The following is a 58893-nucleotide window of genomic DNA, read 5'->3' as shown; positions in this document are numbered from 1 at the left end:
TCATTACATGATAAAATTTTGAATAAATTTTAAAAAAATTAAAAAATCAAATACACTTTTTATTACCTTATACCTAAAATAAAAAATTATTAAATTTTCAATAAACAATTAAAAAAATCTTACTTATTTAACACCATTTAATATCAATTAAAATATTTATTAATTTAAAAAAATTATCGTTACACTTTTTATTACTTTATATTTTAAAAAATAAAATAAGATAAGTAAAATAATTAGATTTAAAATATTTATAAAGAAAAAAATCTTACTCTTAAGTCTTACCCACATATTATCGATTTAAAATATTTATAAATTAAAAAAATACAAAAAGTTATTTTAGAGTTTAAAAATACAATTTACAAATAAATACAATATTCCGATTACTAATCTTAGTAGTTTAACCCCTCCCTGTTCACAGTTTTCGGTTTTCACTTATACGACAGATCGTGCAAGAGGTGGAATTTCAGCGGCGTGCACCACTGCGTCTATGTGACCCCAACGCTTTTGACTCGCGGCTAGTGTCGTAACTCGGTCGGTTTCCTCTCGTGCCGGTCACCATTCTTTGTCGGTCGGTAGCGAGCAATCGTTAGTCGTTTATCCTTCCTCTTCGCTCTGGTCCTATCTCTGAGTCTCATCGATTCCATCACTCGGGAGTCCAGCATTGCACAGAAAAAGTCACAGCCTATCAGCGTCTAAGAGATGGAGATGGAGATGGAGATGGAGAAGGAGAACGAAGGCCTGCAACCCCTCTCCCACTACTGGGGAAACACCCCGGAAGCGGACTACTACGCTTCCCAACGCGTCCGCTCCTCCAAATCCTTCTACACCTCTTCCAGAGGCCTTTCCCTCTTCACCAGAACTTGGCTGCCGCTTCACTCTCCTCCCCGTGCAATCACCCGTATGGTCCACGGCTATGGCAACGATGTCAGCTGGACCTTCCAAGCTACTCCCATCTTCCTCGCTCAAATGGGTTTTGCTTCCTTCGCGCTCGATCTCCAAGGACATGGCCTCTCCCAAGGCCTCAGCGCCTTCGTCCCTGAAGTCGATCTCGTCGTCCAGAACTGCATTTCTTTCTTCGACTCCATAAAAAACAAACCCGATTTCTCCTCTTTGCCTTCTTTCCTGTACGGAAGAATCAATGGGAGGGGCCATATGTATTTATTTGTAAATTGTATTTTTAAACTCTAAAATAACTTTTTGTATTTTTTTAATTTATAAATATTTTAAATCGATAATATGTGGGTAAGACTTAAGAGTAAGATTTTTTTTCTTTATAAATATTTTAAATCTAATTATTTTACTTATTTTATTTTATTTTTTAAAATATAAAGTAATAAAAAGTGTAACGATAAATTTTTTAAATTAATAAATATTTTAATTGATATTAAATGGTGTTAAATAAGTAAGAATTATTTTTTTAATTTTTTATTAAAATTTTTAATAATTTTTTAATTTAGATATAAGGTAATAAAAAGTGTATTTTATTTTTTAATTTTTTTAAAATTTATTCAAAATTTTATCATGTGATGACATGGCAGATGACTTGTCAATAATAATGACGTGGTAACCTTTGTGTTCATCTATACTATCGCTCTTATGACGGGGCGACGCGTAAACAGTCAAAGCTTACGTGTCGCATTTGACTGTCCACATATACAGTAGACCGGTCAAAATTCGGTAGTTTTACAAATAAGTTGAGATCTTCATTGTTTTCATAAATAAGTTGTTTCAAATTCGTATTTTGGTAAAATTCCCTAACATAATAAATTAAAGACTAAAGATAAGCCCAACAAACAATTTTCAAATAATCTAAAGAAGCCGAAAAAAAAAATGATCGAAATACAGCAGAGAACTTCAAAGTTTGGCAGTTCTCTCGAGAAATAAAAAGAAAATGTCAACGTAGACCAACGACCTGAAGAACAAATACTACGGTCGCTGACTCCTATGTAATTTTCAATCAAAGATCCAAAGGGAAGAAGAAAGGGAAACAAGTGGAGACCTGAGACAAAATTCACCAATTATTAGAAGGGCTACCGTGGATGTCAACCGTGAAGAAGAATTGGGAGAAGTAGAATAGAAGCTTTGGGAGAAGTTGTCACGAGCGGAACAGAAAGAACAAGAGAAGTCGAAAAATTCCAGAACAAATAATAGAGGATGCAGTCGTACAATTCCGGAAGAATGCAAATGCAGAAAGAGGAGAGGCTAAGAATAAAACTCACATGTTTCAATAGATACGAAATTCGAATTTCTCATTGCGGCCATTGCGGATAGCAAAGACGAGGTGAAAGAAACTCAAACTGCTGTAGGTTTTTGAAGAGCGAAGTGTCAGGGGTATAATCTTCTTCTTCGGCCTTGCTTCGGCCGTGGCAAGGCCGAAGAAGCCGAAGAAATGAACCAGTGAGACAACCAGTTCGGCCTTGCTTCGGCCGTGGCAAGGCCGAAGAAGCCGAAGAAGCCGAAGAAATGAACCAGTGAGACAACCAGCTCATGCCTATGCTTTTAACTTGTTATAAGTCCCATTAACTATACACCGGGCTGTATGGGAGATGAGAAAATTGCTTTTTTAGGATAATAATTAATCTATTAATATTTATAGAAGACGGGCTCAATCCCTTCTCCTTCCTGCTCTAGTGGGGAAGAAGGCAACCCCCCGCTCCACAGCTTTTCTTCTTCCCCTCATGATCATTGTCGCTATGTGGAACAAGCGTAGGTGGTCGGAAGGCGAATGCCATTCTCACACTGGAAAAGAATCTGAAGCTTCTGAAATGGTTTCAAAATAACTCGAGGAAAGTTCGTCTTGGTTTCTCATAGATGAAATGCAGAAGCTGCCCTATTGACTATTTCAGGAATCTAAGCTCTTGCCATCGATTACTCACCCTAAACAGATACATATCTTTGCTCTCTGCTAAAGCTCGACCGACTCAGACCTCCATGGGATCCTCAGAGCTGTATCTTTTAAGTTAAGGACGTTATCCTTCTCACTGATCAGCCCTGTAGCAAAATTTTTACCACCATTATTTTGCTGTGGAAATTTAGGAATTCTTTCAGATAATTAGTTGTTGCTTTACATCTGTACATGCAGGCTTGCACGATTGATCTTAGTCCGCGTAAAACTATTTTTAAGTTTCTAGGATACTAAGAAACTGACGATTAGGCGCGACAAGTTCGATTACGCTCAGGGAAGAGCCTCATATGGAAGCAGGTAGGCCTAACCAAATATCATTAAAGTAGGAGTGGCAATTGTCTCATTATACAGATCTCCTCGTTGTCTTCACTAATCTGTCTGTAATCTCATTGCTACATTCTCTAGCTATAGAATCCAATGTTCTCTAAAAAGAAAGCTACCTGACCAAACCACATCAAACTCTCTTTCCATCTCACTTGGTAGCATCATTAATCTACATACTATAACCTCGGTATCATGTATCGTATCATAACCCTAAAATCTGACACGATTGTTAAAGAATAATCCCACATGGATTAGTGAATAGAAAAATGTTGAGTTTATTACTTGGAAAAAAAATTATTTGGCTAGTCATTCTAGGATGAACCTTAAACTCAATTTCACATGGTATTAGAGTAAATGGGCCTCTGAGATGTATCGTATGCAATACGGATCGACTATGGTGTCTTTCTTCACATCTGATACTTATCGGCAATAAGATGGCAATGCACTGCTCACTTTCCAAAAGAATAAAAACCTAACAGCCTTTAATCATTCTAAATTGACAGGAAATTAATTATATAATGGCTGTACTAATGATGTTGTAATCATAATTCTTTTCGTATTATTTTAAGTATTTAACAACGTTAATATGTTCAACTAAGGTTGGAATTGCATGGAATTTCTTCTTCTTTTTGTCTCACACAGAGTTCCCACCTTCCCTTGTGTATATCACCTGCCCCAGTTTCCAAAAATGAGAAAACAGTCTGAAGAGGTTTGAAGCATGTCTACGATCACGCCAGAAGGGCTGCTTCGGCAGGCATCGCCAAATGAAAGTGCGGGGGAGGATTCAGCTCCCAGAGTCGTTAAGAAGAAGAGAAATCTACCGGGGAACCCAGGCAAGAAAACTCGCTTCGTTTAGTTCTTCTTAAATGGCTTGTTCTCTTTTTGTTAGATAATCGTCATGCTTTCAGTTGAATTCAATATTCTCACTGCTCAGTGGAACACGACAAACCAGAGACGAAGAAATCTTTGGTGGAAAAACTGTTCTTTTGGGACGTTAAATTTGTTATTTTGAATCAAACTGATGAAAACTATGCTGTTTTTGAGGTCCTACTTATGGTGAAACTTCTTGTTGCAATTACTCGGAATTGAATCTTCATTACTTGGCTTGAGTGTTTTCTCAGAATTTTTCTTTCTCAGTTTTTACTGCAAAGTTTACGTATCATCCAGTCTCTGCTTTAACCTGCATCAGGAGCTCCTAACCGGGGTTTCCGTGCTCTTTGCTTTTCTGCGTCCACTGATTTCATGGGTCCAAATTACCATGTTACATGAGTACAGCACTTTGTTTCAATTGCGACATCCATGACCGAGTCAGAACCATCATGGAGCATGCCGAAGAATAGTAACTAATCAAGTACAATCAATTAATCTTTCTTTTTTGGGCGAGAAAGCAAGAATATTTGTTTTTCATCTTAGCATCTGGAAATCACGTAGCGAAAAGAAGAGAAGAAAGAAGAAAAAAGCCTACGTACTGAGTCAAACTGGTAGTGCGTGAGTGACGACGCATCAAACTAGTTCCTGAAACTTTTCCTGACCTTCTCTGGTGGATTCAGTGCAGACCCAGATGCAGAAGTCGTTGCTCTGTCGCCGGGAACGCTCATGGCGACAAACAGATACATGTGCGAAGTATGTCTTAAGGGCTTCCAGAGGGACCAGAACCTTCAGCTCCATAGAAGAGGACACAACCTGCCATGGAAATTGAAGCAACGGTCTGGTGCCGCCGTGAAGAGAAGAGTGTATATTTGCCCGGAGGTGCGTTGTCCTCACCATGACCCAAGTCGAGCACTCGGCGACCTCACTGGAATAAAGAAGCATTACTGTAGAAAGCATGGGGAGAAGAAGTGGAAATGTGACAAGTGTTCGAAGCCTTATGCTGTTCAATCGGACTGGAAAGCTCATGCCAAGATATGTGGAACTAGAGAGTATCGCTGTGACTGTGGAACCATTTTCTTAAGGTGAGAAAGATCGATGCCATTAAACTCAGGACTAGTCAACTGCACTTGCTGATTTACTGAACAGTCTCAAGATCGGGGTTCATTTTCCCCTCATCAATTCAATGTTCAATTCTTCTAAATTATCATAATCTTCTCTGGGATGATCCTGTTTAGTCTTTTCTTTTTTTTCTTTATCGGTTTCTTGACAAAATGTAAATCGACATGACTGCTTATTAAATTGGAACTAGATAATTTCAATTTTGGTTCCTTTTTACAGGCGGGATAGCTTCATCACTCACAGAGCCTTCTGTGATGCATTGGCAGAAGAGAACTACAAGGTGCAACAAGGCCTCCCTTCTTATAGAGGGATGATACACACTTCGACTGCTTCTTCGAACACAAGCACGGTAATGAACCTGTCTGTTTCTAGCCAAAACATGCGTACCCATACCCACCTTAGATCTTCATTCACGAGTCCAGCAGGAGTCATCTTCTCCGGTAGATTGGACCTTCCTCTCGACTCCGTCGGTTCTCATACCTCGAGCCTTCACCACAGTGGGACTGATTCATCTACTTACGGTTCTCTGAGTGGATCGAAGAACACTCACTTGGCAATGGGATCAGCATACATGTCTGCCACTGCGTTGTTACAGAAAGCCACAGAAATGGGTGCAATGGTTAGCGATTACTCAATCTCAACAGTTCAGCTGAAAGGATTTGCCGGCTACTCCTCGAGTGCAAGATCATGCGGGTCTCTCCAGGAGGCATATCATGACCCATCCGACGCTTCTTCTCAAATGATTACTGCAACAGTTGAAGGTTTATACAGTACAGGAAATCAAAGCGCATACGAGAAGAGTTCACAAAGCAGTGGCGTTTTACAGAATGGACTACTTGATGCCCACATGTTGCTGCAATCAGAACACTGACATGAGGAAAATCCAATGAGAGAAGGCTTTATGGATGAGCTGCAGATAGGGTACGGAAGTGAAAGGACGACGGCTGATTTCCTTGCTTAGCTCCTGTCGAGCTTATAAATACTGGAGAGACAGTCCATAGAGATTCGACAAACAGGTTAGGGTATGCAGCTGAGCAGCAGAACTTGCACAATATGAGTTCTTACTGTCGCTCTGCACTAGAGAAACCCAAGTGGAACTTCTAGATGTCAACTGTTTTAACCATCTTGCTCCGAGACGGGCGAAACCGGAAAAAAATCACCAGGTTTTCGTTGTGTTTTTTTGGTATAATTTGTAGCCTTTTAGCAATATCCAGAATGCAATCTAATTTGATAGGCAGTTCAAAAGGAACATGTTTATAGCAGAGGCATGACATTCTTGAAATGCATGATAGAAAATGCTTTCCAGATTTTCCTCTCTAGCCGGATGTTTAAATATGATTCAGATAATTTTTTTTAAGAATAAGAGGCATAGATGGGACGTCAAACCTGTGAGAATGACCGATTCAAATGCAAAAGTACAAGGAAAATAGTAGAATGAGATGAATCCAAAAACACAATAAACATTGGCTTCACCTCATCCCTGTTGAGGCCACCTGAGGTTTCTCACAAAACCCACCTGCAGATCGATGTAAGAAGCTCAAGATTCATCAGGAGCAAGCTTTCTCTTCCCCCTCCGGTTCCTCAAGAGGAAGCCTTTGAGGGAGTAGGAAACTTGCTCTCTCAGATAACATGCGTTCCTTCAACTGCTCCTCCCTTCATGCCTCTATTGACATATATAGAGCCAGAGCTCTCAAATCTCATGAAGCTTATGCCTTCAGGATGGCAGAATCCTCACGTATAGTCCCTTTCATTGTCTGAACATATATAGAGCCAGAGCTTTCAAATCTCTTGAAGCTTATGCCTTCAGGATGGCAGATTCCTCACGTATAGTCCCTTTCATTGCCTGAATTGTTCCGCGACCTGATCCAGGATTGGCATCTACTGGATTACATTTATCTCAACTTTAGTAACTCCTCTGGATTAAGTCAGTTGGAGCGAATTGGTTCATTGTGGGGTTGATATTCTTTTAACGTGACCTGGGCATCTATCTCTTTCGACTCCTGCAATCCTCTAAGAGACAAGAGAATGTTAAATCTTCCTTAAATTATGAGAGAATCCGATAACAAAAACTCATTTCGGACGCAGCTTCAGCAAAGTCAATGCTCAAAAGTGACGATCCTTGAGGTAGATATGACAACTCTTGCCGGGCCCTTCGTCCTCGTGCTATTAAATTTGCTGAAAACATCAAGGTTACTGTAATTGAATTGATCCGAGAATAAGACCTTTTATAGGCTCGAATGTCAGAACAATCTCACAAGGCTAAGCTTACTCACACATGGCGGCCTTTCAGAGGCATAAGCCCTCTTCTGTTTCTACGAATCCAACCCCTCGGCATCACCCTGTTGCAGTAAAACAGGCTGGTTTTTACACATTCAAAATGACTCTCTAAAATTATTCATGAAACTTCTTCTCAAACTTTGAATCCTTGTACTGGATTGAGACTCAAACGTCTGCTTCTCACACCATAAATCCGGCAATGGAGCAACAGGCCCAATTTTCTCAATGGTGAGATAATTTTGTCTTGTACTAAAATAATTAACTAATATTTAATATAATTCAATTATAAAGCTAGAAATCGTGAGTCTGGTTTTAGTTTTTTACAAAAACCTGGCTGAATCCGTTCATGGCAAGTTTAATTACCTGATGGCAGGATGGGACTTTTGAATAGTCAAAATTGTTCAAAAAGTATAAGCAAATCTATAAATAATTAATAAATCAATAATAAAAATGTGTACAAGGGAGAACTTTCATTTTTCACCACCTGATGGCCGATGATGATTCCCTCGTTTCCATGAATTTGCTAAAGTCCGGCCTTCAAAAACCTCTCGTTAAACACAACATTTTTCATTATAAACAACAAAGCTTGGCCCTATATTTAACTACCAAGGAGTCTCATAACCCACATGAACAAACACATCACCCATTCCCCAAACCGTTCCTGCAATCTAAATAATGTACAGTTCAACAAACAGGCTCAAATCCGAAAGAGTTGTGCTGATCCAATCTACTACTAAGTAATTGGGGCTTACATTTCGAAGGCTTTATACGATACTCTCTGCACTTGGTTTGGTTCAATGGTTTCCATGAAGCTTTTCTCTATTGCTATTTCCATGTTCCACTCCAAATTTCACTGCCAACGCTTGTATGTCTGGTGTTATCTCTTCCCAGTTTCCTTTGTGACTCCAATCTTCACGTCTTGGTTGTTATGGGAAGCTGATAGACAATAAGACTTGTGCAATATTAACAAATCATCTCATTTGAAACATTTCTACAAACACCTTATATACATAAATTGAAACCCACATAAAGTTTAGAACTCAGCCAATCTGGTTCTGTATCTCTTCAAACTCTTCTGTTGCACAACCTGTCTTTTCCCACCCATTTCTAGGTCAAAACTCCTTTTAGCTATCTCTGGACTCAAGGCCCACCCCCAATGAGTGGGAAGGAGTAAAGGCTGAAGAGTCCTCTTTCACCCTACTTCGGAAATTGTTCTTAGATGGCGGGATCCTAGACAAGAAGACCTCCCTGATATTCTGAGCTAAACCACGGTTATAAAGATTCATTTTCCCATCTTACCTATAACGGAAATTCTCATATGTTGTCTGCAACATGGTGGCAAGCAGCATGATTAAACCAAAATTAGGCAATTAGAAATTGCCCAAACCTAAAGGAGTTTTTGATATAGACTAATACACATTACCAAAAGACAGAGACTAGTCTACAAATTTAGTAACTTACACAAACATGATATACAAAACAGACTAAAAACCAAAACCAGTCTGCAACTTTGAGTCGAAATTTTTTTTTCTTCCTAGAGTGCTCCGACTAACCCCACTTAAGATATTCCTTGTATTTATTAAATGCAACAATTATAAAGAACACCACACACTAATAAGTTGGTTAATCCATCATCCTACCTCACCAACTTGATTAAATAGAGGTGAAACACTGTGAAACATCTAACAAACCAAGTAGCAACAAATGTGTATATGATGAGTGTTAGTGACCAAGCCCAATCAGCCTCCAACTTCAACTCAGCAGCTAAAGAAGATTCAGCATCATCCACGGAAGAATAAGAACCTTCTAAAAATAATACTTGTACAAAATATGTGTTTTCTGTTGTAACAACCTTAAGCAGATAACACTAAAATCACACCCGATATTTGTTTGTATTTTCATCTCATCCATTGTCGGCAAGTCCTATCTATAAAAGGAGTCTTGTATACTACTTAGAAAATACGAATGATGAAGTTGGTTTTTCGAAGGTCTTTGTTTCTCTGTTTATGAAGTCATTTATGTTTTTACATTTTATTAGAGCGTATTTGCTTTTACATGGTATCAAAGCTATCAATAGACAAACATTTTCCATGGCCGATGATGCCTCTTTTCCTCCCACTAACACCCCTGTTGCACTCGCGGGAGGGTGTTAGTGATCAAGCCAAGTCAGCCTCCAACTCCAACTCAACAGCTCATGAAGATTCAACATCATCCACGGAAGAAAAAGAACCTTCAGGAAATAATACTTGTACAAAACACGTGTTTTCTATCGTAACAACCTTATGCAAATAACACTAAAATCACACCCAATATTTGTTTGTATTTTCATCTCATCCATTGTCGGCAAGTCCTATCTATAAAATGAGTCTTGTATACTACTCAAAACATGTGAATGATGAAGTTGGTTTTCCGAAGGTCTCTGTTTCTCTATTTATGAAGTCGTCTCTGTTTTTACATTTTATCATAGCGTATCTACTTTTACATGGTATCAAAGTTATCAATAGATAAACGTCTTCCATGGCCGACAATGCCTCTCTTCCTCTCACTAACACCCTTGTTGGACTCGCGAGAGGGTGTTGGTGATCAAGCCAAGTCAGCCTCCAACTCCAACTCGGCAGCTAATGAAGATTCAACATCATCCATGGAAGAAGAAGAACCTTTTGGAAATAATATTTGTACAAAATATGTGTTTTTTATTGTAACAACCTTACGAAGACAACACTAAAATCACACCCGATATTTATTTGTATTTTCATCTCATACATTGTCGACAAGTCCTATCTATAAAAGGAGTCTTGTATACTTCTCAGAACATATGAATGATGAAGTTGGTTTTTCGAAGGTCTTTGTTTCTCTGTTTATGAAGTCGTCTCTGTTTTTACATTTTATCAGAATCTATATACTTTTACATGGTATCAGAGCTATCAATAAACAAACGTCTTCCATGGCTGACGATGCCTCTCTTCCTGTCATTAACACCCCAGTTGGAGTCGCGGGAGGGTGTTAGTAATCAGGCCAAGTCAGCCTCCAACTCCAATTCAGCAGCTCATGAAGATTCAACATCATCCACAGAAGAAGAAGAACCTTCTGGAAATAATACTTGTACAAAAGACGTGTTTTTTGTTGTAATAACCTTACGCAGACAGTACTAAAATCACACCCAATATTTGTTTATATTTTTATCTCATCCATTATCGGCAAGTCCTATCTATAAAAGGAGTCGTGTATACTACTCAGAACATATTAATGATGAAGTTGGTTTTTCGAAGGTCTTTGTTTCTCTGTTTATGAAGTCGTCATTGTTTTTACATTTTATCATAGCGTATCTGCTTTTACATTGTATAAGAGCTATCAATAGACAAATGTCTTCCATGGCCGATGATGTCTTTCTTCCTCTCACTAATACCCATGTTGGACTCACAGGAGGGTGTTAATGATCAAGCCAAGTCAGCCTCCAACTCCAACTCAGCAACTCATGAAGATTCAACATCATCCACGGAAGAAGAAGAACCTTCTGGAAATAATACTTGTACAAAATACATGTTTTCTGTTGTAACAATCTTACACAGACAATACTAAAATCACACCCGATATTCGTTTGTATTTTCATCTCATCCATTGTCGGCAAGTCCTATCTATAATAAGAGTCATGTATACTACTTAGAATATATGAATGGTGAAGTTGGTTTTTCGAAGGTATTTGTTTCTCTGTTTATGAAGTTGTCTCTATTTTTACATTTTATTAGAGCGCATTTGCTTTTACATGATATCAGAGCTATCAATAGACAAACGTCTTCCATGGCCGGCGATGCCTATCTTCCTCTCACTAACACCCCTGTTGAACTCGCGGGAGGGTGTTAGCGATCAAGCCAAGTCAGCCTCCAACTCCAACTCAGCAGCTCATGAAGATTCAACATCATCCACGGAAAAAAAAACCTTATGAAAATAATGCTTGTACAAAAGACGTGCTTTCTGTTGTAACAACCTTACGCAGACAGCACTAAAATCACACCTGATATTTTTTTGTATTTTCATCTCATCCATTGTCGGCAAGTCCTATCCATAAAAGGAGTCTTGTATACTAGTCAGAACATATGAATGATGAAGTTGGTTTTTCGAAAGTCTCTATTTCTCTGTTTATAAAGTCATCTCTGTTTTTGCATTTGATTAGAGTGTATCTGCTCTTACATGGTATCAGAGCTATTAATAGACAAAAGTCTTCTAGGACCGACGATGCCTCTTTTCCTCTCACTAACACCCCTGTTGGACTCGCGGAAGGGTGTTAGTGATCAAGCCAAGTTGGCCTCCAACTCCAATTCAGTAGCTAATTAAGATTCAGTATCATCCACGGAAGAAGAAAAACCTTCTGGCAATAATACTTATACAAAAAACGTGTTTTCTGTTGTAACAACCTTACACAAACAGCACTAAAATCACACCCGATATTTGTTTATATTTTCATCTCATCCATTGTCTGCAAGTCCTATCTATAAAAGGAGTCTTGCATACTACTCAGAACATATGAATGATCAAGTTGGTTTTTCGAAGGTATTTGTTTCTCTGTTGATGAAGTCGTCTCTGTTTTTATATTTTATCATAGCGTATCTACTTTTATATGGTATCAGAGCTATCAATAGACAAACGTCTTCCATGGCCGACGATGCCTCTCTTCCTCTCACTAACACCCCTGTTGGACTCGCAGGAGGGATTTAGTGATCAAGCCAAGTCAGCCTCCAACTCCAACTCAGCAACTCATGAAGATTCAACATCATCCACGGAAGAAGAAGAACCTTCTAGAAATAGTACTTGTACAAAATACGTGCTTTCTGTTGTAACAACCTTACAAAGACAACACTAAAATCACACCCAATATATGTGTGTATTTTTATCTCATCCATTGTGGGCAAGTCTTATCTATAAAATAAGTCATGTATACTACTCAGAACATATGAATGATGAAGTTGGTTTTCCGAAGGTCTCTGTTTCTCTTTTTATGTAGTCGTCTTTGTTTTTACATTTTATTAGAGCGTATTTGCTTTTACATGGTATCAGAGCTATCAATAGATAAAAGTCTTCCATGGCTGACGATGTCTCTCTTCCTCTCACTAACACCCATGTTGAACTAGCGGGAGGGTGTTAATGATCAAGCCAAGTCAGCCTCCAACTCTATATCAGCAGCTCATGAAGATTCAGCATCATCCACGGAAGAAGAAGAAGAACCATCTGGAAATAATACTTGTACAAAATACATACTTTCTGTTGTAACAACCTTACGCAGACAACACTAAAATCACACCCGATATTTGTTTGTATTTTCATCTCATCCATTGTCGGCTAGTCCTATCTATAAAAAGAGTCCTATATACTACTTAGAACATATGAATGATGAAGTTGTTTTTCCGAAGGTCTCTATTTCTCTGTTTATGAAGTCATCTCTGTTTTTTACATTTTATCAGAGCGTATTTGCTTTTACATGGTATCAGAGCTATCAATAGACAAACGTCTTCCATGGCCGACGATGCCTCTCTTCATCTCACTAACACTCCTGTTGGACTCACGCGAGGGTGTTAGTGATCAAGCCAAGTCAGCCTCCAACTCCAACTCAGCAGCTCATGAAGATTCAGCATCATCCACGGAAGAAGAAGAACCTTCTGAAAATAATGTTTGTACAAAATACGTGCTTTCTGTTGTAACAACCTTACACAGACAGCACTAAAATCACACCCGATATTTGTTTGTATTTTCATCTCATCCATTGTGGGCAAGTCCTATCTATAAAAGGAGTCATGTATAGTACTCAAAACATATGAATGATGAAGTTGGTTTTCTGAAGGTCTCTGTTTCTCTTGTTATGAAGTCGTCTCTGTTTTTACATTTTATCAGAGCATATCTGCTTTTACATGGTATCAAAGCTATTAATAGACAAACATCTTTCATGGTTGGTGATGCTTCTCTTCCTCTCACTAACACCCCTGTTGAACTCGCGGGAGGGTGTTAATGATCAAGCCAAGTCAGCCTCCAACTCTAACTCATTAGCTCATGAAGATTCAACATCATCCACGGAAGAAGAAGAATCTTCTGGAAATAATACGTGTATAAAAGACGTATTTTCTGTTATAACAACCTTACGCAGATAGCACTAAAATCACACCCGATATTTGTTTGTATTTTCTTCTCATCCATTCTCGGCAAGTCCTATTTATAAAAGGAGTCCTATATACTACTCAGAACATATAAATGATAAAGTTGGTTTTCCGAAGGTCTCTGTTTCTCTGTTTATGAAGTCGTCTCTGTTTTTACATTTTATCAAAGCGTATCTACTTTTACAATGAGAATGCCAGAAACAGGTGGTTTTAGGAAAGCCTTCCATAGATTGCAATCATGCACGTCCATTATGTATTTGATGTCGACCCAGCAAAATGCAAACACATACAAGCACAGGAGAGTTGCCGAGGACGCAAACATGAAAAAGAATTTGTAATTCCTCGGGAAAAGCAATACTTGAGACATGATTCCGGTACAAATAAGAAAAGCAAATGACTGAACTACAGAGAAAGTCAAGCTACGCAGAAACAGAATATGAACTAGATTTCACATGAATAACATAGTATTTGTGTATAAGAGTTGCTAACTTAATCATTTCTGCCGATAAAAGTAAGACTCTTAACATAATCGGAAAAAAATAATTATCATCACTTGGAAATATGGACTGTGAATGACTCTTGACACTCTTTGATTACAGAAAAGTTTAATTATTTGAAAGTCTTCAGTACAAAATCATGAAGGCAGCCAAAGGATCAACATGGCTCCTTATAGCTGAATACCTGAAAACTAACATGTCTTCAATAATCATAAAAAGGTACTGCTGAATTACGATTTTAGGAGTAAAAGTAATGATGAAAGAATACGCCTAGGCAATACCTTCCCAATACATTGGCCCACCCAGGGACAGTGACGATCAAAGCGCTCAACACAGTTATTGCAGATAGAACAATGAGAGCATCGAGGGGGCCTATACAGCATGCAGGTGTGGCAGTATTTTACTTTGACGGCAATTCCATTTACAACTACATCCTTTGTAGGAGGTAAAGCTGGGGCAACACCTGGACTTCCTACCCAATCTGCTGATAAACTGGCTTCCCCATCATCTTCAGGTTCAGGAGGATGTGCACTGCGAGGAATAATGCCTGGATCCCTCCCAGAAGTGAGTAAAAGAAGGCAGAGAGTCTGCATAGTTTGAGAGGTTGGTTGAAAGAATTGATGGCAGAGCAACCTGGAAAAGAACTTACAACAAGGAGAAATTCAATTGTCTATTTTCAATATCACAAGTTATCTGGCTTTCATTAGCCAGAATTTTAACCACTTTTCAGAGTTAAAAATCATTCTTTATGCTGTTTTCTATACTTGCAGCAGATTTCCCACATTGAATGGGAATAATTACTTGTCTATCCACTGAGACGGGAAGAGTGTCAAAGATTTTTTTTCAATCTGTTATGGACCTTCTTACGTCTTCAATGGAGAGGGAAAAAGATAGAGCTCAACCATTGGAAAAGTGTCTTCTCTGAAAAACTCAAAACAAACACTAGTTTGTCCATCTTTTTTCTTGTCTTTAAACAACCCTTATTCCAATTGTTGGGCACTATCTCTCTCAACTTTGAAGACCTAAGAAGGTCCTAATACAATCACAGCCCTTTTATCAAACTATTAAAGAGTTCAATTTCTGAGGGACATCAAAGCTTGGAGAACAGAAAAAGAATCAAAGAATTTTGAGCTGTAATCTAAATCATTACAGATCAACCTTCATTTCTACCAGGAAGGTTAATTTTGGTTATCCAGTTTAAAGCTTTAGCAAGTCAAATCCATGTCATTTTGCTTACCCTCTTTCCACTGAAGTATGTAGTCGAGATTTACAACTTAAAATTAACATTGCCCTCAGATACAAGCAATGAAGCCAGCCTCAGGCCTGTTAGCCAATTGAAAAATCTGAGTAATGAGTTCCTTGACACTCTCTGGTACAGCCAAGTAAATCGTGTTCTTGTTGTGTTAAGACCCCCACCCCGACACAACCGACTAGCCTGAGAGATGGAGCACAAATACAATCACGAAATGATGAAATTTTTTAGCCACAAATATGAATGACTTGTCAAATGATAATCCACATATTACTATACCAAGTTCATAGAAGAACTCACTGAACAAAACAACCAAAGACCAAGTTTGTTCAAGTATAAAATTTTCAACAGACTAGAAGAAAACAATACTAAGCACTACTGATTGAACAACTAAATGCAGCTAGAGAAACTTACAACTGCATATAATGCAAAAACCACTGCAAGAACGACAATGAGATTCCCAAGATCCTGCTGGAATTCTTCAAAAAGATTATGAGAAACAAACACTTGGATGCCGTTTTTCATATTTAATACAAAATGGATGGGAGAAGAGAAAATTGTTTTTTTAGGGTAATAATTAATCTATTAATATTTATAGATTCTATTTTTCAGCTAAAGTAAATAATGTGATTATGAGATAAAATTGGATAATATATATTTGTCAAGATAAATAATTAGTTAATCTATATACTTACATTATAATGTAGCTATAAGGGTTTGATGAGTTGATAAATTTGAATCATTTATCTATTTTCCTTTATGAGCATTGCCAATGAGTTGATGCCCAATTTGCTCTAAGAAAACCCAACCTTGATTGGAAAAATGTCTCTAGTAGAATTCTTAAATAGACGAAGGGGGTGCATCGAGCCCCACTCTACAGCTTTTGTTGTCAATGGAGGAAGGGTTCCCGCCCTTCCTTTTGCTATGCTAAAGCTATATACTTGGAAGAGGAGGGTGGGGACCCTTCCCCTATAGATAGTAGAAAGTGGAGGGAAAGGCTCTAACCCCACTCCCTTTGCATTTTTTGAGTAGGGTGAGGCTTTGTTGTTGCCACTGTCTTGCCATACAATGGTGGGAGGCGAGGGTTCCCTCCCAAGCATTCCAAACAAAAAATATTTAAGTACTTTTTTTATGACTTTTTAGTGTCGAATTTGTTCGATTTGTGCTAAAAGGCAGAGGATTATTTTCCATGTGAAATGACTAGTTTCTTTTCCTATTTAAACAAGCTCTATTTAAGCAACTTTGAGCTCAAAATTGTTCACCAAGCATTCCTACAGTGAACCAATGCTATTTCAAAGTCTTCCAAACAATTGGTTTTAAAGGCAGAGGATTCAAGAGAGAGACCAAAATGAGAGTTTTTTTTTATATATAAAAAAAAGAATAACCTAAGTACATTGCTCACTTACTTTCAAATATGTCAATTTAAGTTCAGTTTGAGATTTGACTATGAGTCTTTCAGATTAGACTCTTATTTATGGCCTTCCATAGATGTTCTTGTTAATCGTAGGTTGACTTCCATATTATTTTTTTATGATAATAAAACTTAATTGAACTAATAACTTACAAATCTAAAGTATTTTAGATACTTCACTTTTAAGAGCATCTCAAGATCTAAAACATCAAAGCCAAAACGAAGTCCTCAAGCACAATTGAAGAACATCTTTTGAAGAAGCACTATCAAGGAGAAGACAACGAAAAGACTCGAGTTTGAACATCATAGACAAACATCTAAACTCATCAATTTTTGTAAGAGAGAATTCTAAACCCTTATTTCGTAAGTACTTGTGAAATCGGAGATTTAGTATATAAATTGCATATAGAAATGTCTAGAATCACCATAAACAAATTGATTGATTGGTCCATTTGAGTGTATTCTATCTCAAGAAAAAAAAGTAGACCAAAATACTCAATCAAGAGAAAGATGATAATATAAAATTAAATGTCATCCACGATGCCGTGGTATCCAAGCTAGATGCGTTGATTCATGAGCATGAGGATGTATTCAAAATGCACCATAAAAATTGAAGAACATGTAGATGTAGAAAATGTTCATGATATTTGCATTAATCATAAGGCCTTAAATACCAAGTATGACTTTCTTAAGAAAGATAGAGAGTGTCTAAAGAGAGAAAATTCTTTTTGAGTTAAACCAAATTGGATACATTGATCCAATGGCACAAAGTAGTTCTTGACTTGAGTCTACGCAATGGCAGAATGCTAGCTTAGGAAATTTGACAAAAACAAGAGGTTTTTAAATACATAAGCGAACCATTAAAAAAAAAAAAAAAAACTGTAGAGCGACCACTCAAACAGCCAACAAATGATTAATATATAGTTTGTGAGGCAGAGATCCCCTATTTTATTTAAAGAACATTTTTAAAACCTTTTCTCTTAAACAATTCTTTCAAAAAAGTAAAATCCCTTTGTCAAGAAGGATGTGTTAGGAAATTCATATTTTTTATTCTAATTTGGGTAACATATTTATTATATAATTATATTTTTTATTATTAATGGAATGGCTGAAATTAAGTGATCTAATTTTGTTAAGCCCATTAAGGAATGGGCCATAGATATGGGCCATGAATATGGGCCACTTGAGTAGATACCATAGGGAATTATGGGAACCCTATATAAAGAGACACAACATGGTTATGGTCCCCAACATACTAAATCACACACAGTTTCCCTTCTCCCCATCCGGAAGAGAGACGAAGGTTACATTGAGGAATAAGGCGATTTAGTTGAGGAATACCATATCCGTTCTTATCGTTCGTCATAGAGATTCCGCATCAAAAGGCGAAATTTACGGAATGGATCCAGGTATTTTGTTTTTAATCCTAATATTCTAGCATGTTGTAAATTCTGGATTAAAATTTACTATTACAAATATAACAAGTGGTATCAGAGCAGTTCTGTTAGATTATTAGGTTTTTTTTAGATTAATTCCGTGAAGTCTAGAAATTTTTGTTTTTTTTTTAATCCACGGAATTCGTCGCCGTCGGGTGAGGCGGAGGATCGCGCTGCAGCGTCCGCTGGGAGACGCTGCAGCGACTCTGATAGCCGGCCACCATCTCTCTGCGCGTGGCAGAGAGGGCAACAGAGGCGGAGAGGGCAACGGAATTCCCCCCCCGTTACTCTCCACGAGTGGAAGAGGGGGAGACCGAAGAAGCCCCGTCGATGCAGCGACGCCCGGCGGAAAAGGGGGCGGCGACGGAGGATACCTGTCGTCGTCGGAAGGGGAAAGAAGGAAGAATATGGGCGAACGGCAGCGCCGGAAACAGAAAGTCCGGCGCTGCAGCGCCCATCGGAAAGAATGGGCGACAGCAGGTCCCGTCGGGAGCGCTGCTGTGCCGTCGGCGCGCTGCCGTGCCTGTCGGGCGCGCTGCCGTGCCTGTTGGGCGACAGCAGTGCCCGTCGGGAGTGCCGTGGCCCTTGGGCGGCAGCAGCGCCTGTCGGGAGGGCTGCCGTCGCCCCGCCCGTTGCCACCACCAGGCGCGTTGCCATGCCCGTTGGGCAACTGCAGTGCCGGTTCACTGCAGCGTTCGTTGGGCAACCGCCGTGCCTGGTCACTGTAACGGGCGCGGTGCTTTGTCCGTTGGACAACCGCCGTGCCTGTCACTGTTACGGGCGCGGTGCTTTGTCCGTTGGACAACCTCAGCAACTGTTGTGTACTGCCATGCCCATTGGGCAACTGCATGGGCGTGCGTCCGTTGGGCAACCGCCGTGCCTGGTCACTCTAGCGGCGCGGTGCTTTGTTCGTTGGACAACCGCAGCAACCGTTGTGTGCGCTGCTATGTCCGTTGGATAATATGTAGCATCGAAAAGAAAAAAAATTAGCAACTCGGGGTTGGTAAGAGTTACCTATTGAGCTTGAATCGGGTGAATCAATTTGAACCGGTTGCTATAGATTGGGTCGACTCGGGATAAGCTGGCTCGACAGAGCTGAAGCTTTGCTTTTGGCGTATATGCCCAATAAAGCTGCTCATATTTGTTTGTTACATTTGACTAAATATTTTGTTTATATATATTACATTACAAAACATTTATTGCAGCTCCAAGGAAATAAAGGCCAATGTCGTGAAGCCAATGGGGCAGTGTCACAGTGTTGGGCAACTGAATAAAACAAAAAATAAATAATAATAATAATAATATTTTGTTCAGTTGGTCTAGTATTTTCAATCAAATTGTTTGAAGCTACATGTTGCCAAAGTAACCTCTGTAGTGTAGAATAATTTGACTAGAAATACATAGATGTTTGTACGGAGTTATTTATGCAAATTGTGCTCGGCCCAAAGGAAGACACAATTTAGCCCTGTGATGATAAATGCGTGACAATTATAAAGACTTTTCATGTGAATAATAGTCGGTCCATAGAAAGGCTATTGTTTGACAGAACTGATTGTCAGTATTTGATCATTGCACTGAGAGTACCACTTACAATTAATTTCTCTGTCCAAAGACTAGGAATTAATGTTGTACTAGGTATCTTGAGATGGGTCCCCAATTTGGATTCTATTTTGTACTTGTCTATTTTTCTTTATATGACATGCTAGTTAATGTGAGTATGCTTGTTTATTTTGTTCTTTATACAGTTTCTGTTGCTACTGCTTCAAATGTGACTGCTCAAATAAGCAGTATTCCAATGTTAAGCGGGACGAATTTTAAGGCTTGGAAAGATACTGTGGAAATTGTCCTCGGTTGTATGGATTTAAATCTTGCACTTCGGGCAGAGCCACCCATTTCTACTCCTGATAACCTCAATGAGGTTAAAATTGAGAAGTGGGAGCGCTCTAACCGAATGTGTTTGATGATCATGAAACGCTCCATTCCGGAGGCGTTTCGGGGCTCTATGACAGAGAGCGAGAGCGCCAAGAAGTTCCTAGAAGAAATTGAACAATATTTTGCCAAGAATGAAAAATCAGAGGCGAGTAGCCTTTTGGCTAAACTCGTTTCGATGAAGTATAAAGGCAAAGGGAACATAAGAGAGTACATCATGGAAATGTCTCATCTCGCATCAAAACTCAAGTCACTTAAGTTAGAGCTGTCTGAGGACTTGCTAGTGCACTTGGTTCTGATTTCTCTTCCTGCACACTTTGGCCAATTCAAAGTGAGTTATAACACTCAGAAGGACAAATGGTCCTTAAATGAGCTTATATTTCACTGTGTGCAAGAGGAAGAGAGGCAACAACGGGATAAGACTGAAAGTGCTCACTTGGCCTCCACCTCTCAGTACAAGAAGAAGAAGAGAGGTAAGGATATTGCGGTAGGTTCTTCTCAGACTAAGAAACTGAAGAAGCAGGCTAAGGAGTTCACCTGCTTCTTCTGCAAGAAGTCGGGACATATGAAGAAGGATTGTCCCAAGTACGCCGCCTGGCGTGTAAAGAAGGGTATGCCTCTAACTTTAGTTTGTTCTGAAGTTAATTTAGCTTCTGTACCTAAAGACACTTGGTGGGTGGATTCTGGTGCTACCACTCACATTAGTATGTCTTTGCAGGGTTGCCTATGGAGCCAATCGCCAAGTGATGCTGAAAAATTCATCTTTGTGGGCGACGACAATAAAGTTGCAGTAGAAGCTATAGGAACTTTCAGATTACAATTAAACACTGGATTTTATTTGGATTTATTTGAGACATTTGTTGCATCGTCTTTTAGGCGGAATTTAATTTCTATTTCCATTTTGGACACATCAGGTTTTTCTTGTTCTTTTGGAAATAATAAAGTTAATCTCTACCAAAATTCAAATTTTGTTGGTTCCGGTCCTTTAATTGATAATCTATATATGCTTGATGTTGTTAGTTCCTATAGAGAAATATTGCAAATTAGTTCACGTGGTACGAAGCGAAAATTAAGTGAGAATTCCGCCACATTATGGCACAAACGTTTAGGACATATCTCTAAACAAAGAATTCAAAGGCTTGTGTCGGATGGAATTCTTGAACCCCTAGATACTACAAACTTCCAAGTTTGTGTTGAGTACATCAAGGGGAAACAAACAAATGTTAGAAAATTAGGTGCAGAAAGAGCTAAAGATGTCTTAGAACTTATACATACAGATATCTGTGGTCCATTCCCTACAGCTTCATGGAATGGCCAACAGTACTTCATTACGTTCATAGACGATTACTCTAGATTCGGTTACCTATATTTAATACATGAGAAGTCACATTCCCTGGACGTCTTTAAGTCTTTCAAAGCTGAAGTTGAACTTCAACTTGGAAAGAAAATCAAGGTTGTCAAATCCGACCGTGGTGGTGAATACTACGGACGGTATGATGGATCAGGAGAACAACGTCCAGGACCCTTCGCGATTTTCCTCAAAAAGTGTGGAATTGTTCCGCAATACACCATGCCGGGCAAACCCAGCATGAACAGTGTTGCAGAGCGACGAAACTGAACTCTTAAGGATATGGTAAGGAGTATGATCAGTCATTCCTCTTTGCCAGAGTCACTTTGGGGAGAAGCTCTCAAGACCGCAATGTACATCCTTAACAGGGTACCGAGCAAAGCAGTTGCCAAAACCCCCTATGAACTTTGGACAGGCAAGAAGCCTAGCATTAGGCACTTGCACATTTGGGGTTGTCCAGCTGAGGCCCGGCCTTATAGGCCACATGAAAGAAAACTGGACTCAAGAACGGTTAGCTGTTATTTCGTTGGGTATGCTGAACGCTCTCGGGGTTATAAGTTTTACGATCCCACATCACGATCCTTCTTTGAAACGGGAAATGTGAGATTCCTTGAGGATATTGAGTTTGGAGGGGAAGAAAACATAAGGAATGTTGTCTCTGAAGAAGAATCTGTTATTGATAGTGATCAGTTCTTCATACCTATTGCTGTTCAAGACACAGTTCAGGCACTAGAAGACAATGTTCAGGCTCTTATTCCTGACATTGTTCTAGATCAAGACAACAATGAGATTCTTCCTCTTGCACCACCTTTAGTACAAACTCAACAACCTCAAGAGGTGCCATTAAGGAGATCCACTAGAGAGAGGAGAAATGCGATTCCAGATGATTATATCATATTTCTCCAAGAACATGAGGATGGCATCGGATTGACAGAAGATGACCCGATTAACTTATGTCAAGCCTTGCGCAGTTCTAACTCTCAAACGTGGATTGATGCCATGACGGATGAGATAAAGTCTATGAAAGACAATGACGTTTGGGATCTCATCGAGTTGCCTAAAGGTGTGAAGCCCATTGGTTGTAAATGGATATTTAAAACTAAGAGGGATTCAAAAGGCAATGTCGAGAGATAAAAGGCCCGTCTAGTCGCTAAAGGCTTTACTCAAAGGGAAGGCATAGACTATAAAGAGAATTTCTTTCCGGTATCTTCGAAAGACTCTTTTAGAACAATAATGGCACTAGTGGCTCATTTAGATCTAGAGCTACATCAGATGGATGTCAAAACTGCGTTTCTCAATGGAGACATTGATGAGACGATTTATATGGTACAACCAGAAAACTTTTTATCTGGTGATCCAAAGTCTATGGTCTGTAAATTGAAGAAATCCATTTATGGTCTCAAACAGGCTTCCCGTCAATGGTATCACAAGTTCCATCAAGTCATAACTTCGTACGGTTTTGAGGCGAATGTTGTTGATGATTGTATATATCATAAGTTCAGTGGGAGTAAATACATCTTCCTGATATTATATGTCGATGATATTCTACTCGCTAGTAACGATATAGGCTTATTGCACGAAACCAAAAAATTTCTGACGAAGAAATTCGAAATGAAAGATCTTGGTGATGCCTCTTTTGTATTAGGTATACAGATACTTAGAGACCGTTCTCAAGGTATCCTTAGGTTGTCACAAAAGAGCTATATTGATAAGGTGTTGAGTAGATTCGGCATGAAAGATAGTAAACCAGGAGACACACCTGTCGCTAAATGAGACAAATTTAGTCTCAAACAGTGCCCTAAAAATGATCTTGAACGAACAAAGATACAGAAAATTCCCTATGCATCAGTAGTAGGGAGTTTAATGTATGTTCAAGTTTGTACTCGTCCCGACATAGCATTTATAGTAGGAATTCTGGGCAGGTATTTGAGTAATCCGGGTATGCAACATTAGAAGGCAGCCAAACGCGTGATGCGTTATTTGAGGAGAACAAAAGACTACATGCTTACTTATCGGAGATCAGACAGTTTAGAGATCATTGGGTTATCTGACTCCGACTTTGCTGGATGCCAAGATAGCAGACACTCTACATCAGGCTACATCTTTATGTTGGGTGAAGGAGCTATCTCATGGAAGTCTGCTAAGCAGACTCTTATAGCTTCTTCAACCATGGCTGTGGAGTTCATTGCTTGTTTTGAGGCATCCAACCATGGAATATGGTTGCGAAACTTTGTCACTGGGCTGCGAGTGGTAGATAGCATTGACAGGCCATTAAAGATTTACTATGACAATAACTCGACAGTACTTTATTCCAACAACAACAGGAGGTCGACGAAGTCAAAGTTTATTGACATCAAGTTTCTAGTTGTTAAGGAGAGAGTTCAGAATAAGCAGATTTCTATAGAACATATAGGGACGGACTCTATGCTAGCAGACCCATTAACCAAGGGTTTACCGCCTAAGGTCTTTCATGAGCACACTGCTCATATGGGCGTTATTTCTGAGGATACCTTGGTTTAGTGGGAGTCATTTTTGTACTATATGTTTGCTTTAAACATTGAGTTATTTGATTTTTTAATAAAATTGATTGCTTATTATTTTATTTATGAACTTGCTTGTGTTTTTCTATGTGCAATGTTCACATTGCATTAAGGACTATGGAAAGATCTCACTAAAGACTAAAGAAGGACCAGTTGGAAATAGGCATGTTTGAGATTGTTGAAGATACTGCCTTAAGAGATTGATCCTCAATCAATTAAGGATTATAAAAACTGATTCTCAATCAATTAAGGATCATTGCCCTGTTTAGGGTCTTCCATCACAGGAGCTAATTAAGCTCAATCACAGGAGCTAATTAGGCTCAATCATTCCTTGTATGTAGATTTACAATATCTTGTAATCAATTGTAAATCCCTGTAATTAGGGATATCACTCCTATAAATTAATGAAAGCATGGCACCCCAAGGTGTGGTGAATTTTTTAATCATTCTTCTCATGGTATCAGAGCTGTTCTGGATTAAAATTCCGTGATCCACTATGGCCTCTGAATTTTCTTCTGATCTTCTCTCATTCAATACCATGCTTCACATGGTCACCATCAAACTTTCATCTTCCAATTATCTTCTATGGAAGAGTCAGTTCCTTCCTCTCCTTGACAGTCAAGGTCTGCTGGGTCATGTGGATGGTACTCTTGTGCCACCACCTCTTTTTGACCCTCCTACGTCTCAGACACCAAACCTCAAGCACTCATCATGGAAAGCTATTGACCAGCGTCTTCTCAGTCTTCTTCTTTCTTCTCTGTCCGAAGAAGCTATGGCTGAAGCCGTCGGTCTCTCCACCTCTCGTGAGGTATGGCTTGCTCTAGAGAATTCCTTCAGTCACAAGTCAAAAGCCCGTGAAATTCGTCTCAAAGACGACCTTCAATTGATGAAAAGAGGAGCTCGCCATCGGTCGTCCCATTGATGACACCGACAAGGCGCACTGGTTCCTCCGGGGTCTTGGTCCGGAATTCTCTGGTTTTTCCTCTGCCCAAATGGCCCAAACCCCCTTACCCTGTTTTTCCGACATCGCCTCACGCGCGGAAAGCTTCGAGATTTTTCAAAAATCTCTCGAGCCCACGGCTCCCTCTCCTGCGGCTTTCACTGCAAACCGAGTCTCCCATCAACGCTCCGGTGGCTCTTCTCGCCATCGCCGGGGTCGCGGAAACGGTCACGGCAGCCACGGCAGCTCTGGAAACAGAGGCACCTTCGTCTCCGGCCACGGCCACAGCCAACACGGTGATTCCGGTCACGGCTCAGGTCGTCCCACCACCAGCAATGGTCGCCGCCCCCCCCCCCCCCCCCGGTGCCAAATCTGCCGTCAGGACGGCCACTATGCCGATCGCTGTCGGCAACGGTATTCACTGGAGGAATACCCTTCGGCGCATCTCGCTGATTCATTTAATCAACAGTGCTCCGTGTCCGAAACCCAAAATTCGGACTGGTTCGTGGATACGGGGGCCACGGCCCACATGACCCCGGTTCACTCTTCATTGGATCAAACGGTAATCTACACGGGTAAGGATCGTGTAATTGTGGGGAATGGCGCGTCTCTACCTATTACTCATACTGGTTCCCTTTCTCCTTCCCCAGATCTTCAATTATTAGATATTTTGGTTGTTCCTCATCTTACTAAAAATCTTTTGTCTATTAGTAAATTAACGAATGATTTTCCCTTCTCCGTTACGTTTACTAATAATTCTTTCACTGTTCAGAATCGCCAAACGGGAAAGGTGGTGGCAACCGGTCGGCGTGATGGAGGTCTATATGTGCTAGAGCGTGGAAATTCAGCACTTATTTCTGTTTTGAAAAATAAATCTCTTCATGCCTCCTATGATTTATGGCATGCTCGATTAGGCCATGTGCATCATTCTGTTATCTCCTTATTAAATAAAGATGGCCATCTTCATCTTACTTCAGTATTGCCCTCTCCGCATTTATGTGCTACATGTCAACTTTCCAAAAGTCACCGTTTGCCTTATCTTCGCAATACCAAAAAGTCATCTAAATTGTTAGAATTAATTCATTGCGATATATGGGGTCCTTCACCAGTACCATCGCATTTGGGTTTTCTTTACTATGTTTTATTTATTGATGATTATTCTCGTTTCACTTGGCTTTACCCATTGAAATTGAAGTCTAATTTCTATGATATTTTTCTTCAATTTCATAAATTTGTTGAAAATCAACATTCTGCTCGTATCAAAATTTTTCAAAGCGATGGTGGTGCAGAATTTACTAGCACTCGTTTTAAACACCATCTCAGCTCTTCGGGAATTCATCATCAATTATCTTGTCCCTACACTCCTGCCCAAAATGGCCGCGCAGAACGAAAACATCGTCATTTGACTGAAACTGGTTTGGCCTTACTCTTCCATTCCCACATTTCTCCTCGTTACTGGGTTGACGCCTTTAGCACTGCTGCCTACATCATCAATCGATTGCCCACACCGCTTCTCGGAGGTAAGTCCCCCTTTGAACTTATCTATGGTATTTCTCCAAATTATGACAATTTCCATCCTTTTGGTTGTCGTGTCTACCCATGTTTACGTGATTATATGCCAAATAAATTCTCGCCTCGTAGTATTCCTTGCATTTTTATGGGCTATAGTTCATCGTACAAAGGTTTTCGTTGTCTTAATCCTGTCACATCTAGACTTTATATTACTCGTCATGCTCAATTTGATGAGACTCATTTCCCATCCCATGCCTCTTCCCAGGCTCAACCTTTATCCTCTCTCAATTTCTCCAATTTTCTGGAACCCAGTCTCTCTTCTCCTGTCATGCCCCCATCTCTTTTGGCGCCCCCTTCTCGGCATATTACTCAATCCGACTCACTTCCTTGTGTTATTTGCACTAATCCCGTGGATGAGTCTTTGCAGGCCCCTTCTACTGTTACAGGACCTACTCTGCCACATGCTGATTCCACTGCTCCTGTTGCTACTATTCCGGTGGGTTCTCATCCTATGGTCACACGCGCCAAAGCTGATATTTTCAAACCTCGTCACTCGGCTGATCTGGCGTATTCTGGCTCATCTGGGCTGCTTTCTGCTCTCCTCGCATCTACTGAGCCTAAAGGGTTCAAATCTGCTGCCAAGAATCCAGCCTGGCTTGCCGCTATGGATGAAGAAATTCAGGCTCTTCAAAATAATCATACTTGGATTTTGGTACCTCGACCGGCTCATACCAATATTGTGGGTTCTAAATGGGTCTTTAGGACCAAATATTTGCCTGATGGTTCTATTGAACGGTTCAAAGCTCGTCTTGTCGCGAAGGGGTTTACACAAGTCCCAGGTTTTGACTACACCGACACCTTCAGTCCTGTCATCAAAGCTACCACTATTCGGGTTGTACTCTCTCTTGCTATTACTCATCGCTGGTCTCTCCGTCAATTGGACGTCAAAAATGCATTCCTCAACGGTCATCTCAATGAGCGTGTCTATATGGACCAGCCGCCTGGGTATATTGATCCTCGCTTCCCTGATCATGTTTGCCAGCTTCAGAAGGCTCTCTATGGTCTCAAACAAGCCCCTCGAGCTTGGTTCCAACGGTTCAGCTCTTTCCTTACACATCTTGGCTTCCACTGCAGTCGGGCTGATCCTTCGCTCTTCGTCTTTCATCGGCAATCTGACATCCTTTATCTGCTCCTATATGTCGATGATATTATTCTTACGAGCAACAACCCTTCTGTGCTTGATAATTTTGCCAGCAAGCTTCATTATGAGTTCGCTACAAAGGACTTGGGTTCTCTCAACTACTTCCTTGGTCTTGAAGCCACACCCACCTCTGATGGGCTCTTTCTTAGTCAACTGAAATATGCGCGCGACATTCTTGCTCGCGCTCACTTACTTGACAGCAAACCTGTACATACTCCTATGGTGGTTTCTCAGCATCTATCCTCTGTTGGTCAGTCTTTTTCGGATCCCACTCTTTATCGATCTCTTGTTGGTGCTCTTCAATATTTGACCATCACGCGACCCGACATTGCTCATGCTATCAACTCGGTTAGTCAATTTCTACACTCTCCCACTGATAACCACTTTCTTGCTGTTAAGCGTATTCTTCGGTATGTCAAAGGCACTCTTCATTATGGTCTATCCTTTCGCCCGTCTGCTTCTCCTGGCTCCTTAATTGCTTATTCTGATGCTGACTGGGCCGGCTGTCCTGACACTCGCCGCTCCACCTCGGGTTACTCCATCTACCTTGGAGACAACTTAGTTTCTTGGAGTGCCAAGAAGCAACCTACAGTTTCTCGTTCCAGCTGTGAATCGGAATATCGTGCCCTTGCTCTCACGGCCACCGAACTTATCTGGCTCACTCATCTTCTTCGTGATCTCAAAGTATCCATTCCCAAGCAGCCTCTTCTCTTATGCGATAACAAAAGCGCTCTTTTCTTGAGCTCCAACCCTGTTGTTCACAAACGGGCCAAACATGTTGAGCTAGACATTCACTTTCTGCGAGAACTTGTTGTTGCTGGAAAGATTCGCACTCAATATGTGCCATCTCACTTACAGATTGCGGATATCTTCACCAAGAGCGTCTCTCGCCCTCTCTTTCAGTTTTTTCGGTTCAAGCTTCACGTCTGTCCTAATCCGACGCTTAGCTTGCGGGGGGCTGTTGAAGATACTGCCTTAAGAGATTGATCCTCAATCAATTAAGGATTATAAAAATTGATTCTCAATCAATTAAGGATCATTGCCCTGTTTAGGGTCTTCCATCACAGGAGCTAATTAAGCTCAATCACAGGAGCTAATTAGGCTCAATCATTCCTTGTATGTAGATTTACAATATCTTGTAATCAATTGTAAATCCCTGTAATTAGGGATATCACTCCTATAAATTAATGAAAGCATGGCACCCCAAGGTGTGGTGAATTTTTTAATCATTCTTCTCAGAGATCACATTGCATGTAATTTCCATGCTACTCATCCATATTTGATCTATGTCATTGAGTGTATTAGTATGGTGATCATCGTGGTTTAGTCACGAATGTAATATGATGAAAGTCGCAGTGGTTCCATTATTAATATATACGATGGTTCCATTATTAATAGTATACAGATGCGCGCCTAAAGAATTGTGATATAATTGTTTCAGGAATGATATGTAACCCAAGTGGGAGATTGTTAGGAAATTCATATTTCCTATTCTAATTTGGGTAACATATTTATTATGTAATTATATTTTCTATTATTAATGGAAGGGCTGAAATTAAGTGATCTAATTTTGTTAAACCCATTAAGGAATGGGCCATGAATATGGGCCACTCGAGTAGATACCATAGGGAATTATGGGAACCCTATATAAAGAGACACAACATGGTTATGGTCCCCAACATACTAAATCGCACACAGTTTTCCTTCTCCCCATCCGGAAAAGAGACGAAGGTCCCATTGAGGAATAAGGCAATTTAGTTGAGGAAGACCATATCTGTTCTTATCGTTCGTCATAGAGATTCCGCATCAGAAGGCGAAATTTACGGAATGGATCCAGGTATTTTGTTTTGAATTCTAATATTCTAGCATGTTGTAAATTCTGGATTAGAATTTACTATTACGAATATAACAGGATGAACCATCGAAATATTGCCAACAAAAAGCAACATGAATATAAAAAACTAGACTTCATGTAAATTAGAAACGATGTACTTGTTTAATTAATCAGTAATAAAATCATAATGCCTCAATCAACCAATTATAACCTATCACTAAACCACCATGCAAGCATAGGCTCAAAAACAAAAACAAAAAAAATACTGATCTAGTTCAATGCCAAGCCTGCCTTTCATTGTGTAATTAACTAGATCCACTCACTCAATCAATCAATCAATCAATCAATCTGGACTAAATCTTAACATGAAAGGTATCAAAATGCTACAGTGAATCGCAGAAGGAACCATGTGAAAGCAACTCTTTAAATTTATACCCCACGTGTAAAAGCTTCGTTCGCAGTCAAAATTCCTAAGACTAACAAAAACCCAAAAAAAAAAAAAACATTGTTTAACGCCAATATGCTTGCATCTGATTTATATACACATTTCTAATGTACATATACATCGATGTTCAACATGAACTAGCTTTCAAAAGCTACAAAGTGAAAATAAGATGACAATACAGCTGATAGACACTTACCCAAGGCACGACTATATACAAATCCAAGATTCTCCTGCAGGAGGAAAGGGTTAAAGGTAAAAGGCCGTAGGCTGTTGCTGGAAGTACTCTGCCTACATGATCCTGAAATCTATACAATACACCAGTAAAGAAAACTCATTCTAACATCAAAAGGTCGCTCTGGAAAACGCTCTAAGCAAGAGCTGGGACAAAGCAATGTGACTCTGAACTTCCACAAGAAAACCCCTCAATTCTGACTATTGGTGTGGACTTCCCACCAAACGAAGAAGCTCCACATGAGGGCACTCTTTCTGCCCTCCCCATGGAGGTCCCTAATGGAGATGTGGAAGCAGTAAAATGAAATGTTTGTGTGACAAAATGCACATCATGGACCAATGGGTTGTTTGTGCGCACCGGAGGAGAACCACAAAAGAAGCCTTTACAACTGCTACCACCATCCACATCATCTTCAAGATCATCCTATCAAATAATTTTATCATGAAAAGAGTCACCCTTTTATCAAGAAAGAAATCCTCAGAAGCCGTTGGATGCACAAATAGTGAAGTAAAAAGGCTGTACCTTATTCCAAAAACAATTCAACAACTCCAAACCAGCACATCCTTTTTGAACCGGCAGGCTACTGGCATAAATAAAAAAGTAAATATGAGCATAAAAGATAAGTTGCATCAGACCTGCACACTGAGTGTCTGCCTCAAGTTCAGTCAAAGATTAGAAAGACAAGCACCAATTGGACTCTCTATCAAGTGAGATAGACATCACATTAATGTCCCAACCATCTGACAAACCACAACAGTGGAACAAGCATATGGGAGCAAGTGTTTCACAACAAACAACCCAAAGTATCAGCATTGGGAATTCAACATCCACATAAAAAGTGCCATAAATTATGTGTTTCCTTGGTAAATTAGTCTAACATAATAAGTGTTTCGGAAAGGAATTTCAAAAATGACAACACTCAACCTGATCAGAGAACAGTCCAAACATACAAACAAACAAACAACTAGTAATTACTTAAATCTGACAAATCTTGAACATGTACCTTTTAGAGGTGTAGACTCTACTGAGATTATCCACAAGATAGGGGGACCCAAAAGGTCTCAGGGGCGCAGGACAAATTATGACTTCCTCCGGACTAGCAATAGCTTGATTACCACTTTGATGCTCATTTGGTATCACATCCAGAGCAGACTCCATAACAGCATTGTCCAAGGTGATTTGCTCAACAGCAACAAGCCTCTTCAGATTATCCATATCTAACTAATTTCTGACAAGCAAATGGTACAGTATTAATATGTCTATACAAGAATAGGTATGTAGAATTTTAAACCTTCCCAGTTTGTGGGAAGGTTAACCATACCACCAACCCACCGTGTGATACATAATATTTTTCAGATTTTAATGGGCAATACAACAGTTCAAAATGATTTGCAGTCTCAGCAATATAATTTGCATAGAGACCGAATCATACTGCATTTGAAAATCAATAGTGTTTTAACCGACATCAGCAAGCATAGAATCTTGGACGGACAAATTATATTGTATTTCCAGATATCTGACAACAGCACAGCAAAATGTGCCATTCAAGCCTCGTGTACACAATAAAGTAAACAAAAAATACCTCAAACAATAATATGTCTAGCATTAAGATAATAAATAGAAAATTTGAAGCCTGGCATACCAAAAAGCACCAGAAATTGAACACTTATACTCTTTATCTCAAATTTCATTACAGAGTCAAAAACGAAAAGTAACCACTAATTCCCGTGAAGAACCCACGATAAAAGCAGAGGAAGATCTTAAATGGAAAAACCATGATCAGTAATTTCACAAAATTCGCTTAAAGATATGGATACCTAGGATCTTAAAGAAAACTTGAAACGGAAAAAAAAAAAAAAGAAAGATGACAGATACCAGAATCTCCCATTAGCTATAGAACAAAAGGTCTCAGAGGACAAAAAAACCCGAAAATTACCTAACATTCCCTTAACCAAAAAGGAAAATTCAAAATTCTTAAAATCAAAACTTTACAACACAATAGAAAAAAAAACGCCCAGTAAAGAAAGATACAGATTCCAAAAAGAGATCTTGATCTCGGGTAATAATGGCAAAATTGGAGGACGAGTATTGCAGAGACTAATTATCATGCAGAAACAAACTATCCAAAGACTAGTTTTTTAGATAACTAATAAAGTTCTTAAAATAAAATAGCTTCTGATTCTGTACAGCAAAGACAACCATAAAATACTCTGAAAGGATGAAACAACGACAATTCACTAGACAAGAAAATCATGAGAAGATGGATCTAATCAATTAGAGAAAACCAATAACCTCTCTCTCTCTCTCTCTCTCTCTCTCTCTCTCTCTCTCTCTCTGCACTGGATCGAGCCACCACACTTTGTTTTTAGCTTTTCCAAGTGACAAGTTACCTCCTATTGTAGTGAGGTAAACTTCTTATGATCAGGAAAACCAATGCAACATACATCTACAAATCTTTTAATGAGACTATTGTGGTTGATGCAGAAACTGACAAATAATACTGAGTAGGATATGTCCGGTATTGTAAGTGTAAGATAGACAAGTTTTCCAACGCTGGAATCTACAGATATCAACATTATCTTTGAATTCAGTACATAGTTTAACATTTGGTTCCATAGATGTACCTACAGGTTTACACCCAAGCGTTCCAGTTTCTATTAGAAGATCAAGCACCTCTCTCTCTCTCTCTCTCACTCTCTCTCTCTCTCTCACAAGATTATAGAGAGATCAACATAAGCCTACATCAGCGCGATACCTACAGATTTAATCCTGAAATTAAATGAGACCTCGGAAGTAGTAGAGTCAACAGAATCGCCACGCCTCGAGACTGTAAGAAAAAATAATGACTTGGATCTCTTCGAAAACTTAATCGTCCCCGCTCCATGAGATTACATAGAAATATGGCTCGCTAAACAGAAATCCACAAATGAAGTTTTAAAATCGTATGCTTCAGGTCAATGGAAAGCCGAAATGTGTAAAGAGAAGGTTCATAAAAAAAAATCCTCATAGTATGTAGAGAACCAGAGAACTCCAAAGATCGCACAGTTCAAGGTTATATACGGATCTTTGACATCCTAGACGAACATCCTTATAGAAAATAACTAAAAAACATGCGTGTGCAAAACTCAATTGGAAAAGGAGTAAAAGAAAGAAAACCAAACAAAATTATTTGAGTAAGAGAGGCCAAAAAGCCCTAATACACTAAGAAAAGAAATTCGTCGAAAGAGAAAGAAAAAGAAAATAAGTAAGTTAGTATGCATGTCACTTACCAGAACTGCAAGCCACAGACCCTGAAGACAGATCTTCCTCGCCAGAGAGGGAGGGAGAGACAGAAACCACAAAACAAACGCGCAGGAGAAGAGAACCAGTAAAGGTTTGCGAGAAAGAAGAAGGAACAAGCAGCGGAGCCTGCCGGACACCTCCCCTTTCCCCGCCCTTTTTCACGCCTGCTCTCTTCTCCCGGAGCGCCAGACGACTCTTGGCGGCCTCTTAACGCTGCCTCTCACTATTAAAATCAGATCGGGCTTTATCTTTTCCTCTTTTATAAAACGAAAAAAAGAAAAGTCTCATTAAGACCGCTTAATAGGGATTAAGTCAAATTTAATTACGTCATCTAATGTGGTTTCGTTTCTCGACGGACTCTTTTTACGGTTAATGAGCCTGTCCCCCCCCCCCCAACTCCCTCCCTGGACTTATCCTACTTTTGTCGTGCTGGCCAGCTGTAAAAAAAGCTAAAAACCAGTAAATCACCAGTCGGACCCACAACTCCGTTCGGACCCCAACCCGATACCAGATTCGCCTCCCGATCCCGGACCCGCCTCACCCCCGATCTTCCCCGTCCTCCGGACGTGATTTGGTCAACTCAAGGACCCATGATCCAACTAGACGAGATAGACCGGGTCGACTCATCCAGGTCAACATGCGAGAGGCTTATCTCGTGGAAGTGACGGATTCCGTCGTTGTGACAACATATATTTAATGCAAAAAGAATAACTATTCATTCTATACTTATCCGAATCCAAAGATTCCAAACGCCCACGTAATTAAATTTAAACGTGTTAAATGCGATTTTTTAGATTAAATGCGAAAATAAATATATGTTTCAAAGAGGAAGACGAATCAAACAAGTCTACTTAGTCAAACTTAAAACTGGATGCATGTTCGGTTGACTAACGAGTGACGACGAGTGGTGACTGCTGAGTAAATGAGACGGTCGCGGCCGGGTTACGCGTCTGAACGCGACCGGGACGGGAATCAGATGCTGCGAGAAAGCTCCAGTGAAGCACGGCTTCCAGTCGGCCGCTAGTCCACTACGCTTCCTCTGGGCTGTCTTGTGCCTGTCGACGTCTACAGAGAAGGGAAAAGAAGGTTGAACCGTTCAAGTTAAACCCAATCATCGTGCACGCCTATTCTGTATGGAACCCAAAACTGTAACATTTTGTATGGTTGCATCTCTTGCCGTGATTAAATTTTCTTTTCCCCTTGTACACTCTGAAAAAAAAACACCTCTTTCTCTCCAAGAATAGGGTACCAGTTGAATCTAGAAATGTAAAATAATAATTGCAGTGATTATTATTAATAAGGTATATACTATTTATAAAATTATAAAAATATTATAGGTAAGATCCGAGAAGATAGTCCAATCTTGATATTCAAAAAGAAAAAGTGTTTTCTCGAAAATGGTTTGGTGGGAACAAGAGCTGAGAAGAGCAGTGGCATAGGTACTTAAGAACGTAGAATAATAATTGTAATGATTATTATTAATCAGGTATATATTATTTATAGAATTACAATATATACTGTAGGTGATTATAGATAAAATCTGAAAGGAGAGTCCAATCTTGATATTCAAAAAAATAAAGTGTCTTTTCGAAAGTGGTTTGGTGGGAACAAAGCTGAGAAGAGCAACGGCTAAGGTAGGAAGTTGGGGTGGACAGAATTGTATCATCTAGTGGAAGAACAGTGGCATTGGTAGCAATTGAGGTAGATGGAATCGTATCGTCTGGTGGAAGAGCAGTGGCACTAATAGAGGTTGGGGCGAACGGAATCGCATCGTCCATGGAAGAGCAGTAGTTGGAGCGGAGCATCGTCCGAGGAAGAGCAGCGGCACTGGTAGCGACTGAGACGGACAAAATTGCATCGTTTGAGGAAGAGCAGCGACACTGGTAGAGGGGGAAGATGGATGGCGTTGGGAGAGATGAGCATTTTTCGTTGCGTGGGATTAGGTTGTGGGGATGGCGATCGGAATAGTGAAGGAAGAAGAAAGGATTTGCCGACGAGACGGTAGGCGGCGAAGGTGGCTATTTCCAACACTAGGAAGAACGACGGTAGCTTTGGATGGCTACAACAAGCCTACAGGTGACGGGCGAAGAGTCAACCTAGGGTTTGATGCTGTGGAGGTGGGACCCAGAGTTCAGATTCGATGGGAGAGAGGTTGTTTCTGGGATTAGAATTAGTAGGGCCCGACGGGAGAGGAATTGGACCAGAGACGACGGTGGGATACAGGATGTTGCGACAACGACGAGCGATTGACCCTAAAGCTCTGATACCATGATAAATTTAAGAACACATAATAATATTTACCATAATTATGATTGATTAGGTGTATACTATTTATAGAATTACAACAAAGATTGTAAGTGATTACAACTCTATAATTCGAGTTTGTCTCTAATTCAATCACTTACAATTTGAGTATGTCTCTGTTTCAATCACCTTTTATCTTTATCTCTATCAATAACTCTTCATCTTCTCCAATGATTTAATTGAATAAATAAGTATGATTGATTAAATTAAGTTCCCTTGAATACATAATTTTGGTAAAGATTCATTGGTAAAACTGTATATTGTGTGCTACTTGAAAATATAATAATTAAGGGGGAAAGTTTCAAATATAAGAGCATCATATTAGAAAATTATAAAAAAGGGATAATTATCAAATGAGATTTACTTATTTTACAAATTGCAATGTACAACCACTTGGACATTGTATTCGTATTTTGATACTAATATTATATAAAAAAAAGTACTAGTCACCAACCAAGTGATTGATTAAACCTAGGTCAATCGAGTTTGACTATCCATTCACCTAGTGATGATGTCACGTGATTAAAAATAATTAAAGATTACAAAATAAGATCAAATCTAAGTTTGATTAAAATAAATATTTTAAAAATTTACATTTTTATTATATTTTATTATTTTGTATTATAAAATTAAAAGTTCATAATGAATTTAAAATAACAAATAATTACTTAAATCAAATATTATTATATTAATTTATAACTCAATAAATAATAAAATAAGTAAAAATAATTTATATTAACATTAAAATATAAACAGTAAAAAATATTAGAATTAAAATAGAAAAATTTAAATTAATTTAAATTAATTAGAATTACTAGAAGATAATTCAGATTAAGTCAAATAAATTATAATTAAAATTAAAATATACAACATTAGACATATTTTCGTATAAAGGCAATTGGAGCTACATGGTGAGCAAAAGTTAATCACGGGTGCCGAATTTACGCGGGATCGACTGTTCAAAGATGATGTACGCCGGCTGTATTCATCACCTTTCAGGCATGTGGTTAGAGAGGAAATGGAAAGTCCTTGTGCGGAGACATCGAGGCTAACAAACTCGGAGCTGCTTTTTTTTTTTTTTTCTTCCCTTGTTCTTTTTTCGTCTTTTTCACATCTTCTGTCCTCGGTGTTGATTTTGAGCGCAGAATTTCGAAATCAGCGAAGCAGCTTGATACTCTGGTTGGACGATCTGATCCCTATTGGTTTCATTCGTATGTCTTATCTTAAGAGGACATACGGTTTGAGGCGCTGCAGAGTCGGAACTCTTAGGTGCTAAGGGATCCTCTGCTCCAATGGAGGATCCCTTTTTGCCGATATTTCTAAAATTTGAGCAATTGCTGATTGTTTGATTCATCTGTTCGGTAAACAAACGGCTGACAATGGTACCGGCTCGGTTTGCGTGGTCATATGGAGGTCGCCAGATTTTTCTCAGCGGGTCATTCGATAGGTAATTATTTTTAGTTTTCGCGCTTTTTTTTTTGCCTCTGCTGTCTCTGAATATTTTCTTTCTTTTAATTTACTGGAAGTTGAACTGCCTAATTTAGGTGGACTGAGAGCATACCCATGACTCTGGTTGAGGGTTCTTCAACAGTCTTTCATGCAATTTGCAATCTTGCGCCTGGATATCACCAGGCAAGGATCAAATCTTGATTCTTCTTTACCTTCTCCTTTCATTTTACTGCTGTTGAGTGGAGTTTCTGTTGGAAGTAAAAAAGAGTGTCCAGGAGCCCCTGCAATGGTAACATAGAGGAATGTCATTGACATTCAAAGTATTCATACTGAAGAAGAAGAAGAGAGAACTACTGACTGGACTCTGTCAAAGGCTTCTGATGAATTTTGTCTTTATTGTCGTTGTCTATAAGAATCAAAGGCAACTATTTGGTGAACATTTTCTAAATTGAATACATGCCAGCAGTATAAGAAAGGGGGTAAGTGGTCCCACATGGTGCATTGGTTATGCGGTGGTGACCTAAGTGTTACTTTTTGAATTGAATCATCTAAGAAACTGCCACAAATTTTAAATAAGCTCAGGGCTGTTCTTTAGGTGGCTCCTGAGATACTCAGGTTTTGAACTTTTTTTTTTTTTTTTTTTTTTAATATTTTGTCACCCGGTATAGCTGTCTCCTATGTGTCACTGCGCAGATCTAACACAATTCTGTAGCAGATTTAATGACATTTCTGAAAAATGAAGTTTCCTAACTTTTAGATTGTAGTTGCCAGAGGATGGCAATCTAAACAGAACCAACTTGCAACAGTAACTCACCTTAGGAAGCCCATTTCATAACCAGAACACACTGAAATACAATTGGCATACTTGGATTAAAGTTTTAGATTGCAAATATTTGAGAACATGTTCAAGCTCAGTGATGACATACATATGCAAATTTTTAGATATGTTTTCACATCATGCTATAGGATTTGGTTCCTCTATCAGAGACATATAATCCACTTATCATGATAGCTTTCACAAGATTAAAAATGTCAGCACTGTTCGTAATGAATGTTGTTAGATCTGGTTCTTTTTTATACTGCTCATACTTCAATCTATTATTAGATGATAACTAAATAGTAGGCCATTAACCACCAGAGAGATCCCCCTTGGTGCCACATTGGTAAAAAAATGCATGCATTTTTTATGTTCATGATTTAGATGTGTTCTTTTGAGCTCTTTCCTGACAATCTCATGATTGTTCTTTTTTCGTTTGATTGGATGATTTATTTGATAAGCACTTATCAAAATGGGCAGGTTTACACGACATGATATTTTTTATTATTTCAAAACTTCTGTTGCTGAAAGAGACAGATGCGCATTGTTCAAAGCCAGTTTTTTTTTTTTTTTTTTTTTAAATCAGAGGAGCTTTGGCCAAATTCTCAACTTTATAGCCTAAATCAATTAATATGATAAAGTAGTTGCCCTCACATAAAACCAAGGATTAAATTTCAGTCTGCTAACTGATTCAAAGCCAATGTTTTTTTCTTTTCCTTTTTTGAAGTGATGGAAAAAAGATTTGAGTATAAAAAGAGCACAAGGTTCTCATAGGAGAGAATTCAAGAGAGTAAAAAACAAGATTTTATAGCAAGTTATGAAAGACTAAATAAAGGATTTCAAAGATGACTAAATTTAAGCAATGATAGTTCCCCACAAAAAAGATGTTGATAGGTCACTATGCTTCTAGCTCAGGAATTAGGTCATTGATTGCACTCTCTGATATGTGTGACCTAGAATATAGTCATTGAGTGGATTTTTTTAGTTACCTAGAAGACGTCAGTTGTTGAGTCCTTAGCTAGAAGTTTTAGGAGTAGGCCTAGACCCTCCACAAGTGGGCCTTGATTCTGTCTTGATGAAATTGCAATGACCGAAGGGCATAGAGAATATTGGGCATACATTTCCTTGTCAGTTCCTTTTGACTTCATCTTCCCCATGTGCGTGGGTGAGGCAGCAGTGGATTGGATTCAAGAAATAATAGAGTTGAAAGCATCTTCTATAGGAGTAACTGACATTTCAGCGAGTACTTAGAAAACTGTAATCTGAACTCAAGTTTGATGGGTAATACTTGAAGGGAAAATATTAGGGTTTCTATAGCTATTAAAACAAAGAGTAAAAAGTGAAAAAAAATAATTTTACTCAGAAATTAATAAAAAAAAGAATTTCATTCAATAGACAAAATGATCATTTCATTGTACATGTATGCAATTAAAAAAAATGATTTCTTTGTTACTTATTCTAGGAAAAATTAATAAAACAGGAAATTTCTTTGTTGTCCTATTCTAGGAAATAGACTCCAATCAGTAGTTACTAAATCTAGTTGTAACTTGCAGGACTGAAAATTTATAAACGGAAATAATTTTTTTTTTTTTTTTGGAAGTGGTGATGATTTTATTTCAAGAAACAAAAAGAAACATCAAGGGAGGCCTCCCCTTACAACAAGAGATTGAAGGGAGGGGGGTAGGGGTTCTGGTCCAATCCATGAGGTGCCGGTAGGCTGAGGAGACTGAAAAACAGACACTGTCATCGGGGAGCCAAATTATTCGGTCAGTCACATGAATCTGGATGGTGACAACACCAAGATCATCAATCAAGCTGCAGATGGCAATGACCTCCTCATCAGAGAGATCAAGTCTCAGGTTAAAATCCCAAGCATCAGCAACAGAGATACTTGTCAACAATGTCCACCAAGTTGGAGTTCCACATTGCAAGGATTCTGTGGAGAAGCTACATGACTACTGTCAAAAAGAAATTTTTTTTGGTAAACTTTCTGTGGAGAAAATCCACAAGTTGAAGTAAGAGCAAGTCATTGCAGAAAGGACGTGTGGCTACAATATATATAATGAAACATATTTTACATGTTTATCATGTTTTCTTAGAGTATAGATGATATGAATATAATGTTTAAACTACAGTTTATAACCCTTGGAATCTGTTTCGTTCCAGTAGAATCCTTTTTTAGTGATGTTACCCCTGCATTCTGATCTCAGGCATTACAAATGGGATACCAAGCAAATGGCACTAGTAATGGAGCAAGGCAGTGTCACACATGTTTGCCTTCTGATAGCTTCCATGAAATTCTGGAGCGCTTCTCAGATCCAGGTGCTCAAGTAACACTATGCTGTTAATATACCTAAATACAAGAGCCTAAACTGTACTAGTACTCTGACTGTAACTTCTTTCTTTCTCTATTTCAGCGGTGCGAAGGCTCATTGTCATTGAACCACACAATCAGCGAGTTGAAGGAGTAATCTCATTAAGAGATGTATTTAGCTTCTTTCTTGGCTAGAAACCCTCTGTAGAACTACTGCATGACTCAATCTGTTTGGTTTTCTTGATTAAAAAATTAATAAATCCTTTTGGTTGAGCAATTCACTGTGTTTGCTGGAGCGCTCTTCTGTCTGGAGGAGAAAGTTTTGATAAGATCATCTCAATGCCATTACAAAATCTGTAGTGTTTTGCCACTTGATGTACCGTTTTTAAAAGTAAGATGACTGCTTTGGGATGACTTCCATTTCGCTGAGCACCAAGGCAACCTTCTTCTTGAGAGAGTCATTTTGGAGGAGGTGGATGAGAACCCCATGGGACCTTTGAGACTGTTGGTTTGGGATCTGGTTATGGGCATGTTCAAAGATCTTTTGGAAGAGGTCAAGGGCCTTTTCCTTGGTGGGCGATGGCCCCTTCTCTAACATGTCAAGTATGGCGCCTACACCCTGATTCTCTACTATTGCCTTAGCAGCATGTTGTCTTGTTGTGGAATCTTCAAGCAGAGTATCAAGGGCCTCCAAGGCTGCCTCTGCTGCCCCACTCTCTGTTTCACCCAGTGTCTGAATGAGTGGTCTCACTGCATCAGCCTGAATTAGGCATAAGTGCCTAGAGGAGCAATCAAAACCATGGAGAGAGCAATATTTGTTGTCCTTTATCATTTCTGATGAGCAGCAGCAAGATATATCTGGAAGCAATCTGGTGAACCATAAGTAACGCTGGGAGGTCTGTGCTCTGATCGGTCTGTCAGTTTGTTTCTTGGTAGACTGGGAAAGGTGAGCCAGAGCTAAGGCCGCTCTCTGCTTAGCAAGGGAGCTTCCTCTTGAGAGGACACGGACAAGCGATGGATAGAGATCCAACTCAGTTAATTGCCGATGGAGCTCTGGTTTGGTAGGTTCTGTAAAGCGCAAGAGTGCTCCCAGAACATTCTCCAGCAGTGACTGATGTTGTATACATATTATCTTGTGGATGTCATCATCCATGGAGCAAATCACTTCTCTGATTGTCTTCAAAGTGTTAGACTTTTGGAGTACCTCATCCACAACTGCGTCATTAGAAGGAAGCAGGCTGATGATTCCAGCTGCAGTAGATCTCTCTTCAATATCATGTGAACAGCTCAGAATCGTGACAACTGAGTTGATGGAAGCTTCTTTTGCAGGAGACTCTGGAAGAGGAATACTAGCATGATTGTCATTGGAGATGGAGTATATCAGCTTTAGTGACACCAGTCTGATGTCAGAGTGCTTTGCTTGAAGGCAAGAAAAGAGGTGAGCCACAGCATTAGTATCCATTCTTATTATTCTCCTTGCTCTCTCTGATTTGTTGCATAGTGCAAGAAGTAGGTGTAAGAATTGAGCCTTTGTTTGCATTGTGGACTCTAATGCAAGTTTCAGAATCAGGCCAATGTTGTGGTCCGATTGTAGCTCTTGCAAGTTTATGTTATTCTTAAAATCAGAGAGCTGTGTCAAACTTACCAAGGAAGTTAATACCTCTGCACTGAGAATCAGACCAATATTGTGCTGCCAGTGTTGATCAGAACCGGTGAAAGATACAATTCCAAGTATGGTGGGAATTGTCCCACTTTCTGCTAAAAACTGCTTGCCTATCATGGGGTAAGCAGAGAGCTTCTTGATACACTGGTGGCAACCTGATCTGTATGCAGGAGAACTTGAAGATAGGAAACGAACTATAGTGCTGGCAAAGTGCTCTTCTTCAAGGACCTTCGCACTGTTTTCATTGAGCTGCATTTTCAGAAGGGCAGCTGCCATGGTGGCCTTTGTATCTGGAGGCCCTGGAGAGGAATCAGTAAACCAGCCAAATAAGCGCTAAAGAAGAATCCCTTTGTTTTTTTATTTTTTTGCTATATAAGTTAAATAATAGGTTCAGAAAAGCACAAATTCTGCCAAGATGAGCATTGTGTGTTTTTATGGAATACTCTATCCATTACCAACAAAAGCCAGTCTCACAACAGCATGAAGAGTTAACCCCATTTCTGCTTCCGTGCTTATATTTACCTCGGTTGAAGTGACTGAGGAAAGGCTGGAAGTGTCCAGCTTCAGCCATTTTAATGACAAAGTGGATGCTTGAAGAAAGTTTCTGTACTACTTTTGGGGCTTTCTCTGAAACTCCTGGATGAGGGCTGTGAAGCATGGACACCAAGAAAGGGATGCAACGGTTAGCATTTCCAATCTTCTCAACCAGTGATTCCTTCTGTGATAACTCCATTAAGAGTGCCATGGCTTCTGGGTTGGCTTCTCCAGTGTAAAAGCGTTTCACTATAGAGCAAATGCCTCCTGCTTCAGCAATTGCTTCCTGTAGAAAAGCGTTCGAGGATGAATGTATTTGTTAGTGAAAGGACACAACTGACAGGTAGGCTGAAGATCAAAGTTTACCTTATTTTCATCTGAATGGCATGCAAGGTGGTAAAGGCATTTAAGAACTGCGTTACTGTTGATCCTATTGTTTTTCAGGGATACGACTATCTTGCTTACTAGCCCTTTTTCTGTAACTGCATTTCTGAAATGAGGCATCTCTAGAAGAGCTTGAAGGTCCGCAAATGCTTGGTTTAACATGTCTGGTTCATCAGAGCAAACACTTACCAGTGCAGCACCAAGCTTTTTCTCTGTTACCATCTGTTTCCATTCTTGTATGGAGTTCCACAGTGAAATATTTGGTGTTAACTCAAGAGAATGGAGATCCATTTTGCAGGTTGGACAAGTTTTCTCTCCTCGTAAGAAGTATTCTGAGATCTCATTGCGGTCAAAACTGTGTCCGCAAATGATTGAGACAGGTTCCTTCATCACTGCCCCATGCAGAGGGCACTTAAATGAGTCAATTGGGTCTTGTTGGTTCTGAAGAGTACTCTCATCTTTTGGTTCCTCAATCATTTCTGAGCCATACAAGAACATAATTACTTGACTTAGATGTAGGGCTTCTGCCTGTTTCTTCTGTGCTTCCAACTCTTCCTTCTCCTGCTTCAACTGCTCAAGTTCATTTCTTGCTATTAAGACATTTGAATCCACACCCACTGCTTCCGCAATCTGATGTAGTAGGTGCATGCGGTGCTCCCTTTCCTTGTTGTTGGAAATCATGATCTTCTCCATCTCCAACAAAATTGCCTCAGTTTTAGCTGCTGTTCTGAATTCCATGCAACTCATTTCCTTTACAAGCTTGTCAATCTTGTATGTCAGGCAGAGGGTCTCGTCAACATTAGAGATATTTAAGGAGGAAACTGCTTCAGCAATTTCTTTGGCTGACTGCTCCATCTCTGAAAGCATGTAATTGCAGTTGAATAAGAGCCGGAGTTTACTTCCTGATATGTTCTTCTCAATGATTTCACTCGTATGTCTGAGCTTAGACTCCAGATTCTGCAATGAAGCCTTGGTGGGAACTGAATTTGTTCTGGTGTCTACATGTTTTGCTTTTAGGGCTTGAACAAGCACCTTTATCTCCAAAACGTATTTAGAAAATTGCCTGAAGCTTTCCTTATCAAGCACCACATTTTTACTCTTGACCTCAAAATCCCTGATCAACTTACCAATTTTGATGCACAATTCCTGTATTGCGTCAACTACAAGGTCCATCAGAATACAGGGAAAAAAAGTTGCTACGATCCTTTGAGATTCACCGTTTCAATGCATCATTATTGTAGCAAACTCCTGCTCAAAAACATTATTGTAGCAAAATCAAGCAAAAGCTTCACAAGACTCAAATGAGGCTCCTACTCTGCAAAAGAAAAAGCGTACCTGGTGAGTGGCCCAGCAAAGAGTAGAATCCGTGTGTAACACTGCAATTTCCAGCAGAACCAGTCGAATCAGGTTCTCAAACATGAGAGTTATAATTCAATCAGAGTGAGAGTTCATTGCGTTTATCTGGGACATTCTGGGTCTTACTAGGAAAACGATGGCGGCCAAAAGGTCTTGCTGGTGTTTGTGTGATGGAGGTTGGTCCTTGCTTTACATGGGAAATGCTACGCAGCTTCCTGGAGAGAAAGGGGATGAAACGTGTAGAAAAAATTATAAAGAGCTAAGAACTCGTTGAATTCGTGAAAGTCCTATTAGCCGCCACCAACCCAAGTTACACTGTAATTGCAGGCATAGTGTGAACTTGGACCTGTTCCTGTTCCTGTTTTTTTATATTAAATATAGGGTAGACTTTGATACTTAATTTATCTATAGACACATCGGTCATGGTCTACACCGGGTAGATTTTGATACTTTTTAACTTATCTACAGACAGATCGGTCATGGTCATGTTCTCTCTTTTCTGGAAGGTCATGGACGTCTCAGTTCCTTAATCTAGTACTTAAGCGCTTGGATCAAATTAATCGAACAGAAAAATCTCTATAAGACAGACGGAGAAAACAAAAATGTCAATGCGTGCGGATTCAAACTTGATCTGGTTTCGAGTGGTTGACAAAGACGGATACAGATGAAATTGTCAAATAATTTCAGCTTGGCGTATAAGAATGGCAATATTTCGTGCAACTAAAGGCATACGAAGGGGTGATACAAGTATAATCTGAGGCCCTGATATTTTGCGTTCTGGGATTTCTTGTCCAAGATGCCGTCCTTTGAACAAAGAAAATGGGATGACTTCTCCTTCAGTTGAGGAAACGAAGCAGTCTTGCACATATCTGTTTATAACCCCCTGGCAGAAATGAGAATGGATATGATTGCTCATGCTAGGGAGCCCACACAAATTTTCTTCACAGCTTCACTGAGTCCCCAGAAGGCTCCTCTTTTCACCATGTACACTTCTAGGATATTGGGAACACATGACAAACATCTCCCTTCTTTGGATTGCCTTCAATTATGGTTAATGTTTTGGAATCGAGATTGATAATAGCTGTGCAAAGCGTATAAAGTTTGGGACCTGAAAATTTCAGGAGAGAGAAGGATGTAATTTTGTGAAGAGTAATATGGGTCTGACAAGTATAAGATTGATCTTGAAAATACCTGTCATGTATATAGGAAAAGTTTCATCAGCTGAATCACCAAGAAGAGACAGGATCTCTGCTTTGGATTCCTTCTGAAGCTGAGCAGCTCTCGTTTGTCTGTTGATAGAATTGTCATCGTGCACCTACATGAACCACCCTTGAACTATCACCCGTTGGTTTTTGTTACATTACCAAAAGAGTTTCTCAAACCAGATCAAATATAGAGTTTGTCTAAAGTTAGGATCACTAATTTGTCTATTTTAAAGCCAGGTTACTGATGGTTGGGACTGTCCAAATACAGGATATCAAGACAACATCACAACCAGTTAGGTACCCAATCAAATATGTCAAAAGCTCCAAAGTTGATGGAATTCGGAAAGCTCAACCTTTAAACTTATCCTATGCAGAGTTAACGCAGTCATACCCTAGGTTAGGCCTCATAGGATTATAACAATCCACCAAGATCCTGTGTTGAGGTCTATAATAATCTACTTTATAACAAGTTTTATTCTAGACCAGGTAACTCTTTTCACAATTTTTGGGATGGCTCTCACATTAGCATTGGGTAGCCTTTTTCTGTAGGTCAACCCCTTCAGGACATGGACACGAGCTGTAGAGCCTAATCTGATACTACATATTAGATACTTGACCAATACACCAAAAGTTCCAGACTAATGAAATACAGAAGTTAGACTATTAAACTTTCCCATCTAGGCTGACACAGTTTAATGCTTATATGCCAGGTTGGGCACCAAGAGACGAGTGGTTGAGCCAGAAATTTTTTGAAGGAGAGCAGACCATACTGGGGAACCGAAGGGGTGGCAGTCTTGAAGGAAGAGGAGACAAAACATATCAGTTTCCAATATTTCAATCCCCCAACTCTGGCCTTGCTATGGATCCCAACACAACCTTTCAATTTATTTGGCCAATCTTTTGGGAATTACTGAGTAACTCTGAATATCAATTTAACGAGATTGCTGCACATTAATTCACTCTTCTTTCCTCTATACTTATAATTTCACATGGCTCTTTATTTGAATGAATATAGAGTTATAAGTATGCCAGTATAAGCTCTCAAGTTGTAGCAAGTAACATTACCTGCTTCACTTTAAGGTGGAGATACATATTGGCATGGAAAAAAGGCTTTGCCCCAATCTCAAAAATTGAAACACGTTTCCCTGATGCAGTTTCAACATTGATTATCTTGCGCTTTTGGACATCGATAAGATTGTAGCTATGTCCAACCGACACATTTGAAGACTGAATTCTCTGAATATCAGAAACACATACATCAGCAAAAATGTTCGTGACACTGAGCTGATGCTAGAAAATGACCAAGAAGATGGTCATAATTACTAATATTAATTGTTTTACTACTATATGGGAAGCAAGTTTGATTAGTACACTTATTGCATCATCAAGTCCAGTTGCATTGAGCAAATCACGTGAAATGAAGTTACGACCGATGCCACTCGATATAATTTCCTCTGTGGAAGGTGGAACTGAATTTAGTGTAAATGCCTGCAAATGAAGTCAATGAGAGAGCCTGATATGAACTTTATTTGAGTTTTGAGCAATGAGGTTATTTAGGGAGATCTCACCAACCCATTACTGTTGAATCCAAAGGCACAGCTTGGAAGCTCTCCAGCATATGTGTAAGCAGTGAAGGATAGCCCATTTGATAGTGTTGCTCTAATCAAATACCTGCAGTTCAACGACAAATTGGTCCTAATTCTTGTTTATAACTAGTAAGAGATTCAAGTAGTCAAATTTATAACTGACTGCAAATGTTGGTAACGTCAGTAGTTACACATGGCCAATCAAAGCAACATTTGCATCCTCATTATGTGCAGCAATAGCCATCGAATCATTTGCAATGAGAACATCAGAACAATCTTGTGACATTGTGTCTTCTGTAATTTGTGCACAATCAGGGACTAATGGCAGGACTTCCTTCCGGAAGTTGAGCAGAAGTATCTGTCAAGAAAAGAATGCAAAAAATTGCATTTATTATGTTCTCAACCTTCTCAAAGACATAAGTGAAGCATGAAGTATGTAAGGCTTGACACATCTCATGGTCCTTTTGGGCATGTTTTCCTTTCTAAATTATCACCTCCTAGTTGAACACTAAGGAATTCCTAATCACTTCAAAGGGAAAATGGCAACTTGTGCTTCTCATTGCAGATTTGTCCAAGCTACTTAGGCTCAGATGAGGAAGGGAAATAAGTTGAGAAAGATTACGTCTAGAAGTGCTGCTCCACTCCCTTCTGCCAATCCTATGAGTTCATCCCAGAATGTTGGATACCTGTCCCTGCAACAACTGGATCATGAGGGAGGGAGGGAGGGAGAGAGAGAGAGAGAGAGAGAGAGAAAACACCTGTTGGCAGCAGAGAGAGCTTCGATGATGGCCTGAGCATGGGAACCCGAGAGTGCAAAAGGTAGTAGTTTTTGCTGAAGAATGAGATCGGTAGCCACTCTGCTTTTTATGAGATTAGAGAACCTTTGTCCAATGAGAAAACCCAACTGATATCCTTCGTCGCAAGGTCCGACTTGAAACACCTCAAATACCATCTTTGAAGTCGCTTAATGCAACCACTTCCTTGGCCGTAGAGCTCTTCAAATAAATCAGACCAGGAGTCGATCTTAACCACCCAACGGCGGACACTCATCTTATCCACACGACTCATCTCCTCTCCCCGACTGAGTCTTATCTAACCTTCTATAAAGTATAAATAGACTCAGAAAAAATCAACATTAGCACAGAAATGAACTGGGAAGGGAGCTAAGGCGATGGGCGAGGACGAAACGGTGAAAACTGATTTTGGGTGTTTTCCATATGAATAATCAATTATCCAATAAGGGATTAACAACATAATGAACATATGATATAATATATATGATTAATTAAGTATCATTAAAGATACATAACGTATTTTCAAAACAACCCCTTTTTTAGAATTGATTAGAAGCCTGCAGTTTATTGTGTTTGCATGGAGCAATCTCTCACTAAGGTGGTTTTTCTATATTTGTATTACAGTTGTCTTAGTTTTCTCTTTATATTTGGGGGCACCGTTGTTAGGGTGATCATCGAGAAGAATCATCAGTTGCTACTGAGAGAGGTTATAAAAAAATACTTGAGTATGCGCGATTTCTCTGGTAAACTACTTCATCATTATAGTGAATTATTGCAACAGCAGAAGACAGGACGTATTGCTCTCGTTAGTATTAAATTAGGGCATCTAATTCCTAACATCTTTTACAAAAAACTCGGATTCTAAACCACAACTAGATGGATAAATCTTAAAGTGCAGTGGCAACTACGAAAAAAGTATTGAATTAGTGCTTCTAATTCTTAACATCTTTTACAAAAACTCAGATTCTAAACCACAACTAGATGGATAAATCTTAAAGTGCAGTGGCAACTACGAAAAGAAGGCCAGTTGCATCTAAAACCAGATTCTCCATTTCGTATCTGTGTCATCTGGTCTGTTTCTTTCCCCCCTTCAATTATTATAAAAATATGCCCACCACAGCTCCCTATAACTTTCCTCCTCTCTCAGTTGTTTACACATCTTTTTGCTTTCGTCCCCATGGACACCCAAGTTTCTAGTCATCCCCGCGCTGTGACTTGCCTTTTTAAGTAAACTAATCAAAAGATGGAGACTAATAAGTGTTGCAGATAAGCATGAATCAGCAAAAGAGTTTATAATGGAAACCGACCATATGTCAACCATCTCCTGCTTGGTTTGTTTTTATTATTGAACTCCATATCAGTCAGATTGATTTGTTGCCTGTTGTTGGTTGTAAAATGGGTATAAAAAGATGGAAGAAGGGACCCTTGAAGTTGAGTTGAAACTTCCGGGTGTTTTGTAATCCGTCTTCGAATCTGAGAAAGTGGATGGAGGACGACGAAGAGGAAGATGCAGAGATCATCCGCCTTCCAGAAGGAGACTTGATGAAGTGAGCATCAAGAGGCAAGTCATGTGGGCAAAGGGAAGGCAAAGCCTTTCTACCAGTTTTTTCTCTTTCTTCCGCAAAGGTTTTCACCTTGCTGTTCTTACCGTCTTCTGTTATTATCTCACTTTTGTGATCAAAGCCAACACCAATGTGAAGCCTTTGACAAGCCTCGTAAACGAATAAAGAGCAGATAGCAGTTATTTTACTCACAGAGATAGCTTTCTAGGATTACAAACCACATAAACGTATCACTTTTAACTGGTTTCTTTTCATTCGGTGAGATCACTTAGATATGATACCAATCAATAGGCAAGGATACTTAACTACTTTTAAGTTAGAACTTGTTAGAACTAAAGACAAACAATCGAGCTCGATTCAAACTACGACGATTCCATTGAACAGAAGAGAAGCTTTGCGGCTCCGAGCAATTACAAATTGAAAATCGATTCTTCCCCTCTCGGCGAAACCCCTTTCTCCCCGACAAAATCCCTAATTTCGTAATGTCTCAACACTCTCAAGGTCCCGACCGAAGGTCTTGATAAACTCACCGGTCCGAGAATGAACCGTGTGTCCAGATCGGGTCAAGTCGACTCAGTCAATGAGAAGAACAAAAGACCAAGCCAATGACCTAACATTGTCATCCACTTGGACATGAGAAATATTTTTCAGGGAACAACTCCTATTGGTAGCCTTTTGTTTCATCAATAGTGGTTATTTATTGCTATAAAACATCATTTTGTACTAGTCACCATTGAACACCATATTTAGGGTTATGTAAGTAAAAAACTTGTTTCGCTTGAAAAACCGGTGAAAAAGAATCATCATTGGACCACCATAAAGACCAAAAATTGAAAAATCATCCTACAACACAAAATATCAAAATAAAGTTAATGCGGATAAGACTCTATCAAATACATATAACAATTAATTTTAATCAATACAAATTGTCCCATCTTTAATAGAAAAAAAGCTTTTATTCGTATAGACACAATTCCATAACACTCCAATAATAATATAAAATTTAGTACACTTAAATACATAAATTAATACAATTATTATCATTTTAGTTTCATTAATTAAGATAGTTTAATAAAGTTATTGTAATTTAATTACAAGTTAATTAATTCAAATTAATTAATTATCATTATAGTGTACTTAAATAAAAAATAATCAATTAAGTATTCATATTATTTAACTTATAATCTAATTATTTTTATTACACTAAATTATAGGCTAATTATTATAATTATTTAATTACAACATAGTTTAATTAAATATATATTTTAATTAAAATATATTTAAGTAATCAAACTGCAATTTTTAATATATTTTAATTAATTAATTACTTTAAAATTTTATACTATATTTTAATTATTATTATCTAAATAAATTAAAATTATAGTTAATTAAATATTTTAATTAAATAAATTATAGTTTATTTATTTTTATTACACTAAGTCATATGTTAAATATTATAATTAATATATTTTTTATTAATTAATTACATTAAAGTTAATATTTTTTAATTAAAGGAATGTAATTTAATTATTCATTAATAATTAATTAATGAATTATTAACTAATCTCGAAGGACATAGCCACGAAGAAACCTTCCTCCGGCGAAATTTTTTCTTAAGATTAACCTTTTTCGATGAAATAGAATATTTTCAAGAATATTCTTTCTTTTTCTAGACAAAACCTTCCCATGGAAAATGAATTGTCGCCAGAAAAATAGTTTTCAGGGGCAAGAAAATTCTAGCAAAAAATCATTTGCTCATAATTTTTTTTTTGAATTCATGTATTAACTCACTGAAATATTGATTTTGAATTAATAGAGAGAGAAAGAGAAAGAGAAAGAGAGAGAGTTTGGTTGGCCTTAGCCACACTAAAAAGAAAATTCCTTCCGACTTATTAGTCTCAACTTGCAAAGAAACGAAAAAGATAAAGACGTTATTCTAGCACTAGTTGTCACAACATGGAAGAAAATGCACTTTGATGGGAAAAAATTGAATCTAAAATATTTTTTGAGTTTTGACAGAGTAAATTTTAATATTTGTTTTTGCACATTAAGTTTGTAATTACACAACAAAATAAAAGAATCGACAATTAATTTTTTTTCTATTTGTATTTAATTAATATCATTTTAACACCCCCACAACTAAGTTTTGATCTTCACTACAATCTTCAAATTTTATTAATATTTAAAATCCATTATTTTCCTTAAAAAATCATATCAAATACATTATTAACAATAATTATCCAAAGATCAAATATGATGATTTAGACCCAAAACTCAAACTTGTTGCAACATCTCCAAATATTAATTTATAAGGGTAAGTAAGCTCTAGGCATATAAAATCCACAAGAAACATCTTTCTATTTCATTATTATCATTATTTTTAGTGTACATACTATTCTCTCCCGTGACCCTGCCTTTCAATATATCTGATCACTTAAAACGGTAAAATTTGGCAACAAAAACGGTTGGTTGAGTTGAGTTGAGTTGAGTGACACGTAGAGAGGAATCTTTTCTAGTGCTTAAAACTGCACCGTGTGAACGCTAATTGTAAAACGGTGGACATTCCCGCCTCCTTAATACCACTATTTTAAAGCCAACTCCAGAGAGAAGAGAATTCATTGCTTTGTTTCAAACCCGAAACTCGCCGAAACGGAACGTCACCGGAGTGGGACGCGGACTCAAACTCAACCCAAACCAAAAGAAAAGAAATAAAGAAAAAGAACCAACCCTGTCATTTCAAAAGCCCAAATCGAAACCGTCTGAAATATCCGAAACCGAATCCGACACCGGAGGCATGCGACCAAACAGCGGACTATGCACGTAGTCCTCGCTCCCGGCTCCGAAAAACGAATCATACCCGTATCCGTGCCCGCTCGTCTGATCCGAAAACCCGAAGAAATCGCTCGAACCGGGTTCTTCCCCTTGAGCATTTTCGTAGCTAGGGGGAACCGGAGGGTATGACCCGAGTCCGACACATGGCGAAACGTCCGAAATGGAGGACTGGTGGACGTCCCCGCCGACGGGTAGGGCGTGGGCAGCCGCTGCGGGTGTATCCATCTGGATGGTAGTCGTGTTCGTCTGTGACAGCGGCGGGAACCAGCTCTCAGGGGCGGAGAAGTGGGTGGAGTTGGGGGAGAAGTGAAAGCCGGCGACGGGGACGGGAGGGGCGTAGAGGTGGGGCTCGTCGGGGGAGATGATCGAGGTGAGGGACGAACCCAGCGGCATGTCGGAGTAGTAGAAGTTGGTGCGGGCGCGGGCGCCGCGGATGGAGCGGGCAGCGCGATCGTAAGCGAGGGCGGCCTCCTCGGCCGTGTCGAACGTGCCCAACCAGTGGCGCTCCTTCGTCGTCGGGTCTCTTATCTCCGCCGCATAGCGCCCCCAGGGCCGCCGTCGCACCCCGAGGAACCTGTTGGTGGGCTGATCCTGGGATTGCTTCTTCTTCGTCTTTCTCTCCATCGAAGAAGAAGAAGAAGCAGAAGAAGATGACGAGAAGTCAGTATGGCATCTGAAATCCATGAAAGAAAGGGAAGAAACGTCGTCTAGCTCTTCCTTACTGCTCTTCAGCTTCTTGTGTAAGAAGTATGCATGTCTGGCTGCTCCGAATCTCTGCTATTTATACAGGTACAAAGCTTCCGTTAAAGAATTCCATCTTTTATCACCTCATTTATCACTACAATACCAATAATTCTATCCATGTCCTCGTGAATTCTAATCACGCTCAAGCTTAGCTAGAATTTGCTCCAGAGCTGAGAAGAATGATGGCATTATGACATGCACGAGTGTGGGGGGGGGGGGGTCCTTCTTTACGTCAAAAGGTCCCTGGGAAGAAGCCATTTCAAGGGAATGAGTTTCTAATGATGGGGAGGTGCATCCCTTATCATCAAATGACTTGATTGCATGATTAGGAAAGGTTAAGGAAATGATTAGCATGTGCCATCGCCTCAAATCTACTCCCAAATTATAATTCATCATAGAATACTCAAATCATGCCAAGCTTGAGACCATCTACTTGCTTCATGAAACCTGCTTCAAAAGCCCTTCCTTTGTTTCCCTGAAGTCAATAAAATGATCCTTGAATCATATAGTTACAACGACAACCAAAGCAAGCATGTCAAATCCATCAAAAGGAGGCTACTTGCTAGCATATAGACTGACTACCAGGTAATAATCACACTTCACATAAGGGGCTTATACTTGGTCTATTTTTAACCATTATTGGTGGAGCACTCATAGTTTCAAATTTTTGACTTCTGGATCATTTGAACCATGACTTATTCAGACTACTTGACCCCTTTGACTCATCCTTGTACATGATTCCTGGGCTCAAATCTAAACTCATTCAAAGGATTGAGTAGAGTCCTCTTCACTCGAAGGTGCTTTCAAGGATTTTAATTCATATTTCAATGGTCACAGCCTTACAGCATCTTCTGGTAGGGTCAGTCAGTCCATTTCCACCACTAAGGTTTTCTCCACTATTCTGATGAAATGGCACGTGCAATGGGTAATAGCTTCCCCCTATTAGTTTAAACCACGGATTAGGATAAGTGTTTTGTACCAAGTGTGAACTTTGTTAACGGCCTTTACCTCCTCTTGCCCTTGTTATAACATCGTTACGACCAGAATCATGTTGGTTTAATCTTCACTTACGTCCTTCCTTCATTCTTCTCTCCTTCTTCCTGTCGCCTTCTAGTCGAATTCCATTCAAATCGTCAAAGATAAAATCTTCTCTTAGTGTTATCCCAATGGGATGCATATGTGATCCTCTCCTCAGGTATTCAATCTTCTTCTATTCTTTTCATTTAAAGCAATGATGGGTATTAACATTCCAAAAAGAAATTAAAAAGTAATCATGTGTATCAAGTCATAGCATCTGTACCAAGATATCTTCAAGAGATTTAGGCAAACTTGATCGATATGCAGATGACTAAGAAAGAACCATAGACTAAGGTGCCTTTTTTTACTTCAAATCATGGAAATAGGCATGGAAGCAGCCATCTTAAGCCTTGGGAATAAAATTACAAGCACTTGATTATTTGGAAAATGGCAAGTACATGCTAACAATAATGTGGGATTGTTGCTTGGATTTTGTAATGTGGGTTTCTTTAAGGAATGAAGGGCTCCATCCCATGTGCTTCCAATTAAAGCTTAATCAATAATAAGTTCCACAGGCCCCAACTTTCCACACCTGACTAGCTTCTTTAAGCTTTTCATGCTCATGGGAGTGCTCTTTCCTCGCTTATATTATTAGCAAGGACTGAGGTGAAGTACCAAGTTAGATGGACAAGGTGAGGAAGGGTGTTGGCTTCCATGTGAGGACTCATAGGCATGTTTTTTTAAGGAACTCAATCACTAGGCTCTTTCTTCTTAATAAGAATGCTAAAAATCAGGCGACCCTTGACCAAAAGCGTCAATGATGAGGTCCATATCCTGGTGAATTTCTAAAAGTTGCATTTCCTCCCAGAGGAGAGTGCAAAGATTATTTATCTTTTACTTGGTTATTTTCACTAAGGGGAGTAGGCAAGCTTGAAGACCATTTTAGTAATCAGTCTTCTAAGTTTATGTGCATCTCTTAATTCTTTTAAATAACATTGGTATGAAGCCTTGAGTATGACTTGCTACTGTAGAAGTTAGACTACAAGGGTTTATAAATTTTTCATGCCTCGTTATTGGGATTATTCCCATGTAGACAACTCTTTTGCTTCGTAATTTGGTTTGAAAATTAAGAGTTATGACCTACTTATATCCTGGAAGTTGGTTGTCAAACTCGAGGATTATGCTTGGGAAAAGAGTTTTTGTCTTATATTTATAACATGCTACAGGTTAAGCTCAGATTGATAGCTCAGTCTGAGGTGAATATTAAGTATTCTTTGTTGATGTCCAGTAAGGGATTGGTTTTCTGCCGACTTGACCAAAATGTCAAGAGCATACTGAGACTTTCAAGGTAACAAGCTATATTTTTAATGCTTAGTATTTCAGTGAATGAGTGTGTCAAAGTTCCTTTTGGATTTGGCACGCTTTTTATCCAAGCTCACTGTATAATTATTGTAGCTTTGTTTTGGATGCTTGACTAGGTGCAGTCCAGTCAGCGATCCTCAGCAGGTTTCACACGGGTACTAGAGAAAGAGAGAGAGAGAGAGAGAGAGAGAGAGAGAGAGAGATTTATCTGCTATTTGTAGAAAACATTCCCATGCATCTAGGACGGCATCAACATAGATTTCTCTTCCTAGGCAGTAGACAATCTGGTGTCAAAACCTGCTCACATAGAAGCAAATCACTGTGAGAGAAAGAGAGAGTTATCTGCTATTTGTAGAAACCATTTCCATGCATCTAGGACGGCATCAACATAGATTTCTCTTCCTAGGCAGGAGACAATCTGGAGTAAAAAACCTGCTCACATAGAAGCAAATCACTGTGTAAGCAACTATTAAGGATTTTCACTTACAAAACAGAGGAAGTTTCTCAAGGCAACTCATAAGGAATTAAATGTTAAACTTAACCATCATATCTAATTGAAAATTTTCAATTACAATGTAGAGGCTGAAGTTGCCTCTAACTTGTCATCATAGGTCAGTCAAGTTAGACCTCATAATCTCAACTGCACTCATTCCAATTTGAACAATACTTTAATCAAGAGAGTGTGGGTCCCTTGCCATATAATGCAGTCACATTCACAAAGCATCTTTGGGAATGAGACAGAGCCAAATGGACTTCTCTCTTTTCAAGTGTTCTCAAGTTTCCAAACATATATATTCTTCTCCATGTGCCTCTAAGATGGGATTATTTTTTTCCAATTGCACTCTACGCTCCACATTCACATAGAACCAAGCAACAACTGGTTACAAATCTTATCAGCTCTCCATCTTAAAACATATAATTTAATGAAATGGAAACGCCAGTTCATGACCTAAGTTGAATGGTTTGGGAATGGAAGATGGCGGGAACCAGGAGAAGAGGTGGAAGAAGGGTTTTCTCAGCTGTCCAAACTTTCATGAAAAGATGGGAAACAAAAAGGAGGTCTCCCGAGGAAAGTTTTAGGATTTGGAAACTCAATATACACTCTTTACTATTTGATCCATGGAGTCCTATATTGAGTGTGTTTAACCTGTTTGACTCGTGACTGTCCCTATTAGGTTTCTGTCAGGTTAACCAAGACAAGTAGATAGAGAGAATAATAAAGTCAGGAATTAGGTAAGGAAATGAAAACTCAAAGACAGACAGCGGTAGAAGCTCATGCTCTGTAAAGCAACCAAGAAGACAAGTAGAAAGTGATGTCTTTTCCGTGCTTGAAGCTTGCTCAAGTAAGATCGCGACCAGAAAAAAAGCCAGGGACACGCATGGAGACTTCAATCAAGTGGAGGTAGAAATTGGTGTTCTTTCTTCTAGTCCCGTGACTCTCAGTTTCCTAAGCACAAGGGTGGTGAACATATTACTATGAAAAGATGTGTTAGAAAGACAAGTCAAAGACCAAATCCCCTTACAAGGACGGAAAGGGAAGATTCTTGTTGGGATTAGAAAGACCCTTTCACAGGTGAACATGCCACCCATTTGGCCTCTTTGATGTGTGCAATAGCACCAGACTATCGGTAGTCTTTACAATTGGGAATTCTATCGAACAATATGTGGACAGAACAAGACACGCCAGATTTCAGATAAATAAACAAATGAAGCTCGGTCATGGGAAGATTTGGTTTTTGAAGGATTTCGCCAGAGGGTCGTCGGTTTGAATGCTTTACCGTGCGTCAAAAGGTCTTTTCCGGAATTTGAGGGTTGGCCGATGTGGGTGTTGGAGTTGATTTCTTGTCTTCTCTTTCAACTTATAACCCTTTTCATCTCTTACCTTGACATGAATTTCACTTGTACGCACTTCTGGAAGCTGCTTTAAAATCTCCCCTGAAACTTGTCTGGCTTCTTTCTCCATTGTCATCTTTGAAGGAAACAAAGGTTCAATCGAAAAGCCAGTTACGTAAAAGCGGGAAATGGAAATTGCAGAGACACCAGTGGCGGACTATTGCACAAACAAAAAGAGCACTCAAAATCGAATTCTTGATGATAGTGTTGATGAATAACTCCACCATACAGGTGGAGGAAAAACCTTTGCTCAACTAGTCTTTAAAAAATGTCTCGTTCTTGATTGTTCACAAGTATCTTTTATTATATATTTATAATAATAATAATAATAATAATAATTAAAAATAAAAAGAATATAAATCCATAATGATTGAATGAAATTAAAATAAGAAGTGTCGAAGAATCGATATGAAAGAGTCTAAGAGGAATCTCATGGGAAGTAAGTGTGGTGTTTTAGTTATTTTAATATTTTTTTCTCCATAAATTTAACAAAAATAAATAAAATTAGGATATTTTATTCAAATATAATGGTTAAACTAAAAGAATAAGTCGAACTAATTCTGTATGAACTTAATTAGTTTTATACTTCATACACTTTTTTCAATTTTATAATAATTTTTTTATTTCTTTCTAAATTATTTTCGATAAGTTTCAAAGTGTGTAATAGACAAAATTCAGCCCAAAAAATAATTAATTTTTAATTTTTAAATAAAACATCCCAAAATAAAAATTCTCTATCTTAAAAACCCATTAACTAGATTTTATTTCAATAAAATTCATTAAATGACAAAAATATTTCTTTTAATCCCTTTTAACAAAATCTATTAACATTGTTTACTTAATAAGAAAAAACAAACTAGAATGAACTTAGGAAAATATAAAAAAAATCTATTAACTAATTTTTATATATAATAGTTAAAAATTAAAACCCCTTTAATTAATCGAATTTAACATTTTATATGAAAGTTTTATGTTTAAATTGCACATATATTTATGCAAATGTGCAATTATTAATGAAATTTATTAGAAAAATAGAAGTAGTTATGAAATGCATATTTTATTTAATCAATGGATCCATATAAGAAAATTGTTTAACAAAATTTTTAGACAAAAAAATTATAATTAGAGTTTTAGATATTTTCAGATAATATTTTATAAGGGGCATTTTAGATTTTTTTTTTTTACTTTTTAAACCCTAAACTTTGTATAACATATTTACCAAAGCCTTTAATGAGTTTCTCATTTTTTACCCCATTTTCAATATTGATTCTTAATATTTCAATACTATAAATACTATATTATGACAATAACTTTATCATTGAATAAATAAGATATCATAATTCTTAACAAATATTTTAACTGATTTTACTAAAATGTTTCTAGCAATTCCTTGCCATCATGATTGTGTTAACTAATAAGTTTGAATTACCTTCTTCACAACAAATAAATTAATGAATTATGTAAGAGTGTTTTAGAGCATGTTTTACTTCGTGCAAAACATTTTAGAAGTTCACATTTTCGAAAGTTTATTTAGAATATTTTTTTTAAAGGGAAACTGTTAGTGAGTTTAATAATAAAAA

General features: G+C 38.8%; 5 protein-coding genes and 2 pseudogenes across 6 annotated transcripts; 2 read left to right on the top strand and 5 right to left on the bottom strand.

Moving 5' to 3' along the window:
• Nucleotides 1-3947: 3947 nt before the first annotated feature.
• Nucleotides 3948-6322, top strand: LOC137963367 (zinc finger protein GAI-ASSOCIATED FACTOR 1-like; annotated as a pseudogene).
• Nucleotides 6323-8289: 1967 nt separating this feature from the next.
• Nucleotides 8290-15912, bottom strand: LOC137963366 (probable protein S-acyltransferase 7; annotated as a pseudogene).
• Nucleotides 15913-30052: 14140 nt separating this feature from the next.
• On the bottom strand, nucleotides 30053-33699 carry LOC137963809 (uncharacterized). 2 transcript variants are annotated; one of them, XM_068811012.1, is made up of 4 exons: nucleotides 33485-33699; nucleotides 31219-31443; nucleotides 30738-30798; nucleotides 30053-30638 (listed from the first exon to the last, which is right to left on the bottom strand). In XM_068811012.1, exons 2-4 carry the CDS (start codon nucleotides 31428-31430, stop codon nucleotides 30351-30353), a joined length of 561 nt encoding a protein of 186 aa, XP_068667113.1. In that variant the 5' UTR covers nucleotides 31431-31443; nucleotides 33485-33699; the 3' UTR covers nucleotides 30053-30350. The 2 variants fall into 2 exon arrangements, with proteins under 2 accessions (XP_068667113.1, XP_068667114.1); XM_068811013.1 differs by having other exon boundaries at nucleotides 30738-30795.
• Nucleotides 33700-36851: 3152 nt separating this feature from the next.
• Nucleotides 36852-43899, top strand: LOC137963717 (uncharacterized). Its single transcript, XM_068810887.1, has 4 exons — nucleotides 36852-37248; nucleotides 37346-37433; nucleotides 40278-40389; nucleotides 40485-43899. Exons 1-4 carry the CDS (start codon nucleotides 37181-37183, stop codon nucleotides 40574-40576), a joined length of 360 nt encoding a protein of 119 aa, XP_068666988.1. The 5' UTR covers nucleotides 36852-37180; the 3' UTR covers nucleotides 40577-43899.
• LOC137963364 (U-box domain-containing protein 44-like) lies at nucleotides 40767-44135 on the bottom strand. Its single transcript, XM_068810495.1, has 3 exons — nucleotides 42945-44135; nucleotides 42567-42864; nucleotides 40767-42343 (listed from the first exon to the last, which is right to left on the bottom strand). The coding sequence occupies exons 1-3, from the start codon at nucleotides 44133-44135 to the stop codon at nucleotides 40767-40769; spliced, it is 3066 nt and encodes a 1021-aa protein (XP_068666596.1).
• A 796-nt stretch (nucleotides 44136-44931) lies between these two features.
• Nucleotides 44932-48061, bottom strand: LOC137963363 (uncharacterized). Its single transcript, XM_068810494.1, has 8 exons — nucleotides 47868-48061; nucleotides 47732-47801; nucleotides 47301-47467; nucleotides 47092-47194; nucleotides 46895-47011; nucleotides 46589-46759; nucleotides 45510-45633; nucleotides 44932-45426 (listed from the first exon to the last, which is right to left on the bottom strand). The coding sequence occupies exons 1-8, from the start codon at nucleotides 48059-48061 to the stop codon at nucleotides 45311-45313; spliced, it is 1062 nt and encodes a 353-aa protein (XP_068666595.1). The 3' UTR covers nucleotides 44932-45310.
• Nucleotides 48062-52201: 4140 nt separating this feature from the next.
• Nucleotides 52202-53160, bottom strand: LOC137963362 (ethylene-responsive transcription factor LEP-like). The gene is made up of 2 exons (XM_068810493.1): nucleotides 53125-53160; nucleotides 52202-53071 (listed from the first exon to the last, which is right to left on the bottom strand). The coding sequence occupies exons 1-2, from the start codon at nucleotides 53158-53160 to the stop codon at nucleotides 52202-52204; spliced, it is 906 nt and encodes a 301-aa protein (XP_068666594.1).
• Between the last annotated feature and the right edge of the window lie 5733 nt (nucleotides 53161-58893).

The sequence above is a fragment of the Aristolochia californica genome, unplaced genomic scaffold (genome assembly GCF_029961685.1).
Source record: "Aristolochia californica isolate CCGP_79_NKW_82.1479 unplaced genomic scaffold, dmAriCali1.0.hap1 SCAF_4, whole genome shotgun sequence".
NCBI classification, from domain to species: Eukaryota; Viridiplantae; Streptophyta; class Magnoliopsida; order Piperales; family Aristolochiaceae; genus Aristolochia; species Aristolochia californica.
This window is presented reverse-complemented; position numbering and strand designations above follow the sequence as displayed.

Coding starts and splice junctions, on each gene's coding strand:
- LOC137963809 (XM_068811012.1), bottom strand. CDS start 31,430: ATGGATAATCTGAAGAGGCTTGTTGCTGTTGAGCAAATCACCTTGGAC. Junction 30,799..31,218: donor AGAGTCTACACCTCTAAAAG/GTACATGTTCAA, acceptor TATTTATGCCAG/TAGCCTGCCGGTTCAAAAAG. Junction 30,639..30,737: donor TGAATTGTTTTTGGAATAAG/GTACAGCCTTTT, acceptor ATTATTTGATAG/GATGATCTTGAAGATGATGT.
- LOC137963717 (XM_068810887.1), top strand. CDS start 37,181: ATGGTACCGGCTCGGTTTGCGTGGTCATATGGAGGTCGCCAGATTTTT. Junction 37,249..37,345: donor CTCAGCGGGTCATTCGATAG/GTAATTATTTTT, acceptor TGCCTAATTTAG/GTGGACTGAGAGCATACCCA. Junction 40,390..40,484: donor GGAGCGCTTCTCAGATCCAG/GTGCTCAAGTAA, acceptor TCTCTATTTCAG/CGGTGCGAAGGCTCATTGTC.
- LOC137963364 (XM_068810495.1), bottom strand. CDS start 44,135: ATGGACCTTGTAGTTGACGCAATACAGGAATTGTGCATCAAAATTGGT. Junction 42,865..42,944: donor GCCATTCAGATGAAAATAAG/GTAAACTTTGAT, acceptor GCTTTTCTACAG/GAAGCAATTGCTGAAGCAGG. Junction 42,344..42,566: donor CCTCAGTCACTTCAACCGAG/GTAAATATAAGC, acceptor ATTCCTCTCCAG/GGCCTCCAGATACAAAGGCC.
- LOC137963363 (XM_068810494.1), bottom strand. CDS start 48,061: ATGGTATTTGAGGTGTTTCAAGTCGGACCTTGCGACGAAGGATATCAG. Junction 47,802..47,867: donor GCTCTCTCTGCTGCCAACAG/GTGTTTTCTCTC, acceptor CAGTTGTTGCAG/GGACAGGTATCCAACATTCT. Junction 45,427..45,509: donor TTTTCCTATATACATGACAG/GTATTTTCAAGA, acceptor TGAAATTTTCAG/GTCCCAAACTTTATACGCTT.
- LOC137963362 (XM_068810493.1), bottom strand. CDS start 53,160: ATGGATAGAATTATTGGTATTGTAGTGATAAATGAG. Junction 53,072..53,124: donor GTATTGTAGTGATAAATGAG/GTGATAAAAGAT, acceptor TATAAATAGCAG/AGATTCGGAGCAGCCAGACA.